At 54.0% G+C, this 69,998-nt stretch overlaps 2 protein-coding genes across 3 annotated transcripts in view; one reads left to right on the top strand and one right to left on the bottom strand.

Annotated features, from left to right (window-relative positions):
* Positions 1 to 16,869: 16,869 nt before the first annotated feature.
* C10H16orf96 (chromosome 10 C16orf96 homolog) lies at positions 16,870 to 50,618 on the top strand. Its single transcript, XM_054042310.1, has 16 exons — positions 16,870 to 17,292; positions 26,466 to 26,570; positions 27,984 to 28,064; positions 30,089 to 30,175; positions 31,173 to 31,326; positions 33,666 to 33,751; positions 37,055 to 37,165; positions 39,065 to 39,139; positions 41,290 to 41,454; positions 44,308 to 44,426; positions 45,705 to 45,767; positions 45,869 to 45,964; positions 46,882 to 47,059; positions 47,403 to 47,502; positions 48,170 to 48,262; positions 49,391 to 50,618. The coding sequence occupies exons 1-16, from the start codon at positions 16,870 to 16,872 to the stop codon at positions 49,528 to 49,530; spliced, it is 2,076 nt and encodes a 691-aa protein (XP_053898285.1). The 3' UTR covers positions 49,531 to 50,618.
* An 8,190-nt stretch (positions 50,619 to 58,808) lies between these two features.
* The window catches only part of UBALD1 (UBA like domain containing 1), a 19,370-nt gene continuing 8,180 nt past the window's right edge, over positions 58,809 to 69,998 (bottom strand). Inside the window, exons 1-3 of one of the 2 annotated variants that reach the window (XM_054042646.1) lie at positions 69,395 to 69,595; positions 68,527 to 68,586; positions 58,809 to 63,753 (exon numbers count right to left, since the gene is read on the bottom strand). In XM_054042646.1, coding sequence (XP_053898621.1) covers positions 63,436 to 63,753; positions 68,527 to 68,586; positions 69,395 to 69,484 — 468 coding nt within the window. In that variant the 5' untranslated portion in view covers positions 69,485 to 69,595 and the 3' untranslated portion in view covers positions 58,809 to 63,435. Of the gene's footprint in view, positions 63,754 to 68,526; positions 68,587 to 69,394; positions 69,596 to 69,998 lie in introns of those variants that run through there. The other variant, XM_054042645.1, reaches the window with a different exon arrangement.

Raw genomic sequence — 69,998 nt, forward strand, 5'->3', positions numbered from 1 at the left:
ACTGAGAGGAGTGCAGGCTGCCCCTCTCTATGCGGTAGTTACTGCGTCTGTCTGGGCACGTTCCTTCCTGTGCCCGGGCACTCAGGGCACATGGTGTCCCACAGGGGCCACATAGCATGCCCTGCCACTGCACCTCCCCCACGTGCCTACACTGCCTGGGGCTTTGGTGCCCACCACCAGGCTCTGGCCCTACATCTCCAGGCTGTGTGAAATACTGGGCATTTCAATAAAACTCACCTATCCCGACGCTGCAGCTGAGTGGGCAAGTTAGCAACCTGAAGCGTCCCCCACTTCCACATCAGAAACCAGAGCCGGGGCTCCATGCCTTTATGGGGAAAGCGCCACTCCACACCCAGCTTATCTTGCTTTCTCAACTGCTGGCCTCAAGCCTGGTGTGTGGGCAGGGAGGGAGCCCCCTCCGGAACGTCTGCCCATCCTTTATTTACCGCAGATACCAGATTTCTTGGGCTCCCTCCCTCCTCGCCGAGAATGCCAACGTTTCTGAAGCCGGGCAGGTGTGAGCCAGGGATTTAATTTCTCAGTGGGACAGTGCGGCATTACCGTATCATCGGCCTTCCAGACGAAGGACGCACTAAATGGAGAGGATCAAGCCAGAGGAGATGGCAGGAACGGGGGTTGTGCAGAACGCGATGGGGGTGTAACGCTTGTACCAGGTGGTATTGGCAGTGACAAGACGAGAATCAGGATCTTGGGGTTCCTCTTAGCATTGCAAAGCAGAACCAGCTGGAGCGCCCCTCCCAGAAATCTGGGAAACTGACCAGCACGCCCCTAACAGGCAGCTGTTCCCCCGTCAGGAGCACTGAGTCTGAGTCTAACACAGGAGAACTTTTATTTAGAGGAGAAAGAAACGCAGCATGAACTGGGGAAACCATCACAAGAGTGACTCAGCAGTATGTGAACTGTGAGTGAAACGCCCACCCTACAATCTATTGGGCAGCAGCCCCTTGCCTCAGTTTCCCATCTTGGGATGAGAGAGTCCAATGACGAATGTCCCTTTGGCACACCCCTCCCATTTTCCCTCTGCTGACCCCTTACCCAGTTTACGGGCCCAGCTCAGCAGAGTTTGAGAGTTCAGGGGAGGTTCGGGGGGCGGGGGGTTCGCCTCCTGCCCCAGGGAGAGAAGGGGTGGGCCAGGGATGCCTCTGCCTCTGCTCTGCACCGCTGCTGCTCCATGCTGCGTCTCTGCCTGGAGCTGCGATGCCATGCTGTGAGGGGCCTCCAGCCCGGAGTGAGTCCAGCTCTTAGTGACTTCCCTGGCTAGGGCGAACCTCGCTGCTGCTCCCCCCTGTACTGTCTTTCACCACAGCACCGGCTCTATGGTGCCCAGGCAAACCGGCTTCACAGTGTTTTCAGCTCTAGGGATCACTGAGAAGAAACCAGGACTTCCAGCTGAGTCCAGTCAGCTCTGTCTTTAAGCACTGGGCAGACCCAACGTTTTGTATGCGCCTTTCACCAAACCCACACACCCGGTGGGAACCCCTCTCCCCACCCCCCTCGGACTTTCAGTTCCATTTGGTATCACTAACCCCTGCTTAGCACGTGGGGTTACAGAGACTGAACCCCCGCTCCCGCCATTGTCCCGACAGGTCACGGCCGGGTGAGGAGATACCTGAGTGGGATGGGCTGGAGCGAGACTGCGCTGCTGCTGCATCTGTCCCACAGGGAAGAGGATCAAACTGGATTCATTCAGCGACTGTCAAGGCAGCTGCTCTCTGTGTCCCAGCTCTCTGGCTGGGATACAGGGGGCAGGAACTGGTGCATTAGAGGGAACAGCTCCACGTCCGTATAGTTCTGGAAAAGAGCATCCAGGCGGTTCAGCCGCATGCACGCTTCTCGACCCTGCAACTTGCCAGCACCTGGCACACGCCATCGAAATGTGCAACAAAGGACACGAGATGGGACCTGTTTATTTTGCTGCACGTGGCACCAGTTTGCTTAGTGTGATGTGCTCCAGTCTGCTCATTTGGGGACCAGGTTTTGGGATGAGGGGGAGTTTGTGCTGTCACACAAACAACGAATGAATCTCCCACATGCAATTCATGCTGCCTCCTCCCCCCGCCGCCCGCACACGCCGAATGCCAGCTGCAGCCGGCCCCATAAGTCTGGCTGCCCCAACAAACTGGTAAAGCAGCTTCCAGTGGATTCTGGCTGATTCTGGCTACGCATCTGTGACGAACTGGGACTGTTCTTACTGTGGTCTTTGAATGCTGACAGGGGAGTGTGGCTGGGATAGTCTGCATTGGGGGATGGGAGACTGACCGGAGAATACCTGAGCATGTAACATGAGAACCCAGGAAGGGGTTAGAGGCCAGGTGACACCTTTGCCCGGGAAACTGAACAAAGGCTGTGGGAGGGGTCGCTGAAGGGAGAGTTTCAGGAGCTGGCTGGTGGAATGGCTGGGAGGCAGACAGGGCTCTGACCTCCCAAGGGGGCTGGGGAGCCCGAGGACCCCAAGATGGACCTAACTGAGGGGGTCCTGTTTTCTGTGCCTGCGGGACCTGTCTTGAACTGTGTCCCTGTCGTCTAAATAAACCTTCTGCTTTACTGGCTGTCTGAGAGTCATGGTGAATCGCAGGAAACCGGGGGTGCAGGACCCTGAGTCCCCCCACACTCCGTGACAGGATCACCCCCATCAGCTGGACGTGCTGGGCTGACCCCATGCACAACAGGGGCAGCAGCGCGGCCATCCTCACGCTCTGATTGTGACTCGGGATTGTGGGGGCTTCTCACCTGTCCCATGGAAACGTGGCCAAAGGCGCCAATTGTCCCTTCATCAAAATGGCGCCGTCTCCCACTGCTGCCAGCGGGGCTGAGGCCTGCGCGAGGGCCGCCCCGTCCCTACGCTCTGTCTGCATGTGGCAGGCAGGCTGCCCTCCTGATGCTGGCTGCCACCTCCCGCTGGGCTCCAGGAGGCTAAAGCCGAGCCCACAGGCAGACTGGCTGAGGCCTTGGTTCAGGGCCTGGACAGCGCATGGGGACTGTGAGGGGATGTGGGGGGAAGGCTGAGCGGGTTGCAGGGGGATGTGGGGGCAGGGATAGGGGGCAGGTTGAGGGGGACAGAGGGATATGGGCATGAGGGAGACAGAGTGTGCAGAGGGAACGCTGACAGGGGTAGTGGGTGTGGGGGGCAGGGAGAAGGCTGAGGGGGCCAGGGAGTGTGGGGGGCAGGGGGATGGCTGAGGGGGACATGGGGATGGGCAGAGGGGAGGCTGAGGGGGTTGGAGGTGATCATATGGGATATAAGAGTGGCTGAGGGAGGTACAGGGGGATGGGGACAGGAAGGAGGCTAAGGGAGGCAGGAGGGAGGCTCAGGGAGATGTGAGGGGCAGAGGAGAGGCTAAGGTTTGTGCACAGAGGACAGTGCTGGGGCTGGCAGATGGGGGGATCATGGCAGCTCTCCCAGCCAGGGAGGTGGGGTGGCCTTCCTCTCCCAGGAGCCGGGGCTGGGCTGTGCTGAAACGTTCCCAACTCTCAGGCAGGGCTGGCTCTAATGTTTTTGCCGCCCCAAGCAAAAAAAAAAGAGTGCCGCCCTCCATAGCGCCGCCATAACACACGCCCTCAGCACCGCGACGCCACCCCACCTCCGCGGAGCGCTGCGTAGCTGAACACCCCGCCCCCCCCGTGAAGCGCCGCCGAACACAACCCCCTCCCGCAGAGCGCCGCCGAACACCCCCCCCGCAGAGCGCTGCCGAACACACCCCACCCCCGCGGAGTGCCACACCGCCGAACCCCTCAGCCCCCCGAGGAGCGCCACGCATCCAAACCCCCCCCCCCCCCGCAGAGCGCCGCCAAACACTCACCCCCCGCAGAGCGCCACCGACCCCGCCAGCCCCCCGTGGAGTGCCGCGTAGCTGAACACCCCCCCGCGGAGCGCCGCCAAATGCCGTGCCGTCGAACCCCCCCACCGAGCGCCACCGAACACCCCCCCCCGCGGAGCGCCGCGCCGTGCTGCTGAACCCTCCCACCGCCACACATATCTCCCACCGAGCGCCGCGCCGCCAAACACCCCACCGCTGAGCCGCGCTGCCAAACAGTGCCCCCGCCCCCGCGGAGCGCCCCGCCGTGCCGCCACCCCCCCGGAGCACTGCTGCCGAATCCCATCCCCCAGTGCCCCCCTACATGCCCAGCCGATGAAACAAAAACAACCCACCCCACCCCCAGCGACCAAACTCCCCCCCCAAAAAAAATCCCCACCACCCCAAGATTGGCCGCCCCTTACCAGGTGCCGCCCCAAGCACGTGCTTGGTCGGCTGGTGCCTGGAGCTGGCCCTGCTTTCAGGGGCTGAGTGCGAGTCCCGGGCTTTGGGCACCAACAGGAGGAGCTGCCGTGATAGTGGGAGAAGCGCCTCTGACGCCGTGATGTTCAGGGCTGGGCCTGCGGGCAGAGCTCTGTGCGAGAGCCCCGGGGCTGAGGGCACAGACCTGCCCTGCTCTCCCCGCGTGTCTGACCCCATAGCAGAGAGGGTGCCAGGGCAGGGCACGGGGGACCTCAGTAGAGGAGAGGGCGGCGGGAGGCAGAGGAGTGTTGCTGCTGGGTGCAGACAGTAACAGGCAGTGGCTGGCAGTTCCCCTGCCTTACGGGGAGGAGAGGGGAAGTGGAGTTTCCATCGGAGCAGCCAGCAGGAGCCGGGCATTACAGGCTGACTTTTCTACCTGGTTTGCTCACACCCGTTGGCCGGGGAGTCAAAAGCCGGATGTAAAAACATGCTCTGATTTGTTTTCTTTTTAGAAGAAGGAACCCACCAGCCTCACTGTTCCTTCTCCCACCTCTGGTGAATACTGGGTCAGCCGCACGGACAAGCCAGTCTGCTGCCTTGCTTCAGGGCTCAGTTTCTTCTTCAGCTGAGGAGAAAGGAACCATGGAACAGCAACGTAACGTCACAGTCCCGTTCCCCACCTGTCCTGTGGGGTCTTCTGGCCTTTAGAGCTACTGGTCAGGGCCTCCCCCAGTCTGCGGGGGGGCACAGGGCCTGCTGGCCTCCTCGCAGCCTCTGCTGAGGCTACAGGAGAGAGGCCTCTTCAGTTTGCAGAAAGAAAGAAATCTCTAGGGTGAGCACACAGCAGATGTCTGTTTTTCCAGGGCCAGATGCTGCCACCTTGTCACTGGAAGGGCCCGTGTGACCTCTGACCACAGATGAGGGAGGACGCCCAGCCTGGCTAGACAGATTCCTTCCTGGCATGGCTGGGGACAGAAGCCTGCAGCCAAAGCTCACACTGCAGGAAACAACCTGCAGAGGCCTTTCATCTCCCCAGGGTCAGACGTCACCACTAGGAGAATGTGAGTGCCGGAGCACTGGGGGAGCTGGGCTGAGATGGCATCCCAGGGCACAACCACCTGTGTCAAGTCCATTCGGATTCCATGCTCAGCAAAGATGCAGGGAGCTATGCGGTCAGGAGAGGTGCTGGTCAGAATTTGCCAGTGGAACTGTTTTTCCATCAGAAATTGCCAGCTTGTCAAAATCCAAACGTTTCGTGGGAACACGTCGATTTGGACAAACCTTCAGACAGAAAGCAGGCACGTTTCGCACGGAAAGCTGCTTGGCTCCCTGCCAGCTCGCCCGCCTGCCCACCTGCTTGACAGGCTGATGGGGGGTCTGGGCTTCCAGGCTGCTGAGAGAAGCCCTGGCTCCCAAGATCCCAGGGTCCCCTGGGGTAGGGCTGCGGGGCTCTGGGGGCTATTTAAAAAGTCCAGGGCTCCCGCTGCCTCTACCGCCCCGGCCCTTTAAATAGCCACTGGAGCCCCGCTGCTTCCCCAGGGCTCCCGCGGCTATTTAAAGGGCCGGGGCAGTAGAAGCAGGGGAGCCCTGGGCCCTTTAAATAGCCCCCAGAGCCCTGGGATAGCAGGGGACTCGGGGGCTATTTAAAGGGCCGGGGCTCCAGCTGCCTCTGCTGCACCCTGTCCCCACACCAGCCCCGCACCCCCTGCCCTGCCCGCAGCCAGCCCCGTCTCCAGCCAGCCCTGCACCCCGTGTCCGCAGCCAGCCCCTGCTGCACCCTGTCCTACCTCCAGCCCCGCCCCCTCTGTTCTGCCCGCACCAGCCCCACCCCCCTGCCCTGCCTGCAGCCAGCCATGCACCCCCTGTCCACAGCCAGCCTCTGCCGCACCCCCTGCCCTGTCTCCAGGCAACCCCTGCCGCACCCCCCTGCGGCCCTGCCCAAAGCCAGCCAGCCCCACACACCCCTGTCTCCAGCCAGCCCCGCACTCCTTGCCCTGCCTGCAGCCAGACCCTACCTCCAGTGAGCCCCTGCCCTGCCTCCAGCCAGCCCCATGTCCACTGGTGCCCTGCAGTTCCCAGGGCAGTAACCCTGCACACCTGCTTCAATGAGGGGTCTATATGGTTTTATAAAAACTTTATAATAAGTCAATATAATGTAACTGAGATAGTTTTAGAGAATATACGGTAATAAGTGAATGTAACGTAACTGGGATATGCTTCATGCAAAGGTCTCTTGTAAGGTATCATTACAAAGCTTATAATCTACTGAGTATGATCATCTGATTTGTATAAATGTACCACTCTTGTATCTAAAACTAGAAATATAAAATGTAACTCTGAGGGCCTATTGTAATTGTGTAAAGTGTGGACCATTAAGGATGGTTTGGAATCTTGATGACTCCCATTGTCTGCAGATGGCTGTATTTACCTGTGAGTCTTCCTGTATATGTGTGTGCTGGCAAGTGAGTAATGAAGTCTTGCAGTGACATGTGATCATGTCACCTGAACTGGAATCCATCTTTAACCTGGTGCTTTTCCAGTGAGGGGGGGTGGAAACCCAGAGGGACAAAGGGTTCCTGCCTTATGCAAAAGATATATAAAGGGGGGAAGAGAACAGAGAGGAGGAAGAGCCATCATGAAGAATCCCCTAGCTACCACCTGAGCTGCAACAAGAGCTGTACCAGGGGAAAGAATTGTGCCCAGGCCTGGAAGGTGTCCAGTCTGAGAAAAAACTTACTGAAGCATCTCCGAGGGTGAGGTTATCTGTATTCAATTTGATTAGGCATAGATTTGCGCATTTTATTTTATTTTGCTTGGTGACTTACTTTGTTCTGTCTGTTACTACTTTGAACCACTTAAATCCTACTTTCTGTATTTAATAAAATCACTTTCTATTTAGTAATTCACTCAGAGTATGTATTAATACCTGGGGGAGCAAACAACTGTGCATATCTCTCTATCAGTGTTTTAGAGGGCGAACAATTTATGAGTTTGCCCTGCATAAGCTTTATACAGGGTAAAACGGATTTATCTGGGTTTAGACCCCATTGGGAGTTGGGCATCTGAGTGCTAAAGACAAGCGCACTTCTGTAAGCTGTTTTCAGGTAAACTTGCAGCTTTGGGACAAGAGATTCAGACCCTGGATCTGTGTTAGAGCCAGACAGGAGTGGCTGGCTCAGCAAGACAGGGTGCTGGAGTCCTGAGCTGGCAGGGAAAACAGAAGCAGGGGTAGTCTTTGCACATCGGGTGGCAGCTCCCAGGGGGGTTTCTGTGATTCAACCCGTCACAGCAGGGCTCATGTCAGAAGCGGGTGGGAAGACAGCAGAGTAGAGTCAGCATGACTCAGCCTTGAGATAGCGATGTTTTGAGAACAGAAGTGAGAAAATATAGGAACGGGCAGGACATAACATAAACAAACTGCAGATGTTTTTAATTAATGCATGCCATTAAAATGTATAAATGCTTGTGTGATATTGCTTGTACTTTGAAGAAACTGAGGCAGAGATGCTCTCTGTCAGCTGTGTTCTTCGCTTGCAATTGCATGTCCTGAATAAAGCTGTCTCTAACTTTGTTGCTTCCAACCTGAGAGTGGAGTTTGTTTCTTCCACATTTGATAACTGATTGGTGAAACCTAAGTACAGAACTGTAACAGGGGAAACCTCACCTGAGAGCCTCCTATCAGCTGGGTGCGGTGCTGCAATCTTTTTTTCCTCCTGCTCCAGGCACTCCCTGTAGGTTGCCAACCTTGCTAAGGGTATGTCTACACTATGGGATTAATCTGAATTTACAGAATTCGAATTTTGGAAACAGATTGTATAAAGTCGAATGTATGCGGCCACATTAAGCACATTAATTCGGCGGTGTGCGTCCATGTACCGGGGCTAGCGTTGATTTCCGGAGTGTCGCACTGTGGGTAGTTATCCCATAGCTATTCCATAGTTCCCGCAGTCTCCCCCGCCCATTGGAATTCTGGGTTGAGATCCCAGTGCCTGATGGGGCAAAAAACATTGTCGCAGGTGGTTCTGGGTACAGCTTCACCCCTCCCTCCATGAAAGCAACGGCAGACAACCGTTTCACGCCTTTTTTTCCTGGGTGAACACAGCAGACACCATACCACGGCAAGCATGGAGCCCGCTCAGCTCAAGATAGCAGTCATGAACATTGTAAACACCTCGTGCATTATCATGCAGTTTATGCTGAACCAGGACCAGAAAAACAAGGCAAGGAGGAGGCGGCGACGAGAGTGATGAGGACATGGACATGAACATGGACACAGAATTCTCTCAAACCGCGGGTCCCGGCGCTTTGGAGATCATGTTGTTGATGGGGTAGGTTTTATCCGTGGAATGCCGATTCTGGGCCCGGGAAACAAGCACAGACTGGTGGGACCACATAGTGTTGCAGGTGTGGGACGATTCCCAGTAGCTGCGAAACTTTCGTATGCGTAAGGGCACTTTCATGGAACTTTGTGACTTGCTATCCCCTGCCCTGAAGTGCCAGAATACCAGGATGAGAGCAGCCTTCACAGTTGAGAAGCGAGTGGCGATAGCCCTGTGGAAGCTTGCAACGCCAGACAGCTACCGGTCAGTTGGGAATCAATTTGGAGTGGGCAAATCTACTGTGGAGGCTGCTGTCATGCAATTAGCCAAAGCAATCATTGAGCTGCTGCTACGAAAGGTAGTGACTCTGGGAAATGTGCAGGCCATAGTGGATGGCTTTGCTGCAATGGGATTCCCTAACTGTGGTGGGGCGATAGATGGAACCCATATCCCTATCTTGGCACCGGAGCACCAGGGTACCCAGTACATAAACCGCAAGGGTTACTCTTTAATGGTGCTGCAAGCACTGGTGGATCACAGGGGACATTTCACCAACATCAACGTGGGCTGGCCAGGAAGGGTTCATAACGCTCGCGTATTCAGGAACACTACTCTGTTTAAACGGCTGCAGCAAGGGACTTACTTCCTGGACCAGAAAATAACCGTTGGGGATGTTGAAATGCCTATAGTTATCCTTGGGGACCCAGCCTACCCCTTAATGCCATGGCTCATGAAGCCATACACAGGCAGCCTGGACAGGAGTCAGGAGCTGTTCAGCTACAGGCTGAGCAAGTGCAGAATGGTGGTAGAATGTGCATTTGGCCGTTTAAAAGGTTGCTAGCGCACTTTACTGACTCACTCAGACCTCAGCCAAACCAATATCCCCATTGTTATTGCTGCTTGCTGTGTGCTCCACAATCTCTGTGAGAGTCGGGGGACACGTTTATGGCGGGGTGGGAGGCTGAGGCAAATCGCCTGGCTGCTGATTACGCACAGCCAGACACCAGGGCGATTAGAAGAGCACACCAGGAAGTGCGACGCATCAGAGAAGCTTTGAAAACCAGTTTCGTGACACTGGCCAGGCTACCGTGTGAAAGTTCTGTTTGTTTCTCCTTGATGAAAACCCTCCCCCTTTATTGACTCATTCTCTGTAGGCAACCCACCCTCCCCCTTCGATCACAGCTTGCTTTCAAAGGAAATAAAGTCACTATCGTTTAAAAATCATGTATTCTTTATTAATTGATTATAAAAAGAGGGAGAGATCTGACAAGGTAGCCCGGGTGGGGTTTGGGAGGAGGATCGGAGGTAAGGAAAAGGCCACTAAAAAAAGGTTAAAATAATGACAGCCTTTTGCTTGGGCTGTCCACTGGGGTGGAATGGGAGGGTGCACGGAGCCTCCCACCCCCGCGTTCTTACACGTCTGGGTGAGGAGGCTATGGAACATGGTGAGGGGGGAGGGGGGTTATACAAGGGCTGTAGCGCCAGTCTGTGATCCTGCTGCCATTCCTGAAGCTCCACCAGACGCCGGAGCATGTCTGTTTGCTCACGCAGCAGCCCCAGCGTTGCATCCTGCCTCCTCTGATCTTCCTGCCGCCACCTCTCATCTTGAGCGTCTCTCCTCTCCTCAAGTTGGTCCCTTCTATACTCACGTTGGTCCCTCATGTCCTCACGTTCACTGCCATCTTTCCTATACTTTGAAACCATGTCCTTCCACTCATTCAGATGAGCTCTTTCATTGCGGGTGGAGTCCATGATTTCCGCGAACATCTCGTCTCGCGTCCTCGGTTTCTGACGCCTTATCTGAGATAGCCTTCGGGATGGAGGAGGGAGGCTTGAAAAATTTGCAGCTGCTGGAGGGAGGGAAAAAAGGAGAGAATTTTTTAAAAAGATACATTTTACAGAACAATGCTTATACTCTTTCACGGTGACCAACACTATTCACATTACATAGCACATGTGATTTCTGTGCAAGGTCGCATTTTGCTTCTTAATATTGAGTGCCTGTGGCTTTGCTGCTAGAGATCACAGACGCAGGTCCGGGCAACAGAATTCGGCTTGCATGCGGCCATGGTAAGCCATTGTCTTTCAGCTTCTGCGTCCTCCTTTCCCACATACCAAGCAAAGCCTGTTGAGTGCTGCGGTTTTCCTGTTAACCTTCAGCAGCAGAAAACAAATTAACACCCCCCATCCAATTCTCTGGGATGATCGCTTTATCGCTCCCCCCACCACATGGCTGGTATCAGGGAAGATCCCTGTCAGCCACACGTGAAAAGCTTAGCGCCAATTCCCCTCCCCACCCCTCGCTTGGCTTACTACAGGGAAGGATTTCTTTTCAGCCACAGGCAAACAGCCCAGTAGGAAGGACCACCTCTGTCCCCTTAATTAAATTCCCGTATTTCAACCAGGTTACCATGAGCGATATCACTCTCCTGAGGATTACACAGCGAGATAAAGAACAGATGTTGCTTGAATGCCAGCAAACACTGGGACCATACGCTGCCAGGCTTTGTCATACAACGATACCAGATTACTTGCTACTAGCACGGAGTGGTCAAGTGTCCTACCATGGAGGACGGAATAAGGCTGCACTGCCCAGAAACTTTCTGCAAAGGCTTTTGGAGTACCTCCAGGAGAGCTTCATGGAGATGTCCCTGGAGGATTTCTGCTCCATCCCCAGACAGGTTAACAGACTTTTCCAGTAGCTGTACTGGCCACAAATGCATCCCAAGTCCTCAGGGCAAACTAATCATTAAAAAACACTTGCTTTTAAACCATGTCTTATATTTTAAAATGTAGACTCACCTGAGGTCCCTTCCATGGGGTCATGGTCTTGGGTACTGGCTTGGGAGGGTACTTCAGTCAGGCTGAGAAAAAGATCCTGGCTGTTGGGGAGAACGGAGTGCTGTGTGCTCTCCGCAAGCTCGTCCTCCTCCTCCTCCTCCTCTTCCCCGTCCGCAGAATCCTCAGGTGTGGCTGATGAGATTACCCCCACCTCGGAATCCACGGTCAGAGGTGGGGTAGTGGTGGCGGCCCCCCTTAGAATTGCATGCAGCTCAGCATAGAAGCGGCATATCTGCGGCTCTGACCCGGAGCGACCGTTTGCCTCCTTTGTTTTCTGATAGGCTTGTCTGAGCTCCTTGACTTTCACGTGGCACTGCTCTGAGTCCCTATAGTGGCCTCTCTCCATCATGCCCTTGGAGACTTTCTCAAAAGTTTTGGCATTTTGTCTTTTTGAACGAAGTTCTGCTAGCACTGAATCCTCTCCACAAATAGCGATCAGATCCAGTACCTCCCGTACGGTCCATGCTGGTGCTCTTTTTCGATTATCAGCCTGCATGGTTACCTGTGCTGATGAGCTCTCTGTGGTCACCTGTGCTCTCCTGTGCTGGGCAAACAGAAAATGAAATTCAAATGTTCGCGGGGCTTTTCCTGTCTACCTGGCCAGTGCATCCGAGTTCAGATTGCTGTCCAGAGTGGTCACAATGGTGCACTGTGGGATAGCTCCCAGAGGCCAATACCATCGAATTGCGGCCACACTAACCCTAATTCGAAATGACAATATCGATTTTGGCGCTACTCCGCTCGTCGGGGAGGAGTACAGAAATTGATTTTAAGAGCCCTTTATTTCTAAATAAATGGCTTCGTTGTGTGGACGGGTGCAGGGTTAATTCAATTTAACGCTGCTAAATTCGAATTAAACTCATAATGTAGACCAGTGGTCTTCAGCGTCTCAGTCATTCAGGTGAGTCACACAGTCAATAATGGACAATGTCTGTGACAGACTTCCCCAGAGTGCAACCTGGGACTGGGGTACCACTGGCATACCAGAGAGAGCCCTTTGGCATACCAATCTGGGTCTCCTCTCAAGCTGTCAGGCTGTGACAAGCTACAATCCTCTCCAGGCCTTACACAAGTAGGGACACACCCAACTGCAGTTACATGAAGGCTTCTCCTAGCCACTCATGAACTAACAGTAGAGAGACTCCAGCCAGCTCCCTCCCCTCCCCTCCCCCCTGCCCACCCAAATCTCAGAGCTGTCCTGTCCTGGTCAAAAGCCTGACCACTGTAAGTTTATTACCCAGTCCATCCCTCAATGTGGAAAGGACAATGCACCAGGTTTTTGTTCCTAAGCAGATTCCGCAAGCACAACACACTGTTTTAGGAAAAAAAATAAAAAACGGATTGATTAACTACAAAAAGATAGATTTTAAGTGATTATAAGTAATAGTGTACAGATCAAAGTTGGTTACCTCAGAAAAACAAAATCACAATCTAAATTCTATAAACTAGACTGGATTTGAAATAAGTAAGGCTAAGATTTAGTCATGGGTACTTTTAGTGAAAGTCATGGACAGGTCATGGGCAATAAACAAAGGTCACATGCCGTAACCTGTCCATGACTTGTACTATAAATACCCTGACTAAATCTTAGGTGCTCTGGGGGGCTATGGGACACTGCTGCTGCTCCTCCTCCAGGGCAGCCCAGGGCACCACTGCTGCTCCAGAGTGGGGGGCAGTCTGGGGCAACACTGCTGCTCCAGGGCCACGCCTGGGATCGCTGCTGCTCTGGCGACCCCCAAGGCCAGCTGCCCGGGGCTGCTCCAGCAGCAGCCAGTGTGGCTGGCCCCAAGCTGCCTGAGCATCTGGCCCCAGGGGCCGCCCCAGGGGCTGGGGCAGCCCTGAGGTCAGCCACACCAGCTGCTGTAGAAGTCCCAGAAAGTCACGGAATCTGAGACTTCCATGACAGACTCGCAGCCTTCGAAATAAGCAGTGTGTCACCTTGATGGTACAAATAGTCCACCAATCTTCCATACACAGGCAGGGCTTTCTTCTTTCCAGCCTGGGACGCCCTTCCCCAGTTTAGTCTTTGTTCCCAAGGTGTTTCCAGGTGTTGACTTGTAAGGGGACTGAGGCCAGGTGATGATGTCACTTCTCCCTTTTATAGCTTCTTCCATGTGGAGGGAACTTCTTTGTCCCAAACAAAGCCCCAGAACAGTTTGTGGAAAAGTACAGGCATGGAGTCTAGTATCACATGATCTAGTCACATGCCCTTGCATGCTTCGATGAGTCATAGCAGCCATTACCCATATACTGAAGCGTTCCCCTGGTCCATTGTTTTCCTTGATGGGCCATTACCTTGAATAGTCCCTTCACAACGTGCTGGCTAGACTGGATATAAACTACCTTACCCAGGAGCGAGCACATTTGAAATACAGATGTATAGTCAATATTCATAACTCCAGATACAAAAATGCTACATGCATACAAATAGAATAATATTCAGCAAACCATTACTTTTCCATTGACTCCTCACATGACATATTTTGTAGAAAATGCATCATAATTATGTCATAATCATACCACTATGGTGACTATGAGGTGCAGAGGGTCATAATCTCCTTCTGGGGTAGCAAACGTCTAGCAAAACTATTTGCCCTCACCAGGATCTTCAGCCCATGTCTGGACCCTATAATTCCCACCCTTCACTCAAGTTTCTAAACAAGCCTTCTCCGATTCTCAGGGCTTAGGCCACTTTCCCAATTAATAGTGGGGGAACCCAGGCCCACCCACTACTCTAGGTCCCAACTCAGGGACACTACACGCAGCAGTCGTGTATCACTGCCTCCAGTTCACTGCTGCTATTCCCTGGGTCTTTTCCCCCGTAGCCCCTTTCTCTTCACCCTGAAGTTCTCAGATCCTCTTCCTTCCTGCTACATGCAAAATACCACCAGAATCCATCCTCTGGGACGCCTTTGAGTTCCTGTGACATACAACACAAGAGCCACGCCACGCCACGCCACGCCACGCCACGCCACGCCACGCCACGCCACGCCACGCCACGCCACGCCACGCCACGCCACGCCACGCCACGCCACACCCCTGCTCCTCTGGTCCCAGCCAGGGACTGCCCTACTTAGCCCCTATAGCTCCTTTTATCTGAGCCTGCTGTGCTCTGATTGGCTGCTTCTGTGCAGCCTTTCTGGGCAGGCCTGGAGGACCCACCTTCGCTGCTCCTTCCTGGGTTGGGGTGTGGTAGGACTGTAGGGCCTCCAGCAGGGGGCCTCAAAGGGCCAGGTGCACTGCGTCACAAGAACTCGCAGCCAATTTGGGGTTTGTGCCTTGGTTTCTAACAGACTGCCCTGAGGTTGGCACTCACCTTCTTGGGCCACTATAGACAGCTTAACACCTATAGGCCCAGCTGATCAGGACTCCATTGTACCCACAGGTGGCAAATGAGAGTCCCTGCCTCAAAGAGCTGACGGTCTAAAGACCAGACATAACACATGGCAGAGACAAACAAGTGGGAAGGGGGTGGGGAGGGTATGGTGGCAACTCATAGGCGTTAGCTCTCTTCCATGCTGAATACCCAGACTGCTGTGACATACACTCCATGGATTAAGCACATGTGATCTCTTAGCTCTCGACTTCACTCTTTTTGTCAGGAAATCTCCAGCAATGGCGATATATCCAGGCCCCAGGCGTTTTTACCATGGTGCCATCTTGACACAGCCTAAGGGGAAGAACTGGAATGTGACTGTTTTGTGCAGAAACCAAAATAACAATGCAGCCCACTGAGTTCTTTAAAACCCTGTGGCTTTGCAAAGAGCTATGGACAGTGGGCCAGCAGATTTGCTGATCGGAGCCGGGTGAGGCAGGGCATCCATAACCCCAGCGCAGCCAACCAGTTGTGCTGTGTAAAGCTGCTTTGCAAAGCAGACAGAGTTTATCGGTCAATCTGGTGCTGTCTTTATTGTATTAGGGTTTGTATTTTGGAGTTAGTGTTGCCCAAGGCTAGAAATACAAGTTAGGAAGTCCTGGGTTTTACGTAAAGATCATGGGGCAGCCCTTGCTGTCAGTTACACCTGCCTAAATCTGAGTAACTCTACTGACTCCATTGGAGTTACTCTACACTGGGCAACTCCAGTCAAGTCCATTGAGTGACTCGAGATCTACCCTGGGCTAACAGCTGGCAGAATCTGGCCCAGACGTGTTGCTTGTAGTGGCTGTCATCCAGGAGAATCCGGGGAGAAAGGGTGCCTGCCAATTAATTATTATGCCACCTAAGGGATCTGATGGCATCAGGATCCTATTGAGTTAGGAGCCGTATAAACAGAGAGGTAGACACAGTCTCTTGTCCAAACGTCCTTACAATCTCTCTCTCTCCTTCCTGCAGCCATACATCAGGGCTGGGAGCAGACTTACAAACTGCCTAAGCTCTCTGGGGCAGCGACTGCCTTTCTTGTCCTGTGTCTGTACAGCACCTAGCACAACGAGGCCCTGGGCCATTCCTGGGGCTCCTAGATGCTACAAAATAATAACCTAGGAAAAAATGCTGGGGTTGGCAATTCCCTGTTTGGGTCGGGGGGGTCATCCTGCCAGATGGCAGCCCAGAGAGGTGTGGCCCAAGGGACCCCCATTCTCAGCCAGCCTGTGGCGTTTTGCTGGCTCAGCTGGCCAGAAGCTGCCTCAGGTTGCCAGAATCTGATGAGGGCTGCAAAAACCAGGACCAGCCAGCTGTTTCTATAGAAGTGACCAGGATGCCAGGCAGGCTCTGAGAACAGAGACTTTCCTGGCTGCCAGGGAGGTGGAATTACCCTGATGTGTCATGGACAGAAAAGCAAGGGGCATTTTTTTCCAGACAACATAATGAGGGTCAGCTTAGGCAGGTGCCATATAATCCTTCCCACTGGAATCTGGTCAGGCTGCTGGGGTGAACACTCATTCTCTGATGGAGGACGTCCCGGGATGTTTTACACAGTCTAACTCTCCCACCAGAGTGGGGGGATTTGCTTTTGCCAGCGGTTTGTATTTTATCCCCAGGAGCTGAGTAAAATCCTGGGCATGAGAGAGATGAGCACGGAATCTCAAGAAGAATCCCTAGGTAACCGGCCACAGATACCTCGTGCTCTCAACAACCGGGCTCTCCTGCTTCCAAGAGCACATTCCTTTATTCCTGTTCCAGGTGTCACCGTGCTTCTGATTTGCCCTGGTCCACAGCCAAACAGCACAGTGACTCACCCCATTCATCACCATCTCTCCACGTTTCTTAAGTTGTCCATCTCCTTTCAGATCTCAGCACGTTCCTTGGTATCCTAGCAACCAGCAGAAACTTTCCGAGGAGAGCTCAGACCAGACCGATGCTCCCATAAGCCAATCACATGCCCATGGCCGTGACTTATTAACTTTGAGCCTATCAGGGTGTGTTATTGTGGATCCCTAGGACGACTGGTCCTGGGAACTAATCTCACTGTATCGAGGCTGCCTCAGTGCTCACAGCTGCTGGTCTCCCAAGGCTAGAGACTGAACGAAAAATGAGCTTCTCCGTTACGTTCGCGGAGTTGGTGAACATTGCGATTGGCACGCCTGAGCTCGGCAACGTCAACTTCAATGCCCTGCATGTCCTGCTGCACGGCCTGTTGGAGCACCTCCAGCTCCAAAATGTCAAGAAGGAAATCTCCCAGGAGGAGAGGGATTTTCTCCAGCCTCCCCCTAGCTTTACAGCAAAAGGCCAGGTCCAGGAGCAGGTCTCCCTGGAGAGGAAATCCAGCTCGCTCTTTCACCAGCTTCAGGAAAGGCTGACGAGGATCGAAAGTCAGCTGCTCCATCTGAATAATCCCCCTACCACAGCAGAGCTGCTGTCTCGGAGCCAGTCCCTCAACAAGCCCGCTGAGGAAATGTGGCAAATGATGCAGTTGAAGAAGAAGATGGAAATGAATGAGGAAGGAATGACTAAGGTGAGACAGCCCTGCTTTGGGAAAGCTCCTGTTTCCCTTCCCTCCGGTCTGTCAGGGCCAGATCCTCACTGGGTGTAAATCGTACTGCCTACAGCTCCTGCCACTGACATACCCAGGGCAGTGTCCTGCCAAAGCCAGCTAGAAGGGGTGTCTGGTCCACAGGAGCCCAGAGAGTGCAGTTGGGAATCATTAGGCCATGGACTCTATAGGGAAATGTCTCCTAGGAATCTGATCAGCCCTAATGCAGGTTTATCTGAGCAGGTTACAGCTCAGTTTGGTCCAGTTCATAGAGGAAGGATCAAACTGAGTTGACGAGCACTGGTTTGATGTGGTCTATTTCATAGCATGGAGAGGACTCCCTCATACTGCTGTTAATCCACTCCAGGCAGAAGATGGGACACCCAGAACTGGGTTTCAGTCCCTGCTCCATTGGAATAGGCTCTCGCTATGTCTGTCCCTAGCAATAACTCACTTGGGGGCCCCTCTTGCATCCCAAGAAGTCCATTTCAGTTTTGCTTTTGACTCCACTGGGAGCAGGCTCAAGTCCTTAGCAGGCCTGTGACCCCTGAGAAAGGTCCCTCCTAGACCTTCCCCACAGCCACATTTCAGTATTGATAGGTCATTACTGCGATCCAAGATCCTCTACCCATCGACACACCATGCCTCTGGTAAGACTCTGCACTGGACAAGGAAACCCGAGGGCCCACTTCTCTGCTGCCCTGCACCTTGCGTTATCATTGACAGCAAGGCAAGGTTGGTATAAAATGCCACCGAATCAGAATGGTCTCACATCCCCTCTGCACTGATGGGAATGACTGCACAAGGTGCAAGGCAATGGGGAATCAGGCCCCGAGACACATCATCTCCTGGCCTGAGCTAAAGATACACACAGCCATTCTGAAGACATGGGTTCAAGGGCAAGAGTGCGGTGTTAACTTTTCCAGGAAGTGGTGGTCCACCCACTGCAGAAGAGCAGTGCGTTTGGTCTTGAGTGACAGGCCGAAGAGGAGACTTGAGCATGTAGTTAATCGGCAGCCCCTACGTGCTTTAGGTGACATTACTGATGGCGGAGCTGGAAAAGAACTAGGAGAAAGATGGTTCCTCTGGCACCTCCTCTTTATCCATCACTACTGTGTTATTTCATTATTAAGTACTATCAGTTTGTCCTGTCCTTCACAGATGTAGATGGAGTCAGACCCTGACCCTGGGAGCTAATCTATCACTCTCCAGGCAAGGAGGGACATTCTGCGTTATCTAAAACCTGATCCTTTTTAATTCTGTTCTCTGATGTTAAATCAATGGGCTTAACTCTGGGAGACCTCATGCATGTTAAAAGGCCATATTGTACCTAGAAAACGCGTTGCAGTTGCACAGGGAATCTCAGTTTGCTCAGAATACAGCTTATTTTGTTGTTAAAGTGCAGTTTGTCACCCTGAGTTGTGACTATGTAAAAACAGCATCATCTTCTAACCATGACTGCTTAGTGCTTTACCCTCCCCTCCGCCTTGCTTGGCTCTGGGAGGAGTTGGAATCCACACCTCCTCCTGCATCATCAGAATTGCCTGTGAGGACATAATCTACCTGCAAAGTCCTCACTACTGTTGCTACTGATGTGCAGAAGGAAGGAGCCCAGTGTGACTCTCGGAGTCCATGGGGAGGACACAGGACTGGCAGAAAAAAAAATCTTTGTAGTTGTAAACAGAGCCCAGGTGATCTGGCAATTGGGACCCTGTGATGTGATTGTCACCGAGCCCCTCTCCAGAGCAGAACCATATGCTAAATTCTTCATTTACTTGCTCAGGAAGGGAGTTTGAAAACACAAGAGTCTAACCCCTTCCCAGTATAGTCAGAGAAAGCCCCTTCACTCAGAGCTCTGCACAGACAGAGAGCAGCACAACTAGCTCAGCTGTTGTTTCCCAGTTAGGATCCTCCATTCCCCATCCTCCCATGGTCCTCTTGGCTTTCCATCCAGGTAGCAAGTGCTGGTGTTCTCTCACTGTCTGGGCAGGCAGTTAACCCCCGACCAGCATTGTTGTTCCAGGAGTGTTGGCCTGAACAGAGTTGTTAGGTCCAGTTGCCTGGTTTGGGTGTAGTTGAGGACGTGAAACAAGGGAAAGTTGTGAGTTCTCTAAGCACCATCTCCTTGTCCTGTTCCTGGTCAGATGGAGAGGGGTTTTCCTTGGCCGTCTGCACATGATCTTGTCAGATTAGCGGCCAGGTTAACAGCGGTGGCGATGCCAGTGCCTCTGGGCCAGGTTAGCGGGGAAGAGGGTGCCGGTGCCCCCTGAGCCCGGTGAGTTGGGACCACTCATCCCACCTACAGCCCTTGATGTAATCCTTGGTCTGTCTCTGCAGTTCCCCTTGAGTATCATTCATTTCCCTTTTGGGAAAGGGTGTGTGGGGGTCACCCAGGGATGAATCTGTGCTTTCCCAGAGGAAATGCATAAGAATTGCCCTGTATTCCCCACCAGTCCAATGGCTCATGGGCTGCCATGCCCCTAGCAGGAGGGACAGGCTGGCTGTAATGGGCTGTTCTGAAGTTTCCCCACATGGGTCCCATGTGCTGTTCCAGGGTCATTCTCCTGCCTCCTTTCTCCACTGTGGACACAGAGTCACTTCAGTCCACTTCTTGTCTGCGTGCAGCAACATTTCCATGAATCTAACTCAGCTCCGAGGGTTTAGAAACAGCATGAGCAGAAGGACACAGATGAGTGTGATGTGCCCTGAGCGGGAGGCACCGAGCCCTATCACCTGGGAAGGCCACCTTGGCAGAGTGTGCACTTCCTCCCCATGACTGACAGGTGGTGCTGCTGTGCCAGGTGGGGCGAGAGAAAGGAGTCAAACAATGGGGCAGTAGGAGAACAAATAGCGCAGACCTACACTCCCCCTGCATATGGTACCAAAGGGCCAGCATCGCAGTCTAGGTAGCTGGCAGATGTCCCTTGTATGGGCACATGCCAGACAGCAAATCACTTCAGTAGGTTGTGCCCCCGAAGGGGCACACAGCCAGTACCACCAGCAACCACACATCATGGTGCTAAACATACTGCAAACCTAGGGTGACCAAATAGCGAGTGTGAAAAATCGGGATGGGGATGGGGGGGTAATAGGAGCCTATATAAGAAAAAGACCCCAAAATCGGGACTGTCCCTATAAAATCGGGACATCTGGTCACCCTATGCAAACCACAACACTAATAATACTCTGCACTTCCATAGCACCTTTCACCTGAGGGCCTTGCTATGCTTCACAAATGCTAACTGACTACAACTGACAATGCTCCTGTGAGGCACATGAAGGCCATGGAGCAAGGACTTTACCCACCATTGAAATGTAACCATCTCTGGGATGGAATGCGGCAGCTGCTTAGCAGCACATAGCAACATCACACAATACTTTAGGACGGACAGGAAATGAGATTCATTTGAACCTGCAGAGGGAATTTATGGAGGCCAGAATGTAATTGCCATATTTAATCATCTTGCCTTTTAAGATTATTATCCCAGCATAAGCCCATGTTGAATTAGTGGTGTACTGAACTTGCTGGCTGACAAATGTTCAGCTGTGTCCGTCAAGCTCTAGCCAGTTAGAAACCCACTTCCTGGGACTTGACATTTTGTTTCACTAAATCTCCTGTCAGCTCAATCAGATGTAGCATTCCCATTCACATCTTCTCATCAATTGTTGTGTGGCGATGCAGCTGGGTTCCTTCCCAGAAGTGGCTGCATTTCAGTGGTAGGTGCAGTGATTCACACGTGCACCATACTAGAGTTTGCATATCACTGTAACGGTCTCCTTTAGGGCATTCTAGTCTAGAAACATCTGGTATTATTATGTTTTTAAATAAACATTTTGAGGACAAAATGGAAGCATTTTTTATAGCAGTACTAGGTCATAGAATCATAGAAATGTAGGGCTAGGAGGGAGCTTGAGTGGTCATCTCACCTATCCCCCATGCTAAGGCACGATCAAGTAAACCTAACCTATCTCTGACACGTTTGTCTAACCTGTTCTTAAAAACCTTCAGTGACAAGGCAAGGATGCCATGACCTCCCCAGGTGACCTGTTGCAGTGCTTAGCTAGCCTCCCTTTGTTTGGTGCTTCTCCCTCCCAAGTTAGGACTATGAGAAAGTTGTTTCTGTGTAAACAAAGAGATTATCCAGCCCTGCTGCCTAGGGATTGGGCCCAGGGATTTGCACGGGGATTGCTGTTGTGTCAGCTCCTTATTTGGGACAATTCTGCTTGCTGATACACCAACACATGTGCAACCAGCCAGCTGGGCTCGCTGCCCCCTTCTGTTGGTGTGCCAGCCTGCTCCTGTTGCTTGCCTGTGTGTGGCAGCAGGGGACAAGCAGCATCAGGGCAAAGAAGGTTAGTGAGCCCTTAGCAGGGCCGGCTCCAGGCACCAGCCTGGCAAGCAGGTGCTTGGGGCCGCCGCTCCGGAGTGGGGCGGCACGTCCAGGTGTTCGGCGGCAATTCGGCAGACGGTCCTTTACTCCTGCTGGGAGCAAAGGACCACCCGCCGAATTGCCGCCGCAGATCGCGATCGCGGCTTTTTTTTTTTTTTTTTTGGCTGCTTGGGGCGGCCAAAACCCTGGAGCCGGCCCTGGCCCTTAGGAGGGGTTAATGCAACAGATTCAGTGCTGGCTTGGGGCAGGCAATTGCTCAGATTTCTTATTTAATTTGTTTGAATCAGACCTAGAGGAGAGGGATACATTTCTGGCTTCCCCTTGCCTGGCCAGAGGGGACATTTGGGAGGAAAGCTCTCTGTGTGAACGGCCAACTGTGCGGGGCAATCAGCTGCTGCATGTTGGGGTGGAACCTGCTTGCTTGTAGGCTGTAAATGCATTATGGCACAGGGGCTGCTGTTGCTGGAAGCTACCAGGCACAGTCCGATCTCTTGCTGGTGCTATAATCTGGCTCCTAACATGCGCTGGGCCAGCTGCCCTTGTTACCCGTGAGTGCAGCCAACCTGTGGCTTGATTCAAAGATGCTGAACACCCACAGTGCCCACAGAGTCAATGGGAGTTACGGTGCAAGGTCAGACCCTGGTAACCTCAGACCCCAGCGGAACCAATGGGGCGTGGACTTGAGAAGTAACTAGTGTGCTCCATGTTTGTCATGTTGTTACCATGGTGATGCCTGGCCCCGCTCTTCCCTGGCAGCCCCTTTGGGACAGGAGGTGATCAAAAATGTTTGTTTGTTTTTTAACCAAAAAATGGGGGTTTAAAGATGACAAAACTCTAAGGTGCCACAAGTACTCCTGTTCTTTTTGCAGATACAGACTAACACGGCTGCTACTCTGAAACCTGCAGAAAAATGTCATTTTTAATCAGCAGCTCTTTGTTTTCCAACGAAATTTCAAAAGGAAAAATTTAAAACCGAAAAAAAAATCAAAATTTTTCTAAATGTTTTGGGTTGAAATGATGAAAATCCCATTTCTCGCTCTCTCCTCTTTCTCTCTCGTTTTTTTTTTTCTTTTCACTTTTTTCCATTGGAAGGAAGGAAAAAAGAAGGGGGAGGGGCAGGAGAGATTAAAAAAAATAACAGCATGATTTTCCCTTCCACCAATAGCATTAAAACCTTGTTTAAAATGTTCTCATGAAGCATCATTCACAGCCAGCTCTAGCCGCAGTCTCTCGGGGCAGGCTGGCTGTTGTTTGGAAATGTGCTAGCTTGCCTGTTTGAGCAGTCACTACTGGCACAGAACTTTGCACCTAGCCTAGGCAGGGCAAATTGAGTTTAATTATTATTTATTTGTATTACCCTAGCACCTAGGACCCCTAGTCATGGGCTGGGGCCTCAGTGTGCTAGGCGCTGTACAGACACAGAAGAGAAAGACAGTCCCTGCCCCAAAGTACAAGACAAGAAGTAACAAGTAGGGAAGACAGGGGAGCACAAGGAAACAAGAAGACCATAGGGCAATGGTCTCAGCACTGTGACAGCTGGCTGGGGCCAATTCAGGCTCCTCCCAGGATTGACCTGAGCAGGGGGCGTGTTTTAAAATATGGCCTGTTTTCTTAGTCTGGATGTGGCCTTAAAGGGGCCTGCACAGCCTTCCAACTGCAACTTCCTGGAATGTTGCAAGGGCCAGTGAGGGAGCCCTAGGCCTGTCCCCTGGTGATGCCATGGGGCATATCCACCCAAAAGGGCATTCCCCAATTCATAGGACAGCTGGCTGGCTGCAGAGGGGAGCTGCACACTCATATAGGGTGGGGGCAGTCCCCAGCATGCAGGGAGTTCTAGGAGGGATTATGCCTCCCCCCACCATTGTGCTGTGGGGAAGCACAATCCCTGGCTCCCAGAGCTCTCCATAGGATGGGACTGCCCTGCATTATACATCCCTCCTGGGGGGCGAGTGGGGAGGGAGAATTGCCAAGCAGTGTCAGACCTCCTTGTGCGCACACACCTGCCCCCTCCCTAGGGTTGCCAATTTTGGCTGGACATATTCCTGGACGTTTCATCACATGACATAATCTGTAATTAAAGATTAATCTTTAATTTCTGGAGACTCCAGGACAATCCTGGAGGGTTGGCAACCCTACCTCTCCCTGGGCATTCCTGTCAGGGCCTGAGAGACACTGTGTCAAGTGCTAGCTAGGAGCACAAGCCTGGACACGTCAAGATTGGCTCATGCTCAGCAGCTCAGCTTGCGAGTCCCGCTGTGGGGGCTCTGTTAACAGCGAACAATCTCCCAGGCACCCCAGCTGAGCCCAAGTCCGACGTGCTCTGTTGTGTAGGAAGCGCTGGAATGCAGCGGGCAGCGTCTGCTTCTTGGAGAGATGGGCATTCCCCAAAGTTAACTGCCCCTGGGTGTGAGCACTGTGGTGGGCCTGGCACTGGGCCCTCTGGGCCTGGCAGGGCAGCAAAGCATTGGACTCCCGGGGAGCACTCAGTTCCCCCTGCTCCTGATGTTTACATCTACGATGCAGGAGCCACCCAGTCTGCTATGGGGTCTGACAGGTCAGAGTCAGAGCCTTGAATTACAACTGGAAGTGAAGAGGATGCCAGGCTCTATGCCACCCTTGCCCTGCAACCAGGGCAGCAGCCCCACGCTCTGCTGAGTGCTTCCTGCTGGGTCAATCCCTTGGGGCTGTCGCTAGCCTGCACAACTTTACACAGCCTCCAGGCTGCTCTAAATTAGGCTGGGGACCAGCCCGATGTCCAGCCAGCCCTGGATTGAGCTGCGCTGCAGTTCTTGGCAATAGCCGAGGATTGGGGCCAGAGACTCAGCCTTGCCTTTGGATTGCCTGGGCCTGATTCTGATCCAATGGGCACTGGTTTCACACTGGGTTACTCTGGGGGAGTTACTCCTGATTTACACCAGCGTGAGAGAAGAATCAGATCCCTGCCTCTAGTCACTGAGGGCTTGTCTGCATGGGAAGTTTTACCAGTGAATCAGTCACAGTTATACCAGTCTGATCCTACATGTGGCTGCTCTTATATGAGCAGCTTTTTCAGTTTTGCTTTAATCCCTTCCCAAGCAACATCCATTGGGTGGTCACAATCCAGGCCCCACATCCCCACTCCTTGCAGGGGGGCTTTGCCCTTTGTGGGCCTCCTTAAGTCTCTCCAGGTGGGGGATCACAAGGAAAGTCATAAACCCCACACACATTCCAGGGGTGGCAAATCTACAGTGCTGCCAACAAACCAGCACCCATACAATGGCTCTGGCTGAGTCTGGGAGGCAGGCTCAGCCTATCTGTGTTACCAGGGAGTCCGCTGTACTCTCCTCGGGGCAGGGTGAAGGTTTCCTGCCTGGCAGTTCCCTCCACAGCTTCAAGAGTCACTCCTAGGGCAATCCCACTCCTTCCCCTCACTGACTGCAGCTTCCTCCCTTTTAAAGGTCTCCTCTCCTCCCTGTCCTGTGTGATTGACAGGGCCAGCGGAATGGAGGAGCCCTGCCCCCAGGACCTCTCTGGCCCCTTCCTCCTCCAAGTGGGGTCTCTGCACCCCCGTCACAGCTCCGTTGTAAAGTATTCAGGACCTGATTCTCCTCTGACCTACAGCAGTTCATACTCCCTGTGATGTACAGGGCTCGATTCTCCCCCATAGAGCCATTTACAGCCATGCTAAGCAGGCGGGACTACATGGAGGGGTCTCGCTTGGTAGCATTTTAGAACCACATTGCATGAGTGTAAATGACGTCACAGAGCCCAAGCAAGGCTCAGCCCTCTCCGCTCTGGCTCCAGCAGGGTGATGGAAGAGAGCAAATCCCTTCTGGAAACTAGATTTGGGGATTGTTTTTAGGCAGAGCCTTCTGCTGGGTGTTCTGTACATGACAGACTGCTTTGCATGGACTGAGTCCTGACGGACTCCCCAGGGGAGAACAGCCAACAGGCTGCTTCCTCCATATAGTCAATATCACCACTGCCAGAGATGGCTAACACCTCTTAGGGTATGGCATTGCTCTCCTAGGTGTCCTGACAGAAAATATAGGGTTTGATTCTCATTTGCACAAAGACCACTTCACACTGCTCTGCCCATGGTAAGGGCCAGTGGGAGGAACCAATGACTAGAGAGGAAATGGGAACTGGGCTCATAGAGGCTGAACTGAATCAACCTGAGCGATGGCGTGGATGCTCGCCTGATCACAGCCTGGTACCCCCAGGATAAAACTGGAAGCCAGATTTCCAGCAGGGAGGCATGGCTATTCCAGCTGTACCTTAGGCAAGATAATAAGCTCATGGTGGCAGGTAAGGAAGCGGACCATTCCCAGAGGCCCCTGAGGGTGTATTCTGCCACAGTTAACCTGTGACCACTCATTAATTTCTGCAGGATGGACAATGTGACCTGGGAGTCTCCCAAGGAGTTTGCCCCAGGTGCCCTTTAACACAGAGGTGTAATCCATGTAAACTACAGATCCCAGCATCCAATGCTGCATCTTTATCCCGGGAGAGGCTACTTGGCTCCAAAGAGAACATTGTTTTCTGGGCCCCTGGAGTCTCCATGGCTGCGCTCTGGGTTAAAGAAGAGGTTGGTTGGCTGTAGTCGGCTCGGTCGGCAGCAAGTCGGATATAGCCCTCTGGCACCAGGATGGGCCAAATGTGTGCTCCTGCGTCATGCCAGGCTGACTGTCCATGCAGAGCGCTCTTGGCTTGTTTCCAGTCGTGCCCAGTCTGCTTCAAGCTGGTGCTGACTCCTTCATTTCCCTGTCCTCTTCGCTTCCTCAGGCCATGAACACGCTGCAGGATCTGCTCACCAACATCTACTCCCTGCAAAGCACTGTCAGCACCTTCCAGGAAGAGCTGGGGGTCTTGAAGGATAACTTCCAACGAGTACGTATGTCTGCCCGTAGCAAAGGGGCCGCTGGGGGTGCTGCCCCTGGAGAGCTCTCCTGGCAAAGGGGCGCTCTGGTGACTCAGTAGCACTGCACTGGCCTGCAGGGAATCCGGCTTCCCTGCTTGTGCTCTTGCTCGCCATAGCAAAGAAAAATGATGGGGGTGAGGGTTGGAATGAGACCTGGGTGCTCTGATGGGGGGACACAGGAACAACAAGCCTCCCCCCTAGACCAGGGATTGGCAACCTTTCAGAAGTGGTGTGCCGAGTCTTCATTTATTCACTCTAATTTAAGGTTTCGCGTGCCAGTAATACATTTTAACATTTTAGAAGGTCTCTTTCTATAAGTCTATAATATATAACTAAACTATTGTTGTATGTAGAGTAAATAAGGTTTTTAAAATGTTTAAGAAGCTTCATTTAAAATTAAATTAAAATGCAGAGCCCCCCGGACCGGTGGCCAGGATCTGGGCGTTGTGAGTGCCACTGAAAATCAGCTCACGTGCCGCCTTCGGCACGTGTGCCATAGGTTGCCTACCCCTGCCCTAGACAAAATTAAGTAGCCATGAAATCCTGAGTCCAAGCACAGCCGAGATCACGGCGTGCGCACACTCTTGCTGCAGTGCTGCCAACATCCTTCCAGGGCTGCTCCACGGGGCTCCTTTCACACTTTGGTCTATGCTCTTCCTTGCCGAGCCAAGGCATGAGGCCTGGTCTCCCTTGACAGAGTTGGGTGCTGACATGTAGCTGGAGGCTGCCCCCTGCTGAGGATTATTTTACATGCTTATTGTCTTTCAAGTGAGGCAGTTCCCTTTCCTGCCTAAGCCCCTCTGCTTTGTTCCCTGCGGGACCCTTCCCTCCAAGGCCCTGTCCCCCAGCTCCGGTCCATCTAACCACTGAAGCCAGGACACAGTGTCCTTGGCCAAAGGCATTCCTGAATTACCCAGAGGGGGCCACTGAGTCTCAGAGAACATTGCCTCACCATCAGAGGAGCTGAGCTGCTAATGTGAGGAGCACAAGACAGGGCTCCCGGCGTGGCTCAGCCCCAGTGCAGCTAGGATGACCAGATAGCAAATGTGAAAAATCAGGACAAGGGGTGGGGCGTAATAGGAGTCTATATAAGAAAAAGACCCAAAAATCGGGACTGTCCCTATAAAATTGGGACATCTGGTCACCCTAAGTGCAGCCCTTTTTCAGCCCTCTCGTGCTGTGGTGTGTGCTGTGTGTAACCACAGAGATCAGTGAGCCTCGGCTAGTCCCGGGTACGAGACATGAAGGCTCTCGACTGTGCAGTTAGTCAGGTATTCCCTGGCCACTCCAGAGCCAGGGCACAGGCTGGAGTGTGGAGCTGGCAGGACGCTGCTGGCCGCTCGTTCCCTCTGCACGTCACGCCGATGTGGTTTGTTTAACAGGTCAACATGGATGAAATGAGAGAGCGGCTCGCGCAGCTGGATCAGCAGAGCCAGCTCATCCAAGCCATCCTGGACAGGCTGGTGAGTGGGGAGATTCTGGGAGTCAGAGAGAACCTGGTGGCAAAGGGCTCTGGAGAAGGCCCGCACACTCAGGGAGCGTAACCAGGAGGAGCCAGGCCGGGCTGCCACAGAGCCTGCTCCAGCCCTACTGTGGGCATTGGCCCCTTCGTTTGGGAACCTCAGGAAATAAGCTTTTCAGGGTACGAGCTGCCCAACTCCCCTGGCCACTCCGCTCAGCCCTGCAGAGCACAGAACTTAGTGATGCTGCATTTTTAGTGCCCTTCACATAGGCCCCAGGGCGTGGCCTTTCTGAAGGGTTAATTACGCCGCTAAGTTCCATACCACATGGTGCAGATGACCAGTCCCACGGCACTATCCGTGCCCAGCGCAAGGGAGCAGCTCACAAACCACCCCGGGCTGCAAAGACAATCCAAAGCAATCTTTAGGAACAATGGGCCAAATCCTCAGCTGGTGTAAAAGGGTTCCATTGGCTTTCGTGGAACGAGGATGATTTACGCCAGTGGAGGATCTGGACCCACAAGTTCACCTCCCCTGGTGAAATCCATCTCCATTCCCTAACCAGCCGCGTGGCTGTATTTGTGATAGCATCTGTAACAAACAGCTCCACCAAAGGGCAAGCTAGGTGCGGTGTATAATATACACAGTCCCTGCAGCAGTCTTTACGCCTGGTCAGTTCAGCTGGGTAGAGGTCTCCAGCTCAGTAGCCATGTTACCTGTGCGCTCGTTGGATCGGAAGCCGGGCTCTGTGCGGGTGAGCAGCCGACAGCACGGCCAGGCCTCTACACTAAAGGCTGCCCGGTCAACATTCATGCAGCCGCTTCACACCGTCCACTGGCAGTGGGGGAACCGACTTGTCTTCAAGGTGGTTGGACCTGCCAGCACTGGCCTGTGTCCTGCTGCTGTGCTGTGCTGCCCGAGAAGAGGGCAGCTTGTAGTATTGGTGCACCCTGCCCATCCAGTGCAGGCAGCTGTAAGTAGGGTGCCCACAGGAAGGGTGACAGAGACTCCTGCTGCCTTTGCACTCAGTGGGTGAGTGTGCAGAGTGTATCCTGTTCTTGCCCCACACTCTGCTCCTGAGAACGGTATTGGCCTGGGGCCCTGGTCCCTGATTATCTGCAGTAATGTCCCCTGCTGCTCACAGGGTGTAGCAGCCGTACTCAGTCCATGGCCCGTGAGCCACATACGCCTTTTCTGGGCCTCGCATTCTGCTCTGCATTTGGCAGCTCAGATAATCTCTCGCTTTGCCTGGGGCTCAGCAGGGGGAGTTGCATTCGGCACAGCAGCGCACCCTGCACAGCCCAATGCATGGCAGCGGGTGGTGGGCGATCGGCCTGCCGGTTGGGGAGGTGCCGGCTGGGGGAGTGCCTGGAGAACTATGCAAGGGAGGTTGGCTCTAGAGCAGGCTAAGGGTGTCACTGCACAGGGTGTGCCCTGCTGGGTGTGGGTGCAGTGTCCCAGCACGCATCTCTGGTGTGACCCCCTCTTGTGCTTCCCAGCAGTGATGACTCCTACACACACCGTGAAAGAGTCTCAGGTTCCCCTCCCAGTCCTCTCTGATCCCCTTTGCTGAGAACCACCTCCTGCCGCATCCCTGAGCCATGACATACACATTGGCCTCTCCCTGCCTGCCTACTACCAATGGACCGCCCTCAGGCACCTTAGAAGGCCACCAGTTCCTAGGACTGGTCCTCTCTTCAACTTGCAAAATGGAGCTGACAATCTCCTGGGAGCTGGCTGCCTAATGAAATTCCTGGGGCTGGAGATCCCCCGCAGACAGGCTCTATCATGGTACTTCCGCACTTCCAGTCCCAGGTGGAACCTGAACTCCATGGCCACGTGCAAGGGAAAGATACTGCGGGGATGATGCCATTGCTGAATCTGCTGAGAGGTTTGGGTCTGGCAGGAGGCAGGATTGGGTTTGTTCCTGCACGCCCTGTCCCGGATTGCCCATCCCTCGCTCCGATATAAAGTGCAAGGCCATTCCCCTCTGATGTGCAGCTCCTTTTCTCTTCCTCTGCATACAGGACAAGATGCAGGCACAGCTGAATTCTTTCCCCGAGCAGGTGGACATAGTGCAGTGGAGCGCTCTCTTCGATTCGCTCACTGACAAGGTAGGTGCAGATTCCCGCCTGCCTGGGGGACCTTATCCCGAACAGAGGGGTCACTCGAGGGAGAGTTGAGCAGAAGCATCTTGGGAGCAATGAGAATTGTGTTCCTGTGTCCATCATGACTCTTTAAATGGGGCAAGCCAGCTCCCTCTGGATTTGCTGTGGGTTATTGTTCACCATTTGATCAGATTTTAAGAGCCTGCAGGGTGAGGTAGGGCTACTGTACTGACTCATGCTGAGATCCAGATCATGTGGGTCTCATCACTGATCAGCTCCAATCCAGGGCACAAGAGGGTTGGTGTCTCAGAGAGGGAAGAAAATGCTGCAAAGTTGAAGCCTCTGAACTCTCAGGGTGTGCTAGGTCACACTAAACTCCTCTGCCATCACATACACTTGCCCTGTAACCCAGCAGTCCATGCCTGCTGCTGGGATCGGCTCACCCCTTCATGACCAATCCTCAGCATCCAGTAATGCCCCCTGGGGATTATTGCAGGGGTTGGTTATAGTCCCCAGCCAATCGCTCTACTCCCTGTGCTACTGGGCCTCTGAAATCTATGGGGGACCTCTAGCAGCCACAGCCCTGCACCCTGGAGTATAGCAACCAGCACCAGCCTGCATCCTCACTCAAGACACCCCTGAGCCCGCACACCAACAAGGTTAGCTCAGATACCTGACTCATCTGAGCTCCATAATGCAGGGTGGTGTCATGATTGATGCCATAAAGGGAGGAGTGGGATCAGTTTCTGTATTAGCCAACCCCTACGGTTTGGGAAGGCTGGTGAATGGCTCCAGTGTGGGCACAGTTCTCCTCAAAGGCAGAAGGAGGTAGCTGGACACCGGTTGCTGCTTTGTTCTTCCAATAGCGAGAACCTGGAATCTGAATATAACCCAGCTGCCCCGGCCAGTCCCCTGCACCCTCCCACTCTGATCAGCACCCTCTTTCTGAGCTCTCTGCAGGAACCAGCCTGCATAAAGCCAACACGGGGATGTTTTCTTTCAGAGCCCCTCAGACCCAGTGCCCAGCCTCGACTCGAAACGGGAAACGGTCAGGGAGGCCCTTGGCAAGCTGTGTCAGCTGCCGGACAAGCATGAAGCCTTGGGGACCCGCATCAGCCTGCTGGAGAGTGAGCTCAAGCAGCAAGCGGATCACCTAGGTGAGGCCCCAGCGTCCAGCTTGGCTCCAACCCCTGGGCTGGGCCTGTCTTCCAGGAGAAACCCGGGGCCTTAGAAGGCAGCAGAGGCCCAGACCTGACTGGGTGCAACCAGCTCCTTCCTACAAGCAGTCAGAGCCACTGTCTGGAGGGACACAAATGAGATTGGACGGCTTGCCAGTACTGCAGAGCCCAGCCTGGCTCTGGGGGAGGGGAGTCGGGGTCTATTCGGGGCTCAGCCCAGCTCCAGGGGAGGGGAACTGGGGTTTGTCCTTGCAGGGCCCAGCCCGGTTCTGGGGAAGGGGAAGCCGGCTCTCAGGGAGGTGGGGCAGGGGACTATCCTGGCTTGGGGCCTGGGCGCTGTCCCGAATGCAGCATCTTTCTTCCTGCTGGTGATGTTGGAAGCAGAGGGAGCCCAGCCCCAGGGGAGCTTGTAAGGCTGGGAGCTGGAAAAAGCATCTTGCCAGGAAAGTACACAGCTGGATAGGTACCAGGCAATTTGGGGCACCAAATTTCCTGATGCCCTGCGCAACTGTGTGTTGCTCCAACTCCTGCTCCGGCCTTTCCCCAGGGTACCCGCCCCACCCTTTCCCTGCCCCAGCCCCGGCCCCACTCCCCTGAGCTCTGCAGCAGGGCCGGGGCTGTACTCACCGGCGGTGAGAAGTGCAGCGACCCGGCCCCAGCCGCATTGCCGGTGAGTGCTGGGGGTAGCTCCCCCTGTCCCTCAAGTCAGCCCTGCCCCTCCCACGGAGGCCTGGGGTCAGCTCCCCCCACCCCGTTCCCCTCTCATGGAGGCCTAGGGGCCAGCACCCCCACTCCGCCCCGCAGGGGCCTGCCCCCCCCCCCGCGGAGGGGGCTGCGGAGGGCCCCAGAATAGCTAGGAATGGCCCTGCATCTTGCCTCCTGAAAAGTGAGGAGATCGGGTCTGGAGTCAGAGATGCAGTAAGTGTGGGAGCTCGGCTTCCCATATGTCCAGTTTTCAACCAGCATGTCCGGTTGAAAGGGAACCTATACAGTGTCTGGTCAATACATCTGACCGGACACCAAAAGTCTGGTTACTAGTTACCACGGGTGGCGGAGGTGGGAGGAAAGTGCTGGGTCATCAACCCACACCAGTCCCTGCTCAGCCAGGGCCACCTCCTACCTGCATCTCATGGGCAGGCAGGCAGCAGGTGCCACGTCAGGCTGCAGCTCTCATCCCAGCCCTGGAGTAGAGGGAGCTCAGCTAGGGGAGAGGGAGGTGGAGAGGATCGAGCTAGGAGGAAGGGGGATGGGAGAGAGAAGTGAGCAATGGGGAATGGGGAGAAGAGGAGTCGGGGAGCAGAGGCCTTGGGGGCAGGGCCGGCTCTAGGCACCAGCGTTCCAAGCATGTGCTTGGGGTGGCACTTTTGAAGGGGCAGCACTCCAGCCTTTTCTTTTGTGCTGCACCACACTCGGCCTTTTTTTTTTTTTGCTTGGGGTGGCAAAAAACTTGGAGCCGGCCCTGTTTGGGGGAAGAGGAGGGGCAGGACCTTTGGAAAGAAGGGGTGGGGGGCGAGGCCTCAGGGGAAGAGGTAGGGTGGGGCAGGTCTAGTTTTCAGAAATTAGAAAGTTGGCAAACCTAGCGGGAAACCCCAACGCCAGGTCTACAGAGCTGAGTTGCCCTTGACGACCTTCCCTGGAGCTGACTTGCCAGCAGAAACACCCTGCCTCGGATTGGGGCTCTCTCAGGGAAGCCCGAGGGCAGGAGGACAGAATGCTAAAGCATTGAGAAGTTCCTCCAGCTACCACTGCTGGCCTCACTAGTACCTACAGCAGAGCTGGGATTGCAGCCTGGGCTGCCATGTCCTCTGGGGCTCACCTCATCCCTTCCCATCCCCCTTTATCCCACAGATGGTGACTTCTCTCCAGTAGCTCGGTGAGGCATTGCCTGGTCTTGAGTTAGCTTTAATGATGGGCTCCTACTATGAATCCAGGTCTGAGTAGCCCCCAAAGGCTGCTCTGAATTTCAAGCAAACCTTCCTTCCGTGGTTCCTTTACTGCTTGATCCATTCAGGACCCCGCCCCTATGATGAATCATATACACGCTATAATTGTGGGGCATTCTCTCACCTCAGCTCTAGCACACTGGTGCACCTGGGACTGGCAATATTGGGAGCACTAGTGTAGACAGAGCTCTGGCATCTTCATCCCTGGACGTGCCCAGAGCAGGACTGGGTGAGCCAGTGGTAGAACCGCTAGCAGCTGGACTACAAGACCATTGCTGGCAGTGATGGAGCTGCACCTGTAATGTGACAGTGGTGGGGGAATTCCCTAGAGAGCTCTGTGCAGACACAGCTTTGGTGTCTTTCATTTGGTTCCAGCCAAACTTGGGATCTCAGATGACGTAGCCGCAGATTTGGAGAGAATGAAAGACGAAATAAGCAGCCTGCAAAGCAAAGAAGACAAGGTGATCTGGGTCCAGGGCTGTGCGTGTTTGTTCCAAGATAGCACTGTAGCTCAGAGCACATCTTATTTCTCTCATGGTCTCTTGCAATGGCTACAATGAGAGTAGGGAGGGACCAGGAGCAGAATGGGGCATAGATACAGAAATGGGGTGATTGCAATGGTAGTTGTGTTCCCTTGCCTAAGTGTGCATGCATGCCAAGTGCCCCATGTAAGGGCATTCTCTATTGCATGGGCACAGGGTGTGATTTGCTAATGCTCCCATGTTACAGGGTTGCTGCCTCCTGTGCACCCCCTCGTGGCCTCGGATGGCTGTGCAGCTGCCCTCAGTTTCCCCTCTTCAGGGCACTGTATTAAACTTCACACAGGTTTTTTATCCAGTAATGCCCTTCCACTGGGGCCAGTTTATTGACATAAAACTCAAAACAAAACTCAGGCCTGGGGGCTTTTCTTCTCCCCCATTTCCCCTGGGGTCTGCTCTGGGCAGCCCTTCCCTGCCTTTGCTGGCCACTCTGGCTAGAGTCAGCTCTCCCTGGCCCTCAGCCTTCTTCAGCCCTTTAGCTCTGCTTCCAGGCCCAAACCTTTCACCCTGGTCAAGGGTCTCCTGCAGGCGCCTCCTGCTTTCTAATGCCTCTGTCGCAGCTTCCTCTCCCTGTTTTTTTTTGTCTTTTGTTTGGTTTTGATGCAGCAGTCATACGAGTCTAGGACCACCACTTTCTTCATTCTTTTTTTGCTAGGGTGTTTTTTTTTATGCCTTTGCACTCAGTCTAGTATCCTAGAGAAAATGCAGTAAGGCTTTTGTTACACTATTCCATTTCCCTGACATTCTCACTAGTCCCTTTGATTTCAAGCCAACTTAATTTTTCATAAAGAAACGTACTTTCCATGGACTATTGCCCACAATACCATAGAATACAATCAACAATTTCTTTGGCTTTGCAACATTACACAGCCCGTCTTTCTGTCTTTTTAATACGTTTAACTTATTATTTAAGGCACAATGACATGTTAACCCTCTAAAAATGACTATTCCACTTTTTCTGGCATGACTGAGGCGCATACAGTAGAATTTCAGCATTACAAACACCAGAGTCAACCACACACCTCATTTGGAACCGGAAGTACACAATCAGGCAGCGGCAGAGACACACACAAAAAAGCAAAAATGCACAGTATTGTGTTAAACATAAACAACTAAAAGGAAAGCAGCATTTTTCTTCTGCATAGTAAAGTTTCAAAGCTGTATTAAGTCAATGTTCAGTTGTAATCTTTTGAAAGAACAACTGTAATGTTTTGTTCAGAGTTACGAACATTTCAGAGTTATGAACAGCCGCCATTCCCGAGGTGTTCGTAACTCTGAGGTTCTACTGTAGAATTATCTTCGATTTTTGAGCATACATCAAACTTTCATTCTTTTGTTTCTTTAGTCCATAAGTCTTTCCATTCCTTTGTGAGTACCTTCATGACCACACTCTTGTCTACATAAGAGTATTTTAATATCCACCTCCTCGTTTTTTAGAGCATGCTTTGTTGTTTTGTCAGCCATCTCATTTTCTGGTATTCCCATATGCACAGGATTCCATGCTATTGTTACACAGATAGCTAGAGCCCTGCACAGATACAAAATTTGTATCCGGATCCAATCCACAAACATGGTCTGCGGATATCATAGAATCATAGAATAGCTGCAGATATAAAGTGGAAATCCTCAGATTTGCCGGGCCTTACAGATAGCACACATTATTTCTGTCGTTAGGAACATTACTTCACTTATTAGGTCATTTAATCTTTCTGAAGTTCCTGTTCTGATTGTCATTATGCCCGACAAGGAATCGGATAAAATTACAACTGCAGCCAGTTACTCAGCTCTTATTCAAGTTAGTGCCAACATTACTCCATTAGATCAGCTGTCAAAATGGCACATAATTCGATAGCCTTTTAGATGTCTGGGTTCCAAGACTAGGAACACAGAAGATTGTTCCACAGTACCCACGTTGTCATCTTTTGATCTGTCTGTATAGACTTGGCAAAGCTGTCCCCATTTTCCATATGTAAATGCAGAAATGTCATTGGTCATAAAATGTTTGGGTTTTTTTCTTCCCTCATTTTTCTTTTTCATACAATTCCAAATCCACAAATGGGGGAATGATTGTCCAGCTATAATTGGACTTCCCATGACTAAAAAAATTTCATTCTTTCCATTTGTCTTTTGTACATGTCACCTTTACCCAGTTTTTGTCCCTGATAATATGAGGAAGTCTGTGGGATACCATATTATTTTGTCTACTAAGATCCCAGCAATCCTCATAAATCTGTACTTCTGTTTTCTTGATTCCTTTTACTTTTGCCCAAAAGGTTAGATCTAATCGTTTCAACCTTAGATTTATAGGTGTTTCTCCAGGGGCTATTGGCAGCGCATACACTGGTGGGATTATCATTACACCACATGCCAAGCAGAGCGTGACCCTGAGCAGTTCCAAATTTCTAAGAATTGTTTTTGAGGCTGAATCAAAAGCTTGGCATCAGTAGTCTAAAACTGGCATCCGTAAAGCTCTATATATCATCACCAGAACCTTCTTATCTGTACTCCATTGGTTTCCAGCTACACTTTTAAGTAAGTTCATCCAACTTTTACACTTCTGTATGATATTATCTATGGGACCATTCCAGGTTAATTTATTATCAAACACTACTCCTAGGAACATCAACTGTTGAACTATCTGAATTTTTTCACCATAAAAAAATAAGTTCCATTCTTCCCAAATTTTCTTCCTGGTTAAAAGCATTCTCCTGGTTTTTGCAAGTGAGAATTTCAATCCCTAATCATTTCCCCACTTGGAAATGCTCTGGAGTTTCTCATTTGTCTTTCTATGGTTACTTTAAGTCTTTTATGCTTAGTCCCTAGAGCACAGTCATCTGCAAAAAGGGATGTAACCTATTCCCAACTGCACACTTTCTTGTTCCTCTCTGGCTCTTTATAGAGACCAGCTGCCCTCTACCAGCCCCATTTGAAAGACTGTTAAGGAGGCACAGGTAGGCTGGACCAATTCTCTCCTAAAGGGTCCCATCCACCCTGTGTCAGCTTTACTCTATGAAATCCAACCACTGCCCCCCAGCGAGGTCTCGTCCTTGCAAGGCTTCATGTTTCACATTTGACCCATCTAGGCGTTTGGGGAATGCCTGATGTTAGAGCATCTGAAAGCTGGGCGTTGGAGGGAAACTGCTTGGCAGCCTTAGCTCTAGAGAGCATGAGGTGGTGATTGCTGTGCTGGGTGTCTGAGACGGCGCCGTGCCTTGCTCTCTTCAGGGGAAGGAGTTTCGGAGGGACTTGCTGGCCCAGGTGCAGAAGCTGAAGGAGCAATACGAGAAGCTGCAGAAAGGCTCGGAGAGGCTGCTGAGCAGCATGGGGGATTTCCAGGTAAGAGCAAACCCACTGCGACCTTCCAGGCACCACCCAAGGAGGGGTCGGGGGAGGGCAGCAGGGCACAGGGCCCCTTGTGTGTGCCTGACCAGCCTTGCTGGGTGCAGAGCCTCCTGCATCACCATTGGGGAGGCCGGGGCCGGGGCCGGCTCCAGGCACCAGCCCACCAAGCTTGTGCTTGGGGCGGCACCTGGAGGGGGGCGGCGCGGTGCTCCGGCTCCTGCCGCCGAGGAGAGCGGGGCCACGACCGGGGCTCGCCGCCCTCCCTCCCGGCGCTCTGGCTGCCGGGGACAGCGGAGCCGCGGTGGGCTCGCCGCCCTCCCCCTGGTGCTCTGGCCGCCGGGGACAGCGGAGCCCCGGCTGGGGCTCGCCGCCCTCCCCCTGGCGCTCTGGCCGCCGGGGACAGCGGAGCCCCGGCTGGGGCTCGCCGCCCTCCCCCTGGCGCTCTGGCCGCCGGGGAGAGCGGAGCCCCGGCTGGGGCTCGCCGCCCTCCCCCCGGCGCTCTGGCCGCCGGGGAGAGCGGAGCCCTGGCTGGGTCTCGCCGCCCTCCCCCCGGGGCTCCGGCCGCCCTCCCCTGCGGCGCTGGGGGGGTGGGGGGACGGCCGGAGGCTTTTTTGCCTGGGGTGGGAAAAAAGCCAGAGCCGGCCCTGGCCGGCACCCACCAGGGCACCAGCAGGGACAGCCTTTGGCCTGCCCCCCCATGTGGGGGAAGCAAGGGGGGGAAGGCTTCTTGTGCCTTTCTCCTCCTCACACACGCGCACTAGAGCCAGCAACAATCTGGCCCTAACTAGGGAAAATTCTGGGTTTCTGATCCCAGGGGCTTTCCCTCAGGAAACTGGCCTCTGGCTGCTTTGGGACCTCATAGGGATGGGGGAGGGGTTAAATAGTTTGTATGAGGTTTTCCTTTGGGCCCTTCATGACTCGTGGAATGCCACATACCACATTTGGCATTCCAGGAGTCATGAAGGGCCCAAGGGAAAACCTCATACAAACTATTTTGTATGAGGTGCATGCTGGTGCATGCTGCATGCACCAGGCATGAAGGGAGAGCTGCCCAGATTTCCCAGAAGGCACTGGGACAAACACAGTTAGGCAGCTTGGTGGGGCTGCAGCACAAACATGGCTGACGCGTGGTCGTGTGGTGAGATAAGCAGCAGTGCAGATGCAGCTCAGGCCGTGCTCCTTGTCACTGTGCCTTGTGGGAACACCACAAACCCCGCTGTGCCAGGGGGTAGGTGGGGCACAAGGTGCCCAGGTGGATGGGGAAATGACATGGCCCAGTTCTTGCCACTCATGGTCACAGACTGTGGGATGATTTGTGACCCTAGCATCTGCCACCCCCCTGTGGCTTGGCTGGCCCTGAAGTTCTGTGCTGACTGTCCCTGCCCAGGACTGACACATACAGGTAGCTTGACACTACAGGAGAAGAATGAGGTAGAGCTGCAGGCCAGTGAGAGACTAAAGAAGCGCAGTCTGTTTAGCTTATCAAAGAGACGGATAAAGAGTGACTTGATCATGGTCTCCAAGAGTCTACATGGGGAGGGGGGTTTCTGATTTAATCCAGCAGACACAGGTAGAGTGAGAGAGACCCAGTGGCTTGAAGCTAAAGCTAGACAAATTCAGACTTTTTTTAAATGAGGGAATTAACTATTGACACAACTTGCCCAGGGACCTGGTGGATTCTCCATCCCTTGAAGCTTAAATCATGATTGGACGTCTCTTTGTAAAACAGCTGCTCTCACTCAGCCCCAAATTCCTGGGTTGGACGCAGGAAGGCGAGGTTCTCTGCCCTGGGTTATACAGATCAGAGGATTGTAGTGGCCCCTTCTGGCCTTAAGGAAGGAAGGAAATGCTAGGAAATGCTTGACTACAACAGTGTGTTTTGCCTGCCCACAGAACCTGCGGGCGATGGTTCAGCAGCTGGACCTGAATAAAGCAGACAAAGCCCTGCTGGAGCAGGAGATGAATGTGGTGAGTCAAGACATGCCGTGGCTTATTCCCTCCTCCCCCATAATATGTTTGGCCTTGCAATACAGGGTCCAGCTCAGCGCTCAATGGCCCAGGCACAGAACATGTTTCTCCCAATGGTGCCCTTGAACTTGCAGGGTCCCGGCCTGGCACTTATCCCACCCCATGCGGGCAGGTCCTGGAGCTTAGGAAAGAGCACAGGAAAGAATCCAGCAAAGGGAATAAATCCTAGCAGCTGCAAGCCCGGTGCCTGGACCTTAAATTTTGACCATGGTGCATAGAGCAGCCCAGCCTTTCCCGGGGATCTCAGGTAGCCCCAGTCACTGTTCTCCTTGTGGGCTGACGGGGCGCTGCGACCACCTGGTCTCAGAACAGAAGGTGTTCCCTCCGCTACGGCTGAGATGAAATTCTCAGTATTTCTAATTCTCTCTCTCTCCTGCTGTGAATGAAGCTGGGTCCAGACAGTCCCTTGAAGTGTAGCCTAGTCACCTAGGGAGGAGAAGGAGGATAGGTACCTCTGTTGCTTTAGGACCAGGGCCTTGGTGCTAGGCATTTAACCCTTTCTGTTTCTTGCCTGGGTCGGGGACACCACCCATCTCTGACTGAGCTCCAGGGATCTTCCCCTCTTTTCACACTCTGGACCCTAGCCATGCCCTGTCACCACTGCCTGTCTCCTGGGCAGTCCCATCCTCTTCCTCCATGATAGGATGGGAGCTCACAGCACCGTGCAGGGGTTGTGCAGCACCTGGTAGAACTGGGCTCTTAATCCCCCCTAGGCGAGAGAGGTGGGATCTTGCAGTTGGTACCAAATCCAGGTCTCCCATTACATAAATCCTGGCTCCTCACCACCAGTCTGGCCCCTGAGGCCTGAGGAACCTGGACCAGCCTTAAAAGTTCTGGGTCTGGTTCTGTTCAATATCTTCATCAATGATTTAGATAATGGCATACAAATTACACTTATAAGTTTGCGGACAATACCAAGCTGGGAGGTGTTGCAAGTGATTTGGAGGATAGGATTAAAATTCAAAATGATCTGGAGAAATGGTCTGAAGTAAATAGGATGAAATTCAATAAGGACAAATGCAAAGTACTCCACTTAGGAAGGAACAATCAGTTGCACACATACAAAATGGGAAATGACTGCCTAGGAAGGTGTACTGTGGAAAGGGATCTGGGGGTCATAGTGGACCACAAGCTAAATACGAGTCAACAGTGTAACGCTGTTGCAAAAAAAGCAAACATCATTCTGGGATGTATTAGCAGGAGTATTGTAAGCAAGACACGAGAAGTAATTCTTCCGCTCTACTCCACGCTGATTAGGTCTCAACTGGAGTATTGTATCCAGTTCTGGGCACCACATTTAAGGAAAGATGTGGACAAATTGGAGAAAGTCCAGAGAAGAGCAACAAAAATGATTAAAGGTCTAGAAAACATGACCTATGAGGGAAGATTGAAAAAATTGGTTTGCTTAGTCTGGAGAAGAGAAGATTGAGAGAGGACATGATAACAGTTTTCAAGTACATAAAAGATTGTTACAAGGAGGAGGGAGAAAAGTTGTTCTTCTTAACTTCTGAGGATAGGACAAGAGGCAATGGGCTTAAATTGCAGTAAAGGCGGTTTAGGTTGGACATTAGGAAAAACTTCTTAACTGTCAGAGTGGTTAAGCACTGGAATAAATTGCCTAGGGAGGTTGTGGAATCTCCATCATTGGGGATTTTTAAGAGCAGGTTGGACAAACACCTGTCAGGGATGGTCTAGATAATACTTAGTCCTGCTGTGAGTGCAGGGGACTGGCCTAGATGGCCTCTCGAGGTCCCTTCCAGTCCTATGTGTCTATGAATTCTTCCAGAAACTGCTTCCTTACAGTAACCACCCCTTACAGTGCCTTTGCCCACATGCTAACCAACTCTGTCCTTAGTGATGCTGCACATGCAGCCTACACAGAGCTCAGCAGCCTCTGCTCCCGAATTGCAGCCCCCACCCCTTGCACTGAGGGAAAGTCCTAGCTTGTAGGGTATCCTCTTCGTAGGTTGCAACCATGGGGCAGGGACAGGGGCAGGGGCAGTGGAATCCCCAAACCCACCAAGTCTGAGTCCCTGCATCACAGCCACCTAGGATGGGACGAGCCCTTTAAAATGCTGCCTCTCCACTAGAAAGCAGACAAGAGTGCGCTGGAGGCCATGGTGAACCACGGGGAGCTGCAAAGCGCCACCACTCAACTGAGCGAGATGATGCAGGATCTGTTGCAGAAGATGTCCCTGCAAGACAAGGATTGGCAGAAGGCGCTGGAGAAGCTGTTCAGTGACATGGACTCCAAGGTAGCAGCTTCACCGGGGAGGGAGGGAATGGCCAGTGCATGAAATCACTACACTCCAGAGCAAGTGGGGGGAGGGGCCTAGGGTACAAGCTGCAGTTGAACAGGGTGTAAAGCACCATCAGCCTGATCTTTCTTTCACATCATATAAATAGAAAGACACCCGACTCTGCTGGAGTGAAACCAGGATCACTCTCCCTATTGCCCCCCTTCCCTGCAGCCAGCTCCCTGGGTAAACAGCATGCTGCATAGGGACAGGTTGACCAGCCCCCCTCTGTGTGAGGGGCAGGGGATCAAGGAAGCGTGCAGGCTAGGCCTGGCTCTGTTCCACTCAGGTAAATGCAGTCACTCCCAATGGCAGCAGGATCTGGCCCACAGACCCCCTTCTATCCCAGGGCTGCTCTGAGCTCTGATGCCCTGGCCCCGGGGCACTAATGTGGCAGGTATCTCCCCACGGAGGGAGTGGGCTGCCCCTGCTTTCGAGTCCTGTGCTGATACCTCACTGGGGGATCCATTCAGCTGACATAGGGATGGAGAGGGAAGGGCACAGCCCTGGGCTCCATTCTCTAATAACTGATGGCTGCACTGATGGGCTTATCTGCCCTGCCACCAGCAGGAAGGGACTTTTCCATCTTTGCTTATCGTCTGTCCCAAAACCCCTATTTGGAGTAGGTGGAAACTGCACATTTCCTTGTTCAGCTTCAGTCTGGACTGACTGATTAGGGTCAGGACTTTGCTGAGGTTTTGTGGTGTCCTTCCATTGAAGACCCAAATATCAAAATATTGTCCATGAAAACTACAGCTCCATGTGTGTTCGTTAACAGTTCTGTTGTCTTTCTGTGAAAACATTCAGGTGCACTAGCAATCCCAAAAGGTAAACTTCAAATGCAAAATCCCTCAAAGGGTGTGATAAATATACTCAGTTTAGCACTTTCTTTGGCTAAAGGAATTTGCCCCATAGTCCACTTGAGACATCCAGTTTGGAGAATATTGTAGTTCGTTTCATTCTGGGGGGAAGTCATCCCATGTTGGGAGGATATATTTTTCTCTGACAACTGCTTCATTAAGTCTTTTCAGATCTACACAGATTCGTATCTTTCCATTTTTCTTTGTAACCAGTACCAGCGGGACACACCATACTGTTGGTTCAGACATTTTCTTGATATTCCAATCCACTCCGTTCTCTTTAACTCAGTTTCCACTTTATGAAGTAATGGGCGAGAAAGCCTGCCAGTCGTAGGGTTTAGCATTGTCTCTTCAGGTGATTTGTACTGGAGCTCCTTTCAAATTCCAATATCACAAAATATTCCATCGAGTTCTTCCCCCTGTCTCACTGGGCCCATCAAAGGTGCCACATTGCAACTGAGAAGGCTGTTGGTCTGTGGTCCTTTGATCACATACATTCTGAATGCACAGCTTTTGTCTTTGTAAGTTGTTTCTGTGGTTAACTGGCCCTTGCAGTTCACAATACCTCCGGGGCTATTCAGAGCTGTGTCAGGTGACTTCAGCTCTGGAAGGGGTTCAAGGTGATTATAAGTCCCTTCTGAGATGACTGTCAGCTCCTGAGTCAATTTTAAAGTCAATAGTCTTGCCATGAATATTCAGTTTCTCCAGGCACGTTCTGTATCATCACAAGTGATAGATCCCAGAGGCCATGGCACTTGAGTCAACTCCCTGACTGCTTTTGTGCAGCAAACAGCTGCAAAGTGTCCATATTTTGTGTGTGTATTACACTGTGAGCCTCTGGCTGGACATGCATCATTTCTTGGGCTATGACTTTTTCTACACTGTGTGTACGTAGGCTGGAATTTGACCCTCTTAGCCTGGGAGTTCTCTCTCCTTGCGTCAGGGGTTTCATGATAATGACGTTTAACAATCAACTGTGTGTTTATAGCTTCTAAGCTAGTTTCAGGTTTTTCAAATTGCTCCTGCCTTTGATTCTGCTGTCTGACTAGTTCAGACTGCTTTGTTATCTGTATAGCTGTAGGTAGGGTTAAATCTGTCTTCAACTGTAGCTGCTATGAAAGATTTTATCTGTTAATCCACTAAGGAACCTGTCTCTGATATTTTCATGTTCTGCAATCCCAGAATCACAGTTTTCAGCTAATGCATGCAGAACTCTCATAAAAAATTCAATATATTCCCATGGTTGATGAATTCTCTGGTGAAAATTTGCTCTTTCGTAAACCACATTTCTCTGAGGTATAAAGTATGCATCAAACATAGCCAGAACCCTTTCCTAGTCATCTTTGTGCCTGTCTTCAGTAAACTGAAAGGATTTAAAGATATGTTTTGCCTGCTTCCCCATAGTATAAATTAAAGGTGATACCTGTGTATCTCCAATTAACTGGTGGAGCTTTGTAGCAATTTGAAATCTTGCAAAATACTGCTTCCACTGTGAAGATTTGTCAAAACTGAAGTTCTCTGGGGCATTGAAGAGTGGCATGTTGACGATCTCCTGCAACCTTTGTTGCTTCGTTCCTTCTGTTTGTTCCCCTTGGCACTAGCTTACATCTGACACCATGTCATGTACTACTTGTACACGGTAGGTTGCAGGGCTGCTACTAGCAGGTCAGGCTTCTGTATCAGATATGGACTGACTACAGAGCTTACATCTCAGAGAGATACACATCAGATGTGTTCACTATGAGATCCTTTAGTGCTCTGCCAGGTATGGCTGAGGTTAGCTTAAATAAGGTCTTTTACAGACAGTGCCATCTAATGGCTGAACAGTATAATACAATTTAGCATTCCATTACAGGGGGAGTAAAGTGCAAACTGACAGAGATGCCTGCTGCTGTTGGCAGGGCTCCTTTCTTGGTCACTTGGCTTCTCTCTCCCCCCCATCTCTATGCAGTTGGACCACATGGCCCTGGACCCTCTGCAGAAGCAGCTGGAGGAAGTGTGGAAGTTCATTAAGAAGTATTTGAGTGAGGGCCCCCGTTTTGATGCTGACAGTGCCGCTGGCTTTAAAAGGTGAGTTGGTGAGAGGCAGGGTCCTGTGGAGGGGACTGGAGTCTTGGGCCCTCCCTCTGTCTCTACCTTGGAGAGATCACAAAGGAACAGGTGGGCTGTGCCCCGCCAAGGACTGCGTGGGCAGGCAGCCCAGAATCAAGGGCTGCACTTTGCTGGATAAAATGGAGCCAAAGGCAGCCACGTTCATATAGATGCAGCCAAGTGAACCACTAGTCCCAGCAAGCAATGCTACATCCTGCTGCTAGCCGCTAAACTTCCTGCATTGGTTTGAGCATTGACCTGCTAAACCCAGGGTTGTGAGTTCAATCTTTGAGGGGGCCATTTAGGGATCTGGGGCAAAAATCTGTCTAGGGATTGGTCCTGCTTTGAGCAGGGGGTTGGACTACATGACCTCCTAAGGTCCCTTCCAACCTTGATATTCTATGATTCTATGATCATGATGGAGCCCTGATTGCCTGCTGGGAGCTGTAATCTCTTTGGGCACCTCCCTTTAAAGACAAGGGCAGCTGTGGGAGCATTATATACACTGGGGCTTATAGGCAGGACTTCACCAGTCCTGCCATGACCAATGCTCTGGATTCTAACGGGCTTGTCAGTATCATGTTTGATAGACTCTGGCTTCACACTCAGTCAGTCACAAACCCTTAGTCATGGGAGGTCCTGCTCTCTCCTGAAGCTCAGGAATTAACCTGGCAGCTTGCAAGGTTCTCAGTGAAACTGGAGCAGCTGCTCCACATCCTCTCCAGTTGCCCCCACACACAAGGTCCATGTGTCGAAAGCCAAGAACAGGTTGGCCTCCTCAACACCTGCAGCAAATGCTCAGTCTCACCTAGACTGTTTGGAGAATGGAGTTAATATTTCTCTTTCCTCTGTTACTCGTGCCCAAGGCAAGAATCACTGACCTGAGCTCCTGGGGCTGATTCATAGAGGGGGCTCTAGAAAGCCAGTCTGGCCAGTGGACAGAGCACTGGGCTGGGACTCAGGTGACCTGGCTCCTGGTCTTGACTCTGCTCCTGAACTGCTGGGGGACCTTGAATAAGTGACTTCCCCACTTTGGTTCCTCCTTCCCCTTTGTACAGTGTAAGCTCTTCGGGGGAGGGACTGGCTCTCACTGTGCATGTCCAGGGCCCTGATCTCATTTGGGATCTCCAGGTGCTACTGTAACATAAATCAAAATAAATGTGTTTATAAGCTACAGTCAGTGCCACCTGTGAGCTCTGCTGTAGGCTACAGTGTAGCATGAGCATGGCATAAGGCAAGTCGCTGTGTCTGTTTCAGGCAGCTCTTTGAACGAGTGAAATGCATTTCCTGTGACAGACCCGTGGCTATGATGACTGGGCCGTGAGTATCAAGCAATGCCCCATTTCCTGCAGTTCTGGCTGAGCCAAGTGAACACTAGAGGGCACTGTTTGGCTTTTTTTCATACCATTATTTTCGTGCAGGCACCTGGTGACCGTCCGAAAAGCAAATCTGCTCTCCCGACCACGTCCGGCTAGTGCCAATGGTTATGAGTACCTGGCACTTCAGCAGCGAGCAAGGTGAGCAATTCCCCAGGGAGCTGCAGGTCCCCAGCATGGCTAAACCAGCCAGGAGGCTCCTCTCGTGCAGTTGCGTCTGATGAGGGATGTGCCATGTACCTGGCTGCTCCTGGACCTGCATGGCAGACTCCTCACATGCTGCCTGTGTACTTCCCCACCCTCTAATTTGGGTGCCCAGCTTGCCACGTGCCAGGGGCACCTGAATCAGCCCCGCTCTCACTCTGAAGACCTGCAACCCCGTTACAGGCTCGTGCTAAGCCACTTGCCTCCTTTCAGTGGTGCCCCATCACTGGGTGCTAGATGCTCTCTGCCCTGCTGGGGTCAGGCACCTGGCTCAGCCCTTGTGTCTGGCAAGGCAGGGGCCTGTATTTCAATCCTGTGAGTGACTTGAGCAGGAATGGAACCGGGTTCCCAGTCCCTGCCACAGGGCTCCTGCACTGCCAGTGGATGTCACCTCTGCAAGACACCTGCCACAGGCAGTAGGTTTACATATCCTTGTTCTTGCACACCCTACCCCAGGGCACTGCTCTGACCTGGGGAGAAACTCCTCACCCACTGGGAACTTAAACCAGATTGTAGAGCTGTCACCTTGCTGGCCTTGCTGCAGGCCTATCCCCTGCTGGCGCCGCTGACACCCGTCTGCAGCCCGAGGGAATGGACACCAGCACGTCACCCCTGAAGCACCTGGCTTAGCATGAAATTTCTCTCTCTCTTTGTAGCACCAGTTGCTTCTTTCCAGCTCTCTGAGACTCCCTGAGCCAGTCCAAGGGAGCTCCAAGTTCCCGGCGGCACAGGCTGGCTAGATCGCAAGATCCATGCAGAGCCCTGCTCATCTGCTTTCCTCTAGGAGACTGGCTGATTCTTGGCTGGTCAAGGTCAGGGTTCTGCAGCAGACTGCCTGCTTTCTCCTTCCCCAGGGAGCAAGCTTTAGAGGGCAATGACGGGCATGAAATGACTAGCCGTGGGCAGCTCTCCTCCCAGCAGTGCTGGCAATGCCAGGCACATGCTGCCTACCCTGTCAAGCGATTGTCCAAGGTGAAGGCTCTTACCACCATGTACCCCTACGGAGACCCCACAGTCCTCACCTACGATAACGTAAGCCAGCCTGTGTTGCCCTGTGTGTTCCCCTCCCACGCTAACGTCAGCACAGCACTTCCCTTATACCAATTGGCTTGGGGCCACTTCTCCACTGGAACATCGGGCCGAGGGCCAGCATGGGGAGATGGGGCCACCAGGAGAACCTGCTGGAGGGGATTGATCTGGCAGGGGGGCAGGGAGGGCAGTGGCTGTGAGTGAGAGGGTTAAGGCAGGCAGTGTTGGGAGGTGGGTGGCAGGGGGGAGAGGAAGAGATTAGCAGCGGGGAGGAAGTCGGGGAGCCCGGTGTGTGGAGAGCAGTGTTCAAGCGAGATCTCCATGCACATTGTGTTCTTCCTTGCAGAGCGAAGTGGATATCCTGGGCATCAACGGAGTTCTCTACAAGGGCAGGGTGAGCTCACAGCCGGCAAATCGGAGTGTCTCTCTGGAGAAGGAGTTCTCAGGTTGGTTGGAGGGGCATCTCCTCTGGCAGAGGGTGTGGGGCAGGGTGAGGGTGCAGCTCACGGGCTAAACACAGCTGGGGCCACTTGCACTTTTAGAATGGAGATGCACAGATGACCCCACCCCCGGCATGCAACACAGTAGCTCCAGGCACTCAAGCTACTCAGCCCAAAATGGAGCATTGCATGCTGGGATCTGTAGTCAGCATGGGTGGCCCTGAAGATGAAGGGGGCTGCAATCAGCTCCATTGTATACACATTCTATGTGTCCTTAGTGGGTTCCCAGTGCAGCCCCCTGGGCTGGGCAGTTTGGGTGCCGCGGGGTAGCTGATGGACATATGCCATGTGCCCAGCCCGATGAGTGAGGCCATGAGGCATGAGCAGAGCCTGGGAAAGCTGCTGTGGGGAGTGCCATGTGGACAGCAATTCAGCCATTCTCATGGGGGCTTCATATGAACCCCTGGCCCCACCCTGCTCCATACACACAGGGCCAGAGCACAAGATGGCTGCTCAGGCGTGAGATCTCCTCCTGGTAGCCATGCACCCCCAGTCTTGCTCTGTCCTGGGGATATCCCTGCTGGGCTGGCCTCCCTGCACTCCCTGTACTGCTTGGACACAGCTTTGGCCTCTTGCCACGCTAACCGGTCTCTTTCAATTCCTCACGCTGCAGGAGCAAAGACCCCCCGGCCACCCTCCAAACATGGGATGGAAAGGACGCGCTCTGCCACCTCCTATGGCAGCCACTATGTGTCACCCTATGCATGTGAGTGCTGGGGTCCCTGCAGGGTGGCATTCTGAGGGGCTGGTCAGGGCCTGCCTCTCCTGACTACCATTAAGAGTGTCTCCTGGCTCCAGAGCTCTGCTCTGTGAGTGCACAGTGAAATACGTGCCTGTGATGGCAGCAGGAGTGCATCTGGCAGGCTCATGACGTGGGGAACAGCCAGGGTCACACAGCACGACAGTATTCTTGTGTACTAGCCTGCACACAAGCTGTGTAGAGTCAGGGAATGGAGGCGGAGGGAGCCGGGCATGGGCAAGGGGCAGTAGGAAAGACGTCACGCGCGGGGGCGTGACACGCCATGGAGACCTGGCAGTGGCTGCAGTGCAGAAGGCTCTCACACCAAGGGAGTGGGGGATTGTGGGGAGGGTTGTGCAGCGGCGCAGGGTTGGCGGGTGCTGGATGAGCAGAGGCAGTAGGGAGGAGACTAAAGTGAGGAGGGACAGGGTCTGGAGACAGTCCGGAGCAAATCCAGGAGCGGGTCTGCAACTATGCAGAGTCGATCTGAGCTTCAGAGACTTGCAGGCAGCAGAGAGGAGAGCGAGCTGCTAGGCCAGCCACCGGCTTGCTGCCCTGGAGCAGCACAGAGCTCCAGCTGCCCTCGGCCAGCAGACCCCGCTGGGGACGTGGATCTCCCAGGTGGACCTGGTGGCTGCCATCCTTGTCGATGTCAGGGGGTGGGGTTGGCCAACCCAGCATCCATGACATGCACAGCGAGTGCCTTGCTGTGGTGCCAGGCAGCTCCTGGTGGTGAGAGTGGTGTGGCTGTGCCAGCTGCATGCGAGGCCGCCAGAGGAACCCCACTGAGGTCAGCGCTGAAGAGGGGGCAGGAACCGGCCCTGGCTCTAGCTCGCAACAGCCATCACATCACTGTGGGCTCTGGCCCACTCAGCTCATCGTCCCATGAGCAGAGTCAAAGCTGAGTGGGGAGAGGCAGATCCCTGGAGACTCCACACAACACCCCCTGTGGACCAGCTCCACCCCCTACCCCAGGCTGGCAGGGAACTTGGGGGTGGGCAGGCTTCCCTGTCTCACCCCCTTGAACTCCAGGGGTGGCTATAAAGTCACCCAGCCCATGGGCTGAGTGTGTTTTCTTCCCTCCATGTGTTGCAGCCTCTGTCGTCCGGACGAGGGCCACGTCCGCAGGGAGCAAGTCGCAGCCTGCCCAGGAGCTGCCAGCCTGCATGGTGCGGGTGAAGACCGAACTCCCCCCAGGGCAGCTGCCAAGTGAGGGGGGGGTGGCCGGCCTGTGAGCCACAAGGGACTGTGGCAGCTCCACAGGCCCCGCCCCCATCCCTTCCTTTACCCACCGTTCCTTGTGTAAATACTGTGCTATGTTGCTGCGCAGGACGGCCATTGCCAGGCGTTCCTGCTGCACATGGCCGTTGGACGGCACCGCCAGCTCTCCCTTACAACCGGGCCAACGAGAGGGATTTCTTACTGGGCAGGGCACGCTCCATGCAGTGGGGACTCACCATCCATCAGCTTCACCAGGAGCTCTATTGGGGGCAGGATGGGGGCTGGAAGGGCTGCCCCTGGCGGCAAGTGTCACCTCGTTATAAACCAGTCGCCCCCCCCGACCAACCAGCTAATCTCTGCATTAACACAGAGTCACAGCCAGGATCCACGAGGCACAGCGGGACCCCTGGGGCAGAGCTGAGCCAACCGCCCTACCAGCAGGATTCCCCAGGCCATGGGAGCTTGTGATGAGGCCCAAAGGCTGCCCTGCTCAGGAGCCTGTGGCTAGCTTGGCTGTTGAATCATTATAATGATCACCTAGGCCCAGGTGTGTTGCATTGAGGTCAGGGGAGCTCTTCTGGGTCTGCAGTGGGAGAGCTCTGGCCCTTACACAGCTGGCTTGCCTCCCTCCATCACCCTTAACTGGGTTCCCAGGAGAATTCTCTCCCTCTGTCCTGCCACCACCAGACCAGCAGGCTCCTGCTATGTCGCCTCCAGGGCCCCATATGGCTCCAACAAACTGGGTCCCTCCACCAAGTGCAGCACTCCTGGCACATGAGGATATGAACCTCCAGCGGGGTACATCACTGCATGGATCACCTCGATCCACGAGGTGCTGAGGCCTGGGGTTCTGAACAAGAGCCTGAGCATGGCAGCATGTGCAGGCCTCCACCAGACGGTGCCAGCTCGGCTTGCTGTGCCTGGGCCTGTCCGCTCTCCAGATCCAGCAGGGACCCTTTGATATGGCCTGCGAACACACTCCCCCTTTCCCTCCCAGCATTGAGCTTGGAAAGCAGGTGCTCCGGAGCTGCTGGCCACCCTCGCAGCTGTGCATCCACAACAGACTAACTTAAGGAACTCCATAAAGTTTTCACTTTTCTAAGCGGCTTTGGGTGGGATCATTTCTTGCTGGCACCGAGGCGAGAGCCCCACTGCGGGTGGGGAGAGGTTACTGATCACACACTCACTGAGGCCTGGGCGCTGGGCCAGAGGGCATGAGGGATGGCTGGGGACATCTCCTCTTACCATGAGTAGCATCTTGCAGCCTATGCCTCTAGAGCCGTTGGGGCCAACGCTGACCTTGTTTATACCAGAGTTGTTAAGGCTGCTTCCCCACTCTGAACTTTAGGGTACAGATGTGGGGGCCTGCATGAAACTTCTAAGCTTAACTACCAGCTTAGATCTGGTCCGCTGCCACCACTCCCAATGTGCTAATTCCCTTCCCTGGGTAGCCTTGAGACACTCTTCACCAATTCCCTGGTGAATACAGATCCAAACCCCTTGGATCTTAAAACAAGGAGAAATTAACCATCCCCCCTCCTTTCTCCCACCAACTCCTGGTGGATCAAGATCCAACCCCCTTGGATCTAACAACAAGGAAAAATCAATCAGGTTCTTAAAAAGAAGGCTTTTAATTAAAGAAAAAGGTAAAAATCATCTCTGTAAAATCAGGATGGAAACTAACTTTACAGGGTAATCAAACTTAAAGAGCCCAGAGGAATCCCCTCTAGCCTTAGGTTCAAAGTTACAGCAAACAGAGATAAACACTCTAGCAAAAAGGTACATTTACCTTTTGTTGAGAAAACAAAGATAAAAACTAACTCACCTTGCCTGGCTGTTTACTTACAAGTTTGAAATACGAGAGACTTGTTCAGAAAGATTTGGAGAGCCTGGATTGATGTCTGATCCCTCTCAGTCCCAAGAGCGAACAACCACCAAAACAAAAAGCACAAACAAAAGCCTTCCCCCCACCAAGATTTGAAAGTATCTTGTCCCCTTATTGGTCCTTTGGGTCAGGTGTCAGCCAGGTTACCTGAGCTTCTTAACCCTTTATAGGTAAAAGGATTTTGGAGTCTCTGGCCAGGAGGGATTTTATAGTATGGTACACAGGAGGGCTGTTACGCTTCCCTTTATAGTTATGACAAGAGTAAATCTGGAGTAATCCCCCCAAAGTGACAGGAGTTACACCAGAGTGAGATCAGCGGCCAGCCCTTTGCCTCGAGGTCAGGGGTTCTAATCCAGCCCAAGAATGGCAAGAGAAAAGCTATTCCCACCTGGCAGCTTTGTGTTAGCCTTGGTCTATCTCGTAGTATGCAGTGTCAGTGTCACGCGAGGCCAAGGACAAGAGAGCTGTGGCAGCAGAGCAGTGAGGCACATTGGTGCTGGCCCTGTTTTGTGGCCTCACGGGGAGCGTGACAGTCCAATGCCGTGTTCTCCCTACACACTGAGGAAGGCATTTCGCTGGCTGCTGTGGTTTGAAATCACTAGACTCTGTCTCTTACCTAGGACTAGTGCTGCCTTTGCTTACACTCATGTACCCCAATTGTCCCCCCATTATGGGTAGGGGAGAAAAGGTGGAGACAGGTGAAGTGACTTGCCCAGGGCTGTAAGGAGGAGTTGGTGGGAGCAGTGGGATTAGAATGCAGGCGATCATGGCTCCCAGGCATCTGCACAGCCCTGCACTTCTGAGAGAAAGGCATGCTCTTGCCCACAAGTCAGGCCTGCAGTGTTGGTGCTTGTAGCTGGGAAAAGCTAGCTGGGAAAGACTGAGAGCACCTGAATCTGGAGGGGTTGTCCCTGAGAGGGAACTGAGAGCTGGGTCCTCCAAAGCTACATAACAGAGCCCCCTGGAGCAGAATCTGTGGCCAGTGTCGCAGTGCATTGGGCTGTGAGAGCTGGTCCTGGAGCAATGCCAGCACCAATGCAGGCACCAGAGCATGCAACCAGTGGCAGCAGCATTGCTGAGGTGCAGAAGCATTGATATTTAATGCTGGGCTCCCTCTGACAGAACCAAGGCACACGTTGTTCTGGGAACAAGTGTCCTTGTCAAGCAAACACAGAGAGCAGAAGACAACAGGACGGCCATGCAGCGCGTCCCTGCCAGCCACTGGCAGCGTGTCAGGCCTACGCCCGCACAGAGTGGGAATCACATTTATAAAATTCAGCCTGGCAAGTGGCTCCTGTTGTGTGAAGCGTGGGCACCACCAGTGTCGCTTCTGGCTCAGCCAGAGCCTCTCTCAGGCACAACGGCCTGGTGGTTCAGGCACTGGCCTAGGGGAGCCCTGGGTGTAAGTTCCTGTACTGCCTGGTTCTGAGTGGCCTAGGATAAAAAAAATCTGCTCTGAGTCAGGCAGAGCAGGGCCTTGAAGCTGGCTTCCCCCTCCCGCCTTCCTGGACATTTCAACACAATCCCGACCCATTTCACAACAGAGCAAGGGGGTGGGGTTGGCCCAATGAGGCGCCAGGTTTGTATAATTTTTGGTGGTGCCCAGAACCGGTCCAGCAGAGCCGTCCAGTCCATAGGATGGACCGGGGCAACCGCCCCGACCCCGTGATATGGAACAGGGGCGGGAAGAGGTGGCACCTTGGAGGAAGGGGTGGAGTGGGGGTGGGAGGGAGAAGGGGCGGGAAGAGGTGGAGCAGAGCGGAGCAGGGCAGACTGGGGCCGGGTCACTTGCTGCTGCAGGCACCAGGCCCTCCCCGCTAATCCCCCAGGCCGCCCTGGACCCTACGTCCCCCTGAAGTGCGGGGCCTGGGGCGGTTGCCTCGGTCCGTCCTATGGACAGGACGGCTCTGAAAATATCAGCCCAAACATTGGTGGAGCTGGGCCCATCTTCCTGAATACTGGTGGAGCATGGGCACCACAGGCCCATATAACTCACCACCTATGAAGGCACTGGGTCACGGCGGTTATGGTGAGCACCGCTGACCTGGCTGTTAAAAGTCCCGTCGCTGGTGCTGCCCGGCTAAGGCAGGCTAGTTCCTACCTATTCTGACACCGCACTGCGCTCCAGAAGTGGCCGGCAGCAGGTCCGGCTCCTAGGCATGGAGGCCCCTGCCCTGAGCACCAGCTCTGCACTCCCATTGGCCAGTTCCCAGCCTTAGCATCCCCGCTGCACCACTGACAGGGAGCCATGCACGGTAAGCCCACGACCCAACTCCGTGCCCCAATCCTCTGCCCCAGCCCTGAGCCCCCCACAAACCCGGATTCCCTTCCTGCACCCCAAACCCCTCATCCCCAGCCCCACCCCATAGCCTGCACCCCCAGCCCAGAGCCCTGACCCCCTCCCACACCCCAACTCCTTGCCCCAGCCCAGAGCCCCCTCCCACACCCTGAACCCTCATTCCCGGCCCCACCCCGCAGCCTTCACCCCCATACCTCAACCCTCTTCCCTAGCCCTGAGCCCCTCCCACACCCCAAACCCCTCATCCCCAGCTCTGTTGGGTCACGGGCATCAACCATTTCCTTCAACTGGGTCACCAAAAAAAAAGTTTGAAAACCACTGCCATAGGGGGCAGAGATGCCCTGGAAGGCACAGCTAAGTACCTGTACCCTCGCTAATCTAGCCCTCAGCATAGTGACAGTAGTGTTACCTTACGTCTGGTTTTTCCCGGACATGTCCGGCTTTTTGGTAATCAAACCCCCGTCCGGGGGGAATTGCCAAAAAGCTGAACATGTCCGGGAAAAATACCGGCCGGACACTTCCCCCTCCTGCGGCTGCTGTGCTCCTCCCCTGACTCTTCGGCTCTGTTTAAGAGCCGAGCTGCCCGAGCGCTACTGGCTTCGGGCAGCCCCCATGCCTCCAGACCCTGTGCCCCCGGCCGGGCACTTCCCCTTCCGGGCTCCGGGGGCGCAGGGTCCAGAGGCATGGGGGCTGGCTGAAGCCCGAGCGCTACTGGCTTCACGGTTTGCCAGGTAGCCTCCAGACCCTGCACCCCCAGCTGGGCGCTTCCCCTCCCGGGCTCCAGCTGCACTGGGGAAGCGCCGGATGGGGGCGCAGGGTCTGGAGGTCTGGAGGCTGCCTGGCAAACCGTGAAGCCGGTAGCGCTCGGGCAGCCCTTTTCGCGTGGCTGGGAGGGAGGAGGGAGAGTTAGGGCGGGGACTTTGGGGAAGGGGCGGAGTTGGGGCGGGGGTGGGGCCAGGGCCCGTGGAGTGTCCTCTTTTTTTATTTTTTAAATATGGTAGCCCTAAGTGACAGTGCATGCATCCCCTCTCCCAGCAGTCCTGCACCCCCATGTTATGTGACGGGGAATCTTTAATATACAGGGGAAAATTACACTAAAGTGCCTTAAAAAAATATTCGTTGCTGCCTAATATGCCAGGCATGTGGGGCAAAGCAGCCCTGCTGCGCTGTCCCATGGTGCCCTGCTGCAGGGCCAGCAGCCTAGCAGAGTAGGGCCCAGCAGCGAGGAGGGGAAGGCCAAGTGACACTGATTTTAGGTGCCTCGTCCCCCCAGTGCCCAACCTGAGACATGGCATGCTGGTTCTCAGAGGCACTAAGCACCTGCTGTTCCCCTTGACTTCAGCTGGGGTTGGGCTTCCCCCACACCCTGGGAAATCAGGCAGCCCAAAAGCAGAGATTGCCCAGAATGAGAAACCCTTAAGCCATATGGGGAGCACAGGGCAGCCTAGGGCCTTACCTACAGTAGGAAAGCAGGTGCTGATTTCAGTCGAGTTCACTGGAAATGAGGCATGTGTTTACAGTCAGTCCAAAGTCACCCAGGCAGTCAAATGAAAAGGAATTGGATTAATGTCATGGCCAGGTCATGGGCAGCCAGACCTAGTAGTCAGAGTCCACAGTCACAAGACAGGAGCCAAGAGTCAGCTGGGTCAGGCTAGTGGGAGATCAGAACCACAAGTCAAGAGCCAGAGGGTCAGAGGCAGGTGAGAAACTGGAGGTCAGGAACCACAATCAGACGCCAGACGTCATGTGGGGCCAGGGTGCCAGGAAGTCAGGCCAGGGGAGCAGGCAGGGGAAGCACAAGGCACACAGTCCAGAGTAGGGTGGAACCCAGATGCTCAGACAGCTTCCTGGTCTTGCTGCTGGCTTAAGTAGGGCCAGCAGGCCAATCAGCTGCTCTGGGACTCTTCCAATAGGACCTCGGGGGCAGAGTATAAAACTGGGGCTTGGCTTCATGGGTCCTAGGTAAGTGGTTGTTAGCAGGCTGTTAGATGGAGGGTTGAAGCATGGCTGCTCCAACAGACTTAGGTTCAAGACCCAGGAGTCATGGCATCAACTCCTCCCCTAGGGGCATCCCCCACCAGGCAACGTTGGTCCAGGTTTCTCAGGGGCACTCCTATGGAAGGCTTGAACCAGGGCAAGAGCATGAACATTTTCAGCTGGCTCCCAAGTGCGTTCCTCTGGGCTGTAACCTTCCCAATGTATGGGACTGGCATCTGGGCTAGCGGTCACAGCTGAGGTCTGACCACCAGGGATGGTAGTTGCCAAGAAGGAGTTGGAAGAATCACAAAAGCCAGGTCCCATAAGCAAGAATCAGGGTCAGAGTCAGGCCAGGGTTGGAGATCAGAGGCAATAAGAGGCTAGAATCAGGAGGCAAGGTCAGAGTCAAGCTGGAATTGGAGACTGGAGATCAGACAAAGTCTGGTGTTGCAACAGGCCAAAGTTTGTGTGGTTGCCCAGACAACTTCAGGCAACCCTGTGGTTTAATATGGCAGTTGGCCAATCAGCAGGCTACAGGGTACCATCAATCTGGGTGTCTTCGGTGGTACTTCCTGTGGCACCTACTCTCCACAGTGCCCCCAGCTGTGCTCCCATGTGGTCTCCTGGTGGCACTGTGGGAACATCATCTGTCCCAGGTTGTATAGATCCAGATTCTAGTCCCCGATCCTTACATCACTCTCCTCTGAGTGGGCGCTGGGCTAGGTTTATCTGGGTGGTCTTGATTAAACCTTTCTACCAGGTCAGGAGCAGGGACAGAAGGTTCCCAGGAGCACTTTTCAGGACCGTAGCCCTTCCAGTTGATTAGATAGTACAATCTCTCCCTCTAGAGTCAAGGATAGCCCCTTTACACATCTCCAAAGTGGTCCTTAAGCTCCTCCTGGATATGGTGAATTCGCTGGATCCCGTTGGCAGCTGCAGGGTTCAGGGAGACTGCTGGCAAGGCTGGGTGGAAGCGAGAGTGGAAACCATAATTGGCAAAAAAGGGATGGGGAGGAGGGATAGCTCAGTGGTTTGAGCATTGGCCTGCTAAACCCAGGGTTTTGAGTTTAATCCTTGAGAAGGCAATTTGGGGATTTAGTTGGGGATTGGTCCTGCTTTGAGCAGGGGGTTGGACTAGATGACCTACTGAGGCCCCTTCCAACCGTGATATTCTTTGACTCTGCATTGTTGTATGAGAACTCAGCATACAGAAGGAGGAAGAACCAGTTGCCTTTATGGTAGTTGACAAAGCTTTTCAGGTATTGCTCTACTACTTGGTTTACCCTCTCTGGCTGCCCATCTGTCTGGGGATGGTATGTGGAGGAGGTAAAAGCACAAATGTCAATTAGCCAGAACACTTCAGCATGAGACAAATTGCAGGTCTCAGTTTGAGGTGATATAGTCTGGAAACCCATGAAGGCAGACCACACGATCAGTTCATCTACAACAGTCAAGACCACTGTGAGGATCAGAGTCATGATGAAGTTCAGGGTGATTGAGGCCCAGGGTCTAGATGGGGTCTCCAGAGGTACTAGGGTGCCAAGGGGCTTAGCACATGGCATCTTGGTGCATGCACACAGCTCACAAGAGTTAGGACTGACTTCAGCTCGCATACATGGCCATCAGAAGAAATGGGAAGCCATGTGGAAGGTCTTGGCGGGGGTAACTATGACTCTCTTAACGTGTTCTACATGGGGAGTCAAGCTCTTGAGGCACGAAGAAGCAGCTTCGTTGAGGAGGGGGGGTTGACTCCTCCTGAGCGGCTGGGGCTCTGGCTGGATAAGGAGGTTCCACCTCTCCTCTGGAGGTTTGCTGATTCTCTCACTAGTCTGTATCCTTTTAGGGGGAAAAGACGTGGTTCGCCATTGTTTCTGCTAATCAGGTCTAGTTACTGGGGCAGCGAGAACAACAGATACTTAACCTTTCCGCGGTGCCCGCTGGATGCCACCTATATGGTGGTGACCAAGAGGATCTGCTGCCCTGCCCCAGAGGGTGACTGGGCTGAAAAACACCCTGTGGGAGAAGCCAACACACCGGTGTTGAAAAACAAAATGTAAGCCAAGCCTTCGGGTTCGCAGCAAACTGCCCTCCATTGCATTGAGAATTGCGGGTTCTCTTGAACTAAGACCTACGCCAGCCTAAATGTCACTCCAGGACTGGAGGTGGCAGGCGCTCCTCGAATGTAAAGGACTGAAAACCGGGACCCTCCAGACCTTGAAAAGATCAGCCTTTGTCTTCGGACACTGCTGCCCAAGAAGGTTTGGATGATAACCGTTCCGTGAGGTCCTTTCCCTCATGCAATGTCTTTTCCTACTGTTCTTATCCAAGCTATCTACCCAGCCTCCTTCATGGGATTCTCGTAATGATTATATTAATCATGCTTGCTGTCACACTGGACTTGACCTACGGGTTGGACAGGCCACCCAGGAGTTGTATTGCACACTCCGAATAACCCGAAAAAGAAACCTGTGAGGGTTTTCAAAATTGCTAGTGGCCTGTCAATGGAGGGGCTTGGCAGAGATGGAGCACTTCTAGCTGGGGGTGCCCTGGTGGAATGTATATGCACCCATCAAGGTAGGTTATACCATCCTGTGCAGAGTGTTGCATCTTGGTTCTGGCTTTTGTTTGCACAGACTGTTCTGTCATCTCCTGGACTAATGGATTGCCCTGCGAAGCGGACCAGATTAGATCAAGCAAGTCTTGGTGTATTGTGGCACTGACAACATTAAAAGGTTTTAGGAGACAGGGTGGTTCTTGGCTAGGCTCCTCACCCTCTTGGTATTATTCCCCCTTTCGAGATAAGGCATCAGCTTTCCCATTCCTGGTTCCCAGGCAATAGGTGATGACAAAAATCAAACCGAGGGAAGAATAATGCCCACCTGAGCTGTTCTGCCCAGATTCCAAGTGCATCCTGCTATCTACACTCCCCTGCAGTCTCTACTGGATAGAAGACAGTGTTGCTGTTCCTCTTTAACAGCTGTTGTGCCATCCCCGAGAGGTGGGAGCATTTCAGTGGTGGGTGAAGCGACTCTGATCTGTAGAGTGCTTTGGGGAGTTTTCAGCCTAAAAGTAGATGGGCATATGGGGGGAGGGCCTTTCACCAGCATAAGGAAGACAGTAAGCAGCATAGATGGTATTGTTGGTAGGGCCGGTGTTTATTTTAGCAACACACACAAAAAGGGATTGAATTATTAATGAGAGTCCACAACTATTGTGGGAGCAGCATTGTTACAGCCCAGGGAGATGCCATGGCAGGGCCCCTTGGAGTGACAGTACCGCCTGGGAGCAGGAGAAGAACCAGGGCCGCTGGGCATGCAACTAGTAAGTGAATCCAGACAGAAGGGGAATCGGAAGATTCTCCCAGCGCTGCCGGCAGGGCAGAGATAGTGCTAGCCCATTGGGGGCCATAAGAAGAAATATGTTTGTCCCTCCCCACACACATCATATACTAAAAACGCGAATAGGGGGCCCCCTTGAACTGCTTGGGGCCCTAAGCCATTGCTAAGTCTGCTCATGCCTAGCGCTGGTTCTGCGGCAAGGCGTGGAGGCTGGACTGGAGCTGTGCATCCTAGGCCTAGCTCAGGAGTGCCCCGTGCTGGTTGGGTTCAGCACGGGTACGAAGCTGGCCCTCCCACTAGCCTGTTTTCTTGGCCTCCTCCATGCCCTGCCACCCAGGGCAGGTGCCTTCTCCGGCTGGAAGCCAATCCCTTTCACGCTGCTCCTCTGCCTTGGAGACCTCTCGGCTAGCCCTGAGCATGAGAGAAGCCATGGCTTAGGGTTTCACTCTGTCGACTGCTGGCAGCGGGAACAGCATGGGAGGGTTGGGCCATTCTAGCAGCCAGCCCTGGGAAGCATTACTGTGCCCTGGGCCATGAGGGCGGAACTCTGGGGTGCTAACTAACCTGGAGACACTGCATGTGAAGTGGTTCCATCCTAGCACATCTGCTGAGCCCGGACACTATCCCTTAGTGGGATGGATCTATGGGCAGTCCTGCCCAGACAGTGGGCTACGCCACATCCACTGATACCCAGTGAGATCCACAAAGTGGCTAAGGAGGGGCTTGGGGGTGCTCAAAGCAGATGGTATTGACCTGCCAGCTTGCAAATCCGCTGCCAGTGCAGCTGGGCATCTGCTTCCTGCACTATGCAAGCCCCACCTAGCTCTGGCCCATTTTCTGTCACTAAGGGAACTAAAATGGGAGTACACGTGCCTGCTTCCTGAGCCAGCTGCCACACTGCAGAGGGAGCAGGGCTCTGAGGGCATTGGGAGCAAAAGAAAGACAAGGACAGCATGGGAAAAGCTAGCTCCTTCCAAGGGCTGGGCATGGAAGGATGGAGCTCAAAGATGTTGCATGGGCACAAAGCTTCCTCTGCCGGCAGTGCCAGCTTGTGCCAGGCATCAGGCATTGAAGGGGGATGTGCCTGCGCTTGCAGTGGCCTCACCCAACACACCAAAGCTGGTCACTCCTGCCGACGTGTCCCAGGATCACGTAGGAAATGCCAGCATGGACCCTCCTTCGATTCCCCATCCCTGCATCCTGCAGGGTGAGCTTCCTGGAAGGGCTGCCAGCTGCTCGGGGCGGCAGCAGAGGATGACGGGACAGATGTGGCCCATGCCACGGACTGATCTTGCATGAGGGGGCAGCATGAGGGACTGTCCCATTCCCGCTGCACATGAACACCTCTCCTCCTGACTGCCAGCCCTAGGGCCCACACGGAACTGACTGCAGGCTCTGCCCTCTGTGCCCATCTGCAGACACACTGTCACCTCCCCACACCAATGCCCTGTGAGTGAAATCTACTGAAATCCCTTCTGAGATCCCCTGTCACATGGGTCCACAGCAGGACAGATCCTACAGCAATGGGCACGGCCAAAGGGCCGGTGCAGAGATCCACCAAAGCATCCATGCATTGGGCTGCAAGCACAGAACTCCCAAGGGCTGTATGGTGCCTGCAAATGGTCCCATGGGTGATGCTGGGTTGGGCTTCTCCCCATCTCTGCCCCAAGGCCTCTGTCTGGGCTACAGCATCTTCTCCTTTCCAAGCCATTTTCCAGCTCCTCCCATGCACTCGACCCAGGTAACACGGGCAGCCACTGGGTCAGAGCACCGACCCAAGCCCCCAATCAGCAGTGCCCCTCAGCCAGCTAGAACGGGCTTAAAGTTCCTCGAGTCTCTGGCAGGCCAAGAAAGCTGCAGCAGCAATGCATTTTGGGTAGAGAAGTCCTGGTTTCGAGGGCTAACTCCAGGCCATTGTTGGGGGGGTAGGTCATGCTGGGCATGAGGAGTTCTGGTTCTGCCCAGGGAGCTGTGCCAGGCTAGTCTGTGCCACTGGCTGCTCCCCAGAGACCCGTCCTGCTTCCAGGACATGCCTCACGCTGAGCCTGTTGCTGGGGGGAGCACTGAGAAAACCCAGCAGCACGCCCCCCTCTGCTGGGGTGTGTCATAGCCCAGCCATGCTTTTTTGCCCATCAGCCCCCCGACAGCCAGCCCCAGCCCCAGCGGATGTGCTTAGCCCATCCTGGGCTTCCAGCAGCCTCACCACCAGGAAGGAACAGTGCACTGGCTACTGCCAGAGCCAGAGTCCAGGTCCTGCTGCCCCCAACCCCGTACCCTGCCTCCCATGTCAGACCCACGGTGTCAGCACTGAGCAGGCCATGCAGAGCCATGTCTCAGCAGTTACCCACCACCCCTGGCTTCCACAGGACAGAGCACTAAGCAGCTCAGATATCTGCATCTCCCTCACAATCCCATGGGGTTCATTGTTCCAGCCACTCCAGCTTTCACTCCTGGCCACCAGCCTGTCCCCTCTTCACCCCACTGACTGCTCCTCTCCAGGGCCTTGGCCAACGTCCTGACTGATCGAGGGATGCCAAATGCCCGTGCTGCTCAGCGTTGGCTGGGCAGCGCCCTCGTACAAGGCACGCAAGCAACTTTGGCTAATGCTCCGCCTCTGGGCAGAGGATGCTGCCCCTGATGCCTGTGGCAGGTCCTGCCATAGCGAGGAGCGGGGTAGCTTTCCCAGCAGTCACTCAGGCTAGGGAGAGCTTGGGGAGTTCTTAGTGGCATGGCCGCTGCTGGATGGCTCCTCTCCCGCCACCTGTCTGATGTGTATGGAGCCTGTCTGTCTCTGAGCCACATAACTCTGGATTCCTCAGATATGGTTGCAACAAAGCCCTTGGGAAATGTAGCTTTCAGTTACCTCTGAAGCCTGAGGGCTAGCTGCTTTCCTGCTCCCCCTTGGTGCAATTCCCCACACATAGCACCTCACCCTGGAAGAGAAGTGCCTCTCAGGCCAGAGGACCCCCCCCCATGCAGCCACCTCTGGAGTAGAACGCAGCCACAGTATAACGTTACAGCAAGTCCACACAGGCAGCGAGGGGAAAGGGCACTCCAGCCAAGCTGCAGGGGCGATTTATGGAGACAGTAGAGGTCTCCTCATCCCAACTCTCCTGAGTCTGTCGGGGGGAGGGGGGAGAGAATAAACTCTTGCAGACCCCTGGTAAGGAGTTCAGCAGCCCCCAATTACCTCTGGGGACCCAGGGTTTCCCAGCCTGTCAAGCTTCTCCTCTCAGGTCTTTAGCCAATACAGTTGTGAGGCCAGGGTGAGCGCTGCCCCATGGCCCATGCCTGGGGGTGGGGAGGGAGGAAGCCCCATTCCCCTCCCCCATCACTGCATCCTAAAGCAGAACCCCTTCCCTCATGAGCCCTGTCTGCGTGTGACTGCCTGGCTGGGCATGCGCCAGGAGGAGTCGGGTGAGGTGAGGTCCCTGATCCCGGAAAAGCCATTCCCATCTCCCCAGGCCACTGAAAACGAAGCATGGACACTAGGGTTCAAAGCAGAAGAGCGTGTATTGCAAGCGGCCCCTGCGGAATGCTCAGGCCTGGTGCCGCCAGAGCGCGTCCGAAGGGCCTTCCCCCCACAGGGAGCAAAGAACAGAGGGTGTCAAAGCAAGCCCAGCCTCCGTGGGACATACGCTGTCATGCAAAGGGCGCCAGCCCCCCATCCCGGCGGCATGAGACTGCCCAGTTGCGCCCAGCCAGCCTCACCCACACGTCTCAATGGGAATCTGATCCCCCAGGCTCTGAGAGGGGCTGCAGGTCCTCGCCCTGGGGAAAGCAGAAAGCTGGGGTCATAGAAAACAAGTGGCTATATTCTCCAAAGGAGTCCCCGTTCACCTCCTTCTCGGTACAATGCGAGCTCAGTGCATGGATTCAAGGCCCACAGCTGAGCAATTTTTTTTTCCTTTTTCCTTTAAAAAACCCCATTCGGCGGGGTTGGGGGAGCCGTGTAGGAAGGGGAGATGTGTATTACCCACAGCCCCATTCTGCCTGCCAGTGGGACCCCTCCAGGTGCTAGGAGGGAGAAGTGGGTCATGAAGAAGGGATTTACCACTCCCACCCAAAAGTCACTCGCATGCAAAAATCCAGCATCCCAGCAGGAAAGATGGGAAGGGGGTCCCCTCATTGAGAGATTCCTATAAAGTCAGGCTCCGGGACGCAGAAGCCAGAGATGGCTCTTGCATTCACCGTGGCCTCCCTGGGTCTCTGGGGAGCTCCGGTCAGCTCTAGGACAAGTAAAAACTACTTCAAACCAAACCCATGCAAGGTGGCTATTTGCTCATGTGTCTGTCTGTCTGAATGTGGTTGCCAGTCTCCGAGGCAACAAAGTTCCTCTCTTCCTCGGAAAGGGGAAGGGGAAATGAACGCTGGGGCCATGTGGGCCCTCCCCACATTGTGTTCCCGCTCCCCCACGGCCTCATCTCTCGGCCTCCATGGTCACGTTGGCCTTCTGTTCTGACGTGGCTTGTTGGGAGACTGTGGCGGGCCAGTCCGACGGCTGCGAGGGCGAAGTCCACATGCTCTGCTGCTGCTGGCTGGAGGGGAGAGCCGCAGGCCAGGCTGGGGTGAAGCCCCCGGGCTGGGGGAGCGGTGGGGGTGGGGGAGGAGGGGAGGTCGCCATAGATGCTACAGGGCTGCTGCTGTGGAAGCTCTCGGAGGCCTTGAGGCGGGAGAACATGGTGAGGGCATCGGGGAAGTTGGGGGGCGTGGCGGGCGTGTTGGCTGGAGTGCACATCTGCAGGGGAACAAAGAGACAGAAGCTAGTCAGAGACACAGCCCCTCACCCCCAGGGCCAGAGAGTGCAGTGCACAGCAGTTCTGGGGCAGAGCATGGGCGCAGTGTAACAGCACGGAAACACCCCACCAGTCATGAGGGCGAGAACTACGTCCAAGAGAGGCTGCAGGGGCAGTTAGGGAGGCTGACTGCAGGATGCCATTAATGACCCAAGGGCTCAGGGTCTCCCCCAAAAGCCAGCAGCCCAGAACCCCCAGCACCACACAGGGGCATCGGTACTAACTCAGCGAGAGCACCAGCAGCTGGATTGCCAGCACAGATCCCTGCCTTTCCTGGGTGGGCTCTACCCAAGCACCAGCCAGGTCCAGGAAGGCAGGGCTGGGGGAGAGCTGGTGCAGACCAAGCAGCTGGAAGATGGCACCAAGGATGGAACATTTATCTATCTTTAAAGGCTCGTCTATGCGGGGAAATTCATCAGCATAATGAGCCCCCAGTAGTTATATCAGGGTAACCAGTGCCCCCCGGGGAGTGCTGCTAGCAGAATTACGGCAGTGCCGGTATGCTGGCACATTCCTCATGTACTCCAGCGCTGAATCTGTGCCTCAGTTTGATGCCCGTGGAAGCAAGGGGCTCGCAGCCCTAGCTAGAGCCGGCCATGGTGCATGGTGCTGCTGGGCAAGCTCTGCGGGTATCCCTCTACCCCAGTGGCTCTCAAACTTTATTACTGGTGACCCCTTTCACATAGCAAGTCTCTGAGTGTGACCCCCTTTATAAATTAAGAACACTTTTTTATATATTTAACCCATTATAAATGCTGGAGGCAAAGTGGGGTTTGGAGTGGAGGTTGACTGCTCGTGACCCCCCCCATGTAATAACCTCACGACCCCCTGAGGGGTCCCAACCCCCAGTTTGAGAACCCCTGCTCTATCCTAACCACAGCCCCCTGCAACTCCAGTCCTGGGCTCCCCCCACGCCCAGACACACATAAAGCTCTGCCAAGGTCCCTCAGGCCTGCTTTGCCTCTACTGCTGCCCGGTGGAGTCAGAGGCTCTGCACTCCTCTCCTGCTCTGCCTTTCCAGCAGCGCTGGTCTTCGATAGAACCTGGAGCTGGCTAGGAGCCACCGCAAGGTCAGGCAGGTCCCTGTGGCTTCCCCGTCACTGCGTTTGGGAAGATGTGGCCTCCACACTGCAGGCCTCTGCCTCCCCACAGCCTGCACTGGCAGGGACCGTCCGGGGCGCGAGTAGCACTCACAGAACTCGGAGTCACTGTGTCCCTGACAAACTTGCCGGGAGCTGTCGTCTTCCCTTACCACTGGGGCAAGGGTGCAACTGATTTGTGTTAGCCCAACCTGGGCCAGAGAGGATCCCAGCATCCAACCCCCGGGCATGACAGGCAGCACCCCACCCTGTAACTCCATGGCAAGCTCCAATCAGTAATCGCTATTGCTACCACAACACCTCCCCCTCCAGAGCTTTAAAGAAGCCTGCCAAGGTCGAGATATTCGGGGATCACATCACTCAGCAGTCAAATACATCCACCCCTGGTGCGTAGCCCTGAGCGGCAAAGCAGCACCTCACCACAGTCTGGGACGGGAAGTGAAGAGCGCCATACCCAATTGAAACTGCAGGGGGTAGATTTGGGGAGGAATTCAGTCCAAACGCTGACATGAACATTCACATTAACACCCAGATGGCAGCTCGCACATGTCTGTGCACAGCTTGTGAGTTGTGCTAGGTGACCTGTACTAAGCATTACACTGTTATTACTCGAGAAAACCGTTTCAGAGCCTTACTCCACAAGGGTGCAAGACAGACATTTTATGTCTCATCCTAAAGCCCCATGCAGGACAGCACCCACTAGCACCACAGTGCACTCAGCACTGCCAGCAGAGAGCGCCCCCTACTGACCCACCCTGCTTGCTGCAGCACTGCACCCTGTAATGCCCTGGAGTCCGCACTAGGAAGGGAAAGCACCCCTAGCTCTGCACTGGGGACAGCACTGACTGCGTAAGGAGAGCACCCCCTACTGAGCCCTCATCTCGCTCCCTGCAGCACAGTGCCCGCTAGCACTGCACAGGGGCCAGTGCTGACTCAGAACCCCCCCAATGCAGTGATTACATCACTCGTCATTCTGACCAGTGTCTGGGAGTGGCCAGGCGAGGCGCAGCAAGGTGCCCCACAGCCTGCACTCAGGAGGGGCTGAGGCTCTGTTGGGTCCTGGCATAGGGGCTGCAGTAGAGGCTGGGGCGGGTGATTGCACCTGCAGCCTCTCCCCCTCCTCAGGTGGCCCAGTGCCCACGGCAGCAGCTTCCCCGCAGGTTCGTGCAGGCAGGTAAGCGGCTTGGACCAGGCACTCGGCAGGGGTGGGTATTGGAGCCAGCACGTCTGTATGACTCTGCCAGGCTGCCAGCTCCTATCAAGGCTGCTCCCTGCAAGAAGCAGTTATTTCAGGCCGCCGAGGACTAATCCTCTTTCAAGAGCTCATGTCAAACATCCCAGACAGGAGCTGTACATGGTACCCTTGAGATCCAGCCCCTCCCTGCACCCTCAACCCTCCCGGGGACAGACCCTTCGGGGGTGTCCATGAGGGAATATGAACGGCGAAGCTACGTTGGGAGGGAGAAAAGGGGAGGGGTAAGTGGGGGCCTCAGCCCCACTGTGGTTTATGACATATGCCAGGGGCCCTTCTGATGCTCAGAAAGATCTCTAGGAACTGTCAATACAACCCCATTCCCCCAGTCCAGATGCCCTGGCCCCTGGCGTATGCTCAGCTCCTGCTGCCCATCATCCAGCTCATAGCAGGATCCCCCTCCCATCTAACAGCTGGGGACACATCACTCAGTTTAGGAAGGATGGGGGGGTGGCCCCCCTGCCTCAGAGCCCCTGCTTTGGGATGGACTGGACTCCGAAGCCAGGGCTCCCCCTAACCTGTGAGCTTGTGCCACCCCAGGAATCAGCTGGCCAGGAAGCATCTCCACACAGCCAGCCCCTGCCCTGAGCTCACGGTCTGCAGCCCAACTGACTCCAGGAGGTCCAGCCCCATGCAAGAGGGTTTTGCTCCCTGCTGGGGATGGGAGGGCGCGGTGAGCTCATCCCCACCCCCTCGGCTGCCAGCGCTGGCTCTTGCTGGGTGCTTGCTCTGCATGCTCACTGCATGCTCCAAATCCCTGATTGCCCCAGAGAACGGCAGAGTCAAATGAGGACACGGCAGTCAGCAAATCCCAGGGACCCATCTGCACAAGCAGATTACAGCTACCCAGGCACGAGAGTTAAAGGGGCAGAGCATAGGGACCCCAGGGGCTGCTGGGGGCGAGATTTAACAGGGAAAAGCGTTGGGCAGAGGATAAGGGGGGGGTCACAGGCTGTCAAGAAGCAAATTGGCAAAGTGCTGGGCAGCCCAGGGGCTGCTGGGAAGAGAGATTTAAAGGGAAAATGTGTGTGTGTGTGTGCGTGCGCGTGCGCACACAGACGGGACAGGTGCCATCGGCAGTGCAAAGAGCAGAGCGATGCCTTGACCACCTGGCCCCTTCACACCACGGAGGCTGCAGGAGACATGAGAAGGGTCTCCAGGCCAGAGAGCATCACAGCGGCCTCCATGGAGCTGGCAGCTCCTCCAGGCACCGCTGGGAGCTGCCGTAACACTGCGGTTCTGTGCAGCCTTAGTGTCAGGGGTGCGGGCTGCACTGTGGGCTCTCCTGGACCCAAACTTCCCCAGCCAGCAGCAGTAAGGGCCTGGCTGGCCACCAGCAGTGCAGGGCAATGGGATTAGCCCCAGCACCCAGCAGGAGGGGCAGGAAATTGCTACATTCCTGCTCTGCCTGCTCATTGCAGCACAGTAGCTCATGGGACAGTCAGGGCCATCACAAGCAGCAGTGGGCCACCAACACCTGCCTGTGGCCAGTGCACTGAACTACGCTGGACTCCATGGATGCATCACCTCCAGCACCCCCCACAGAAGGACTCTTGGGAGAAAGCTTTCCACTGGGCAGAGCAGGGTTCAGTTTCCTGTCAGGCACCTTCCTGGGCTGGGGGACTTGATGGAGCTAGCCAGCTCATGGCTCTCTAGCTCTCAGGGAGGCTCTCACAGCTGGACCCCAGGAGAGGAAGGGAAGGGTGGCCCATTAATGGGGATGAGGGCCCAAAGGGAGTGAGTCTGGTTCAGCTCCAAGCCGTTGGGTGCGGGCCCTGTTCCCGTCACCTCTCTGCCTGCTTCTCCTGCACTCAGAGCACTAAGGATCAGCCTTCCGGACAAGCCTGGCTTTGCTCTGAGTGCCCCCCTCCCAGCCCCTTCCTCTATGCCTGCCCCCCATCTCTGCTCCCTCCCACCTGCTACGCCTGCCCGCCCCTCCCTCCCCTCCTGCCGCAGTCTCTGCTTTGCATTATCCAACAGGTGAAAATTACAGCTTCTTCCTCCTCCCATTTCCGTATAGAGCGTCCCCCGCTGTACAGGGCACACTGCATGCTGCTGCACCCTGGCTTGCAGGCCTCGTTTACCCTCACCCTAAACAAGCCACACTGCATGCACGAGCCTGTGGCCTTTGGCTCCCCCCAAGCGATGTTTCCAGAACACAGCCCACCCTCAGCTTCTCTCTCTTGGCAGGAAGCTTCCTGCCCCCCCGCCTCCCCCGCCCCGTGGCTTTGCTGTGTATTTCTGCCCTCCCTCCCAGAGGGGTGGAACTGAGGCCTGGACATTAGCAACATCAGCCCAGCCGTGCAATGCCAGCACTGCTGCTGCACCGATTTAGCAGAGGGAAGGGTCGGGGAAGCACTTACCATCTGATGGTGATGGCTGTAGGGGATGTTTGTTTCTTGGAAAAAAGCACTGAGCGCAGTCTGCAAAAGAGGAAGAAAGAGATTTATCATTTGGCTGGGAACGAGACGCTCTCTCCCACCTGGCCCTCTGGAGCACAAGCCTAGGCATTGGTCTAGCTCCCTCATTCCCAGAGTAGGGCTCTGGGATCGGGGTCCTAGGGCACAGCTCCACTCTCGGCTCAGCATGGGTGGCTCTCGACTGCCAGCGTCCTGCTCTCTGTTGGTGGGTGGGGCTCCCGGAGCAGGCAGGACAGCAGAGAAGAAGTCCACCTGTGTGTGCACAAAAGCAAAATCGCCCCTTCGTTTGCCACCAAACTCTGGATCCTGCGTCACTTCTAACCCAACTCATGTGATCAGAACCCTGCAACCACCCTGAAATAGCCCCTTTGGGCACTGGCCTCCATGCCGTGCAAACATAGGAACGGCTCCTTGGTCAGCACATGCCATGGCTCCAGAGAAACCCCCTCCAGACTGCCACTTCTTCTTAAAAAGACATACACAACGCTGCATGTGGAACAGCTCCAAGGGCCTCTGCAGAGCGAACGGTGTTTGCCATTTAGTTTCACAGACAGATGCTACACATATGGACAGACTTCACTCTCTGATGAAATGCAGCTACTTCTGGGGTGGAGCCCAGCACTACATTATGCAGCCGTTTGGCACAGGAAGTGTAGAAGAATACCAAATCCAACTGGGGCTCTAGGGAGAATTTAGGTTAGTGGAATGTAATTACCCAAGCTTGAATTAGACAAGGAGACCAGGGCGAGCACTCCTACGCTCATAGAAAGTGCCAGGGAATTTATAATGACCACAAGCAGTTATGTCTCACCTCCAGCAGCACAGCACCCCCTAACATCAGGCTGAGGCACTGGTGTAGAAATCCCCATTTAGCTGACATTCTGAGGAACATCCAAATCATTTGGGAGTTTGAGAGACTCTGGAGAATTAAACAATCAAACAGACCAGAGGGAGTGTTGGATGGAAGGGGCTGGACTCCCCTCTCCCACTGTGTAAATCTGGAGTAACTCCAGGTAAGTCAGTGGTTCACACTGTATAAAAACAGAGATGAGAGAAGAATCAGGTCTGTGGTATTTTACTGTATGTCCCCAGTGCAGTGTCTTTTCATCATATTGTTAACTGATTTCTATAGCAAGTTTTGCCACCCTTGCAGCATTTTACAGAGTCTCAAACAATATCCTTGTTGGAATCAATCTGACCACCCCCCAAAATGCAGCCACTTCTGGGCTAAACCACAGCAGCTGTTAACAGCAATGCTGCAGAATAGTTTAGGGGCGGAAGTGAAGAGTGTAAGTTAGCGCAGAGGTGCCAATGTTTGCAATACTGAGGGCCATGGTGGCATCTGCTTGGCTAGCTGCTTGTGTAAGCCCAGGGTGGGGGGTAACAGGTGTGCCTCTCTCCAGAGGTGATATGGG

Source organism: Malaclemys terrapin, chromosome 10, assembly GCF_027887155.1.
Source record: "Malaclemys terrapin pileata isolate rMalTer1 chromosome 10, rMalTer1.hap1, whole genome shotgun sequence".
NCBI lineage: Eukaryota > Metazoa > Chordata > Testudines > Emydidae > Malaclemys > Malaclemys terrapin.

Excerpts from the sequence above, each read along its gene's own strand:
- C10H16orf96 (XM_054042310.1), top strand. The coding sequence starts at position 16,870 with ATGAGCTTCTCCGTTACGTTCGCGGAGTTGGTGAACATTGCGATTGGC. Across the intron at positions 17,293-26,465 it reads ATGAGGAAGGAATGACTAAG|GCCATGAACACGCTGCAGGA; the intron begins GTGAGACAGCCC and ends TCGCTTCCTCAG. Across the intron at positions 33,752-37,054 it reads TGCAAAGCAAAGAAGACAAG|GGGAAGGAGTTTCGGAGGGA; the intron begins GTGATCTGGGTC and ends TGCTCTCTTCAG.